A 72,089-nucleotide genomic window follows, 5' to 3' on the forward strand; every position below is an offset into this window, starting at 1 on the left:
ATTCCTCAAAAACTTGTGTTATTCTCACCGTGGGTCTGCATGCTTTTGGCTTTTTGTTATGTTTATTGGAGTGCACATAAACAGAAAACAAGGAATCTGTCCAGCTAAATAGCTTCTTTTAATATAAACCTGTTTTTTTGTCATTTTGTCACTGCCAACATGTCAATCAGGGGGAGAAAAAACAAGAAAAACACAGCCCAACGTCTCATGAATGAAACAGAAGTTCACTCCAACTTTTGGCAGTCCTTTCGTACAAGCCTTATGTCTACAATTCCACAAGCAATTATTTTGATAAATTTCTAATTTTCTCCAAGCATGCAGGGCCTCAAAAAAAAAGCCATTCTCATATGGCAGCCTGAGTGGTGTCAAGTCAAAGGCCTTGCTTCTCTGACAAGCCAAGAAATAGAATCCGCAGTGAGCACCGTCCGAAAAAAAACGAACATTTTTCACCGTCTCACGTCATTTGGCAATTAATTTCTGGAGGGCAATGCGACCACTGCCGCAATAGCTCCACGACGACCAATGGGCCACTGGGTGCCTCTGTTCAAATGGGCTTACCCAATGAGCCCACACTAACCTCAGGCGAAAGTCATTTACTCCCACCATTATTCCCCATCTTATTTATTTGGAATGAAGCTTCTATTTCCCTCCGCTTTGCATTCGTTCGCAAAAGTGTGGTGGTGAGAGAGAATTGTCAAGGCAATCGGTTTCCCCAACCGCTGGGCCCCATATTGTTAGAAATTACACTTTCAATTTGCCGCGGTGCCTCTGCTCAGTAGGCGCCTCCTCGCTTTTCGCTTTATGGCCAGAGGACGGGACAATTGAAAACACAATGGATTCTGAAGGATACCAGGCGTATGGCTGCTTGCCGACAGGCTGGTGTCATCATTTCTGATGCGGAGATAGCCAACAGTTTCTTTCTCCAATATGGCCTCCCCGAACAATCGAACGGGAGCAAGTCAGAACGTAATGACGCAACAAAAAAAACAACTTTTCACTTAGACATCCAATCCAGTCCAATTCAGCTGCCAGTAGCCCTAAATAACCTGCCAATTGTACTAAATGGTATTACAGAGTCATTAACATTACACTCTGTGACTGATTTGCTTAATGATGCCATCATCATACTGTATGTCAGTGGTGTATCCATGACTGTCATGTTGTAATGGTGGATAATGGACATTCTGCTTATTCAGCATTTCTTAAATGGATTCAGAATATGATCAGATTCATAATGACATACAGTGCACTTAATGAGAGGTAATAAGTCACAGAGCTGACCAACTTTAGTCAATGGACACAATAAACAGAGATTAAGTTTCAATGTAATGACACACTTTCTTAAGAAAATCTTCATTGTTATCTTACGTTTGATAATGCTAACTATACAATAAAAGACTCTCGCATCGAAAGACAGTGTCACAGACTTTAGTCACAGACTATGATTTTGCAAAGACTAGGAATCTTGCAGTGTCACTATTTGCATGGCTGCAACTAGATTTTGAGATTTACAAGCAGATAAACACTTTTCCTTCCACTCTATAGTGGTAGAGATGGGGAGATGTGTTGGCTGAACATGTAAAGATATGGGGCTCAGCCCAGTTCACAGTGGAGCTGCATATTCTGGCAGATAATCAGCCAGATTTTTTTAATTAACCTGCAAAATGTGCATTTATTTTATTTTTTTTTTTGGACAAATATTTACAAATCACCAAAACATGCTGCAATTCAACACTGCTGATTGGGTGTTATGAACTAAACCATAAAAACCAAAGCAAAATTTTTCAATAAATATATTCTTAAAGTCCTCTGCACATTTCCTTACATCACTGTTACAGTACTGTATATATTAAAACAGTCAGTTTACATTTTAAGTTAATATTGCTATTGTATTAAAGAGAAGCAGATTTGCCTGCTCGCTTTCTCCGACGCACCCGGGGTTGGGATGGTGTAGTGGTTAACACCTCTGCCTTCTACACTGTAGACTGGGGTTCAATTCCCACCTGGGCAAACACCCTACACTATACCAATAAGAGTCCTTGGGCAAGACTCCTAACACCGCCTTGGCCTACCTGTGTAAAAATTTACAAATTGTAAGTCGCTCTGGATAAGAGCGTCAGCCAAATGCCGTAAATGTAAATGCCACTATTTGCATGAGCCAAAAATTTTACTACAAATTTGAAGTGCCCAGTAGCTGTCAATGGTATGATGGCATCATTACCATTTTGCATTGTGGTGATATAAGACTGTTGGGCCATAATGGTGGATAACGTATGGCACAGATAGCTTAATGAGCCTTCTTTTAGTGCTTTAAAGTATAATTAGCTTTATAATGACAAACATGAAATATTATAACATGCAGTATGACACGACCCTGATATGGTCATCGGCATATTTACTTTCAGAAGCCGTCTTTAGTAACTGACAGAGGGTTTGATCACAATGGCACAACAAAAGTCAACCACAAACACATTTCCACTTCGATGATCAATCCAATTCATTGAGCCACTGAATAGAGTAACCAAACAGTATGTCATTGGTGCAACCATGAAGCATACAAGACAGTTGCTCTACAAACGTGGATTATGTATGGCACAGTCAGTCATCTTTTAGAACTTTAAAAGCATTATTAACACTGCATAACAATGTGGCCAACTTCGGTAAATGACACAGGGCTAATTAGTGTGTCTGAACAGAATGGCACAACAAAAGCCAACTACGTTTAGATCAATCCAGTTGAATGAATCATCATACAGTGTCACCAGACCGTATGCCAATGGTGTAACCATGATGCAGACAAGACAGTTGGCCCATAACGGTTATTAATGAATACAGTGGTGTGAAAAAGTGTTTGCCCCCTTCCTCATTTCCTGTTTTTTTGCATGTTTGTCACACTTAAGTGTTTCGGAACATCAAACCAATTTAAACAATAGTCAAGGACAACACAAGTAAACACAAAATGCAATTTGTAAATGAAGGTGTTTATTATTAAAGGAGAAAAAAAATCCAAACCATCATGGCCCTGTGTGAAAAAGTGATTGCCCCCCTCGTTAAAACATACTATAACTGTGGTTTTTAACACCTGAGTTCAATTTCTCTAGCCACACCCAGGCCTGATTATTGCCACACCTGTTCTCAATCAAGACATCACTTAAATAGGAGCTGCCTGACACAGGAAAGTCCACCAAAAGATCCTTAAAAGCTACACATCATGCCGAGATCCAAAGAAATTCAGGAACAATTGAGAAAGAAAGTAATTGAGATCTATCAGTCTGGAAAGGGTTATAAAGCCATTTCCAAAGCTTTGGGAATCCAGCGAACCACAGTGAGAGCCATTATCCACAAATGGCGAAGACATGGAACAGTGGTGAACCTTCCCAGGAGTGGCCGGCCGCCCAAAATTACCCCAAGAGCGCAGCGACGACTCATCCAAGAGGTCACAAAAGACCCCACAACAACGTCCAAAGAACTGCAGGCCTCACTTGCCTCAGTTAAGGTCAGCGTTCATGCCTCCACCATCAGAAAAAGACTGGGCAAAAATGGCCTGCATGGCAGAGTTCCAAGAAGAAAACCACTGCAGAGCAAAAAGAACATTAAAGCTCGTCTCAATTTTTCCAAAACACATCTTGATGATCCCCAACACTTTTGGGAAAACATTCTGTGGACCAATGAGACAAAAGTGGAACACTTTGGAAGGTGTGTGTCCCATTACATCTGGCGTAAAAGGAACACTGCATTTCAGAAAAAGAACATTATACCAACAGTAAAATATGGTGGTGGTAGTGTGATGGTCTGGGCCTGTTTTGCTGCGTCAGGACCTGGAAGACTTGCTGTGATAAATGGAACTATGAATTCTGCTGTCTACCAAAAGATCCTGAAGGAGAATATCTGACCATCTGTTCGTGAACTCAAGCTGAAACGAACTTGGGTTCTGCAGCAGGACAATGATCCTAAACACACCAGCAAGTCCACCACTGAATGGCTGAAGAAAAACAAAATGAAGACTTTGGAGTGGCCTAGCCAAAGTCCTGACCTGAATCCTATTGAGATGTTGTGGTATGACCTTAAAAAGGCCGTTCATGCTCGAAAACCCTCTAATGTAACTGAATTAGAACAATTCTGTAAAGATGAGTGGGCCAAAATTCGTCCAGAACGCTGTAAAAGACTCATTGCAAGTTATCACAAATGCTTGGTTGCAGTTGTTGCTGCTAAGGGTGGCCCAACCAGTTATTAGGTTTAGGGGGCAATCACTTTTTCACACAGGGCCATGATGGTTTGGATTTTTTTTCTCCTTTAATAATAAACACCTTCATTTACAAATTGCATTTTGTGTTTACTTGTGTTGTCCTTGACTATTGTTTAAATTGGTTTGATGTTCCGAAACACTTAAGTGTGACAAACATGCAAAAAAGCAGGAAATGAGGAAGGGGGCAAACACTTTTTCACATCACTGTATGTAGCTTAGTCTCAATCCCTTTGGTGCTTCCAAGTTGTAATTAGCTTTCTAATCAAATACATGGTGCAATAAATGAAATAGGAGGTGAAATGACTTGATCCTGATACGATCATTGATGTATTTGGTGTCAACAAAGTGGATCCACTTAAATAAAATTTTGCCTTACATTGTTTCACTAAAGTTGGTCAACTCTATCAAAGTCAAATAGGACAATGACGGTTTCAGAATTGCTTCATATTGCCTCTTATATGATGCCTTATATTTAGTTATGAGGCTAATTGCACTTTGAAATAGCTAAAGGAACATTGACTAAGCTGTATATTCATGAATCCCCATTATGGCCCAACTGCCTTGAATGCATCATGGTTACACCACTGACATACTGCATGGTGTGTTTGAGCATAATGGAGCAATTTTGGATGTTTTCGGTTTTAGCAGAGTTGATCATGGTGGACCAAACTTAGAGCAAGTCGACCAATCCAACCCAATGGGTCATCTTGGTGTGACGTTAACATAAGGACATTAACAGACCATTGATAGCTATTGGCCAGGTGATTTATTAATAAATTAGCTACCATCAGATTTCATCCATCTAACACAACAAAGAAACATATTTCTATCTAAAAGATAAATCACTAGCCAATAGCTGTCGGTAATACAACAGTATGATGAAGATTTCTAACTTTCTCAGCATTCTGCTATTCATTTCCTTGAGATAATTATCAATATTATTTTAGACAATCTGGCAGGGCAATGTATCCCAATATGCATCAAAGGTATAAAGTGTTTATTTGAATACAAGACTATAGATGACTATTGAAATACACAGTGCTAGAAACAGAAAAGAGGCATAAACACGATGTGCTATTTACATCATGAACGTAACTGCCAACAGGCTTCTCTATGCTATGGTTACTCAGATTCAGATTCAGATTCCTTTATTGATCCCAGGGGGAAATTGCAGTTGTTACAGTTGCAGCCATTTATGTAAAAATAAACACTTCACTAATAATTTAAGACAATATATAGAATTTACAGTATGTACACCAGATTTAAGTACTCTACACACACAATTGTTGTTATTGCACATATGAACAGTTTTTTGAATCACACACTGAGGGAGGAGTTATGGAGTTTGATGGCCACAGGTAAGAATGACTTCCTGTGGCGCTCTGTGGTGCATTTTGGTACGATGAGTCTTGAGCTGAATGAGCTCTTGTGTCTCATCACCGTATCGTAGAGTGGGTGGGAGCCATTGTTCATAATGGCCCACAGTTTAGACAGCATCCTCCTCTCCGACACTGCCGTCAGCGAGTCCAGCTCCACACCCACAACATCACCGGCCTTGCGGATCAATTTGTTGAGTCTGTTGGCATCTGCCACCCTCAGCCTGCTTCCCCAGCATGCAACAGCATAGAGGATAGCACTCGCCACCACAGACTCATAGAAGATCCTGAGCATAGTCCGGCAGATGTTGAAGGACCTCAGGCGCCTCAGAAAATAGAGACGACCTTGGCCCTTCCTGTAGAGGGCGTCAGTGTTCTTAGCCCAGTCCAGTTTATTGTCAATATACACACCCAGATATTTGTAATCCTCCACAGTGTCCACACTGACCCCGCTGATGGACACAGGGGTCACCAGTGCCTTGTCCCTCCTCAGGTCCACCACCAGTTCCTTTGTCTTTGTCACATTGAGCTGCAGGTGGTTCCGCTCGCACCATGTGACAAAGTCCTTCACCGTTGCCCTGTACTCATCCTCTTCACCCTTGCTGATACATCCAACTATTGCAGAGTCATCAGAAAACTTCTGAAGGTGGCAAGTCTCTGTGCAGTAGCTGAAGTCCGTGGTGTAGAGGGTGAAGAGGAAAGGAGAGAGGACAGTACCTTGTGGATCTCCAGTGTTGCTGACCACTCTGTCCGACACACAGTGCTGCAGGCGTACATACTGTGGTCTGCCAGTCAGATAGTCAACAATCCAGGACACAAGGGGGGCATCTACCTGCATCACTGTGAGCTTATCGCCCAGAAGAGTGGGCCAGACGGTGTTAAATGCGCTGGAGAAGTCAAAAAACATGACCCTCACAGAGCTGGCTGGCTTATCCAGGTGAGCATAAACTCTGTTGAGCAGGTAGATGATGGCGTCTTCAACTCCCAGGCAGGGCTGATAGGCAAACTGGAGGGGATCTAGAAAAGGCTGGACTATGGGTCGGAGCTGATCCAAGACGAGCCTCTCCATGGTCTTCATGACATGAGACGTCAGTGCCACTGGCCTGTAGTCCTTGGCGTCACTGGGTCATGGCGCCTTTGGGACAGGAACAATGCAAGATGTCTTCCACATCATGGGGACCCTCTGGAGACTCAGGCTCAAGTTGAAGACACGTTAAAGTACTCCACAAAGTTGGGTAGCACAGGCTTTAACACTAATCTTCCGCGAGCTACGAAAATTTTCGTAAGGGAAACCAGCGACCATGTAGCCCACTCCCCTGCTGTGAAGCGATTAACGCCCATTGTCTTGGTAATGATATGGAGTGCGGTGGAAGTGGAAACCCCCCATGCCCCCAGAAAGCTCCTACAGCTCCCAAAGCACCTAACATGACACAACTTGAAGGTGAACTTCAAGTTACAACCCGAGTGTATATGTTACCGATCCGACAGCGCGACGGAGAATCTGTAGAATCGTGTTTCAAAAGTTATAATTCAAGGGCGCGTAGTAGCGACGGACGGAGCAGTGGCGATTTCTCTAAGACTGCAAGGGAAGCTCAGCTTGCCCTAAAATGTCAAATATGTTCAGTTGTGTTAACATTTCATTCACTACAAATGCGTTAAAAGCTGAGTGTCTTTTCACTTCAACAGGACCGCTCATTCAAACGGGACATTTTTTTCATTGCTTCGAAACTCGCCGGTCATTGGATAAATGCCACGATTTTGTCCCGCCCCCGAACGCAGAGCGTCTCTGTGGTGAATGGAGCTGTGGGCGGGTCTGGACGCGGAGCTTCTGCAAAATGATTGAAGGATCAGACGAAAGGCTGAATCCTGTTTTGATTGACAGCTATTTTTACCCATTTACGTCAAAAGACAAACTGCAACCCATTTCTTGGCGTTTACTTGGTGAAATTACTTGTGCATTTCCGTTGTTCATTGTGTAAATAAAACACACTCCTAGTATTTCCTTGTTTCAGTTTAACATAATTTCAACATTTCCTTGTACGAGTTTAATTTCGTTTCGTTAGTTTGTTCAGTCAGTCGTTCATACTGTTGGCAAGGTCGAAGTGAACTAGCCAGCAAACAAGGTTCACACACAGAGCTGCTGTCTCAGTCCTCCTCTGTGAATTAACATAATAAAGGGTGATGTATGGTCCTGCTAATTGCTGGCAAGAAGGAGGGGTGATGTCCTGAGGATCTTGAAATCTCAGGAGGGCTAGTGTTAAGCACCCTGGGTGGAACCCCATCAGGGCCTGCAGCCTTGTTTGTGTGGAGTCTCTTCAGTTGTCTTCTCACTTGGTCAGCAGTGAGACACACTGTAGAGGAGGTGGGTGGGGGAGGGATGGAGGTGTGAGATGGGCTATCACACGAGGGAGGCAGGCTATCAGGAGGGGGAGGGGGGATGAGTGGTATGGTCTGCTGAGGACTGGCAGCAGAGGAGTCAGGCTGGGGGGGGACAGAGCCTGCCGTGTCAAATCTGTTAAAGAACAGATTTAGCTTGTTGGCCCTGTCCACACTGACCTCTACTCCTCTGTTGTTGTTGGACCTGAAGCTGGTGATGGTCCTCATCCCATTCCAGACCTCCTTCATGTTGTTCTGCTGGAGTTTCCACTCCAGCTTCCTCCTGTACTTGTTCTTCGCCTCCTTGATAGCTGTCCTCAGTTCCCTCTGGATCGTTCTCACCTCCTCCCAATCTCCAGCTCTGAAGGCCCTCTTCTTCTTGTTGAGGAGAGCCTTAATGTTCTTTGTTACCCACGGCTTGTTGTTTGGGTAACATTTAACAGTCCTGGTTGGGACAGTGGAGTCCACACAGAAGTTAATGTAGTCCGTGATGCATTCTGTGAGCCCGTCGACGTCCTCTCCATGCGGCTCACAGAGTGCAGACCAATCAGTAGCCTCGAAGCAATCCTGCAGTGCCTCGTAAGTCTCCACAGACCATCTACTCACTATCCGCTTGGTCACAGGCTGACTCTTCACCAGCGGCACATAACAGGAGCTGAGGTGAACCAAGTTGTGGTCTGACCTACCCAGCGGGGGAAGGGGGGAGCAGCTGTATGCGTCCTTAACATTAGCATACAGCAGGTCCAGTGTTCTTTCCTCTCTGGTGGGACAGTCCATATACTGCGTGAAGTGTGGTAGTGCCTTGGCCATAGCAACATGGTTAAAGTCACCTGATATGGCGATAAAGGCACTCGGGTGTTGCGTCTGGAGACAGTGGGGGGAATTGGCAGTGGGGGGAATGTAGACAGTCACGATGATGGCATGCGAATACTCGCGTGGTAAATAATATGGCCTGAGTCCGACAGCCAACAGCTCAATATCCGGGCAACAGGTATGTTCCTTGATGGTAATGTGACCAGGGTTACACCAGCGGTTATTGACTAGCACAGCGACCCCACCTCCTTTGCGCTTACCGCTCTCTGTGCAGCCCCGGTCGGCCCGAACAGTCTGGAAGCCATTGATGGAAACATGGTCATCCGGGATGTCCTGGTGTAGCCATGTCTCCGAAAAGCACATGAGACTACACTCCCGGTACTCCCTCTGACTCCTGGCTAGTGCTGTCAGCTCGTCCATCTTATTCGCCAGCGACCTCACGTTGCCCATGATGACGGAGGGGAGACGCGGCTTATATCCCTTCTTCTCCATAAGCCTCCACCGTCTCTCCCTCGCTTTCCCCGTGTGCTGGTTAATTCCCCCTCTGCATCCCCTGTGCGTCCGTCACCAAAGCTCTTCGGGGATGTTCTTTGTCCTGGTCGCCATGCCGACCGGCTGCAGCGCGATCAGCTGATCCCGGGTGTAAACAAAGCGGCCATGCTGCATCGCCGCGGCGGACATGGGGAGTGAGTGAAAGTAGCACTTTCACGGCGAAAAAACAGACCAAAACTCTCTCTACTCGCATGTTTCGAGAGGGCACAGCTTCCCTAAATTGCCTCGTCAAATAAATAAACTATTACAAAGGTAAAGAAAAGTTACGATCAAAAACGAGAGAACATGAACGGGAGCTACTGTAACAGGCAGCATGCACGTTCGCGCATGCGCACTTGAAAATGACTTTTTACACCGATGCCTTTGACATGTTCCTTTCCTTCACTGGTTATGAATGGTTCTTTTCGATGCTGTTCATTTTGCTTCAGTGATTTTCATCACCTCCCAGCTGCCACCCCACCCTAATAAGAGATTGTTTGAGATTTCCTCATAATGATTTCCACAGTGATGTCATCACCATACAGTAAGTCAGTGGTGTAACCATGAACCGTACAGCATGACTGTAAGGCCATAATGGTGGATAATGGATATACAGCTTCGTCAGCTTTCCTTTAGTGCTTTCAAGGTGTAATTACCTTTATGATGAAATACACGACACCTTATGATGGACGTGCTGCTGACACAACCATTGGTGCATTTGGCTTCAGTGCAGTTGTCCAGCTTTAATAAAGGTCTTAGGTCATTACATGCTTATTCTACTTCAGCTCAATCTGTGCCTCACCACAGTTAACTGCTATATCTCTACGCTTCACCTTGCTTCTCTAATTAGAAGAGCAAGGCTAAATTAAATCAGTCACACACATGCACGGCTGTTAACCTCACTTCCACTACTAAACACAATTATGATTCCTTTTAAGAGCAAACCTTCATTCAGAGTGGTCTGATGTGAAACACTCTGCACTTACTTAGGTCAGATCTGCACTTACTCAGGTCAGATTTCTTCACAGTGGTGGTGATGGGAACCAGACGTCTAAAGAGTTCCAGACAGAAAGTTATTACATGAAATGAAACGATGCCTGGTGTCTAAGACATGCTTTTACAATAGTTTTGAGGTAAACATTTGACCTAAAATATTTTTTTGCAATGCGTTATTGGTTGAGAGGTACATGCATTGCATTCTAAGTTAAAACAGCTCCAAATGAAACCTTATTTTTTCAGATCTTCATCAACACACCACATGACACAAAAACATGTGTACTGCTTTTGGATAGTAAATAAAATGGCTATTTTAGTGCTGTAGACACTTGTGATCCCTGGGTCCACCACTGTAAAGAAGTTTGAGTCAGTAAATTTCTCAACAGTGAACCACTTCACACCAGATTACTCTGAATGCCTTTGTTTACACCTTAAAATTAGTAAATTTTTAACTGGTTTCAGAGGAACAGTAATTTGATCTGGTGTCATAATAATGCAAAATACACAAAAACTAGCATATGAATCTCGTTTTAAGCATTTTTGCAAAACCTCATGTACAAGAAATTTTGCTTTTAAATAAAAGAAACATTTTTAAATAAACTGGAAAATTATCCCAGGTGGTTGCTAATGTGTTACTAGGCTTTAGCTTTGGTATCTCAGGTGTATGTATATGTCTGCTAGTATGTATGCGGGTCTGTGTGTAATGTCTATGTGGGACAATGTGAGGGAGGTCCTTTGTGACTTTCTCAGCATTCTGCCATTCATTTCCTTGAGTTTATTATGAATATTATTTTAGACAATCTCTGACAAGGCAATGTATCCCAATATGCATCAAATATTTGAACACAAGACTATTGATGACCATTTAAATACACAGAGCTAGAATCAGAAAAGAGACAAGAATAAACACAATGTGATATTTACATCATGTAACTGCCAACAGGCTTCTCCATGCTATGGTTACGCCGATGACTCTGACATGTTCCTTTATCTCACTGGTTATGAATAGCTGTATTGGATGCTGTTCAGCTTGCTTCACTGATTTCCATCATCGCCCAGCACCAACCCCACCGCACCCTAATAAGAGATTGTTTGCGGGCTGATAAAATTAAATTGCAAGCTTCACTGCTCTCCACAACAGGTGTTTAGTCTTTTTTTCCCCTCCCTCCCTTCCTCCTTTGCTGCTTCTTCTGAACGGCTTTTCTGATGTTAATGTATTCTGTCTGCAAGGTGCTCTCGAGCTACAGAGCAGGGGAAGAAACGACAAACTGAAAACAAACGGCTCATCCGGAAGCGTCCTGTGGTGAATTAACATCAGGTCACAGCCCTGCAGAACGCAGCTCAGAACCAAATTAAACTTAATTATCTGTTTATGCAGCAATGCGTATATCTTCAGGGTGTCTTATCGTTGTAATTGCACTAGCATGGAGCTGGGTCGAAAAGTTTTTCCATGCAACTCTGTTATCAGATTAACTTGCAAACTGTTGTCTGTGTGTATGTGTGTGAAATGTATTGAGCTGTTAGTGAGCAATGATGGGTGAAAGGGGAGGGGTGAGACCCCCCCCATTGTTTTTTTCTGGTTTTGAAAATCATCCATCTAAATATATTTCTACAGAATGAGCCATTTGTGAGAAGAATTATCTATCCAGAGGAGTCACTGGTGTTACTGATCGTCATTGGTATTATACATAAGAAAGGCAACACAAGAGACAGCAACACCAGTGACATATTTAAAGAAGAATGCACTTAACAAAATGCACCAAACCACCAACCATGCTGTCACTTATGGAATATATGGTAATAATTTATTTAAACCATGTGTGTTCCATTTTATCACAATTACCTAAGAATACAGTAGGTCACACCAGGGACATCAACTAAAAGCTTCATATGAAATCATGAGCTAAACGAGAAAATATCTAATAACTGAAAGGACACAGTGGACTTACTATGTGCTTTTCTTTATAGAACTTCAGAAAATAGGCAAAAGGAAGTCAAGTGATGTCATCAGTGTGATTTTTATTTCAAAATAAAAGATTTTTGGTTACACAGTATCACCAGTGACACGACTCTAGGTGACTTTCATTATATAATTCATAATATTTATTTGCCATTTTCTTTCTTTGTATCATTTAAACCAAATATGTCAGTGTCATGTAGAAATTATTGCAGTTAAAATTGCATAAAAACAATTTTGTGGTTTTATGTTTTTTTACCTTAAAATATGGCCTCACCCATTATACATGACTTTGAGGACGAGCACTTTTGTAGTGCTTTGAATTCTATATAATTGATTTAAAAACAAATATTGCTGAATTAACGACTCAAGAAGGTGTAATTGTTGAAATAACTTGTTTTATTTTAAAATCTAAAGAAACTGTAACCTTAACATGTTTAAGTGTAATATATCTGTGAACACTAGGGACACAGAAATTGATGTTTCCATAAAATGACTCAAATGCAAAATGTAAATGTCCATCAAAAGGTCCATCAAAGGACAGCAAGCATTTCAAAATGTTTTAATACAAATAAAAAAGGTTATCTAATGTTTAAAGGTTTTCAATATGCACTGAATTCAATACCAATTTAAACCTAGTTCTCAAAAAGTTCCAAAAGAAGGAGAAGTGTCCCTAAACATTTTAAAACCCATAGAAACCTTAAAGTGTTTCTGTTGATTCTTTAATGGGCTGATATCAATATGTAAGAGACCCTGATGGTTTAACAGCTGACCACTGACTGATTCTAAATGCATTTGATGGTTTTCTAATGGGATATAAAGGTGTTCTACAGGAAACGAGTGGTCAGTTTTGGAAATCAATGGGCCAATTCCTATTAGAAAGCAAAACCAGGAGGGTTTAATCCAAGTGGTTTCTAATGTTCTTTTTACTACAGGGGCTAAACAGCAAAAGACAACATTTCTCTACAAAACATCTTGCTCCCTCGCTCTCTTTCTGTCTCTCTCTCTCTCTCTCTCTCTCTCTCTCTCTCTCTCTCTCTCTCTCTCACATTCTCTCATTCCTTCTCTCCATTTCAAAACTGTAACTCTCCCTGCACAATATTTTCCTTATTCCTGCAGAGAAACCACAAAACGTGCCTTCAAGTCTTGTGGTTTTTGGAGTAGGACCAACCAGGTTTATATAAAGATCACAGTAAGGTCAGAGAGAAAGAGAGAGGGTGGGGGGGGAAGCTACTCATCTAGTGAATTACTTCACATGAGGAGAACACAGAGCTACGCTCATAAACATATGTGGGCACAACAGTTCTAAAATAAAACTGAAAGGCAACAACCAAATCTTAAAGGGGAACTCCACCTATTTAACGAATATCTGCATGCATAAATTATTAAGATGTTTGGTGTGAAACGCTCTGTTCTAGAGAAACGTACAGGGTCAGAATTGTTCACAGTTGTGGTGACAGGAAGCAGACATGCACTTCTAAAAGCTCCTTAGAAAGATACTACATGAAATGGTTGCCCAATGAGACAGTGAATGCGTTTACATGCATTCAATAATCTGATCATAATCTGCTGTTATCTGATTATTTAAATGGTTGCGTAAACAGCATATTCTGATTTCTTAGATCTGAGTAAGGTCTAGTAATCTGTTTGAGAAATCTGATAAAAAGAGCTGGGTTTTAGCTCAGTAATCAGATTTCTCAGTAAACTCTTACTCTGATTTCTTTCAGAGTTCTCAGTCTGCGCATGTGCGAAAACAGATGGCGGTACCAGAAATAAGTAAGCAGCGTTGCCACTAAATGGCAGCAAAACATTTTTGGAGTGTCGCTAAAACTAACTTCATGCTTGACGAGATGAAGGATTTAAATATTCTTTGTTTTCTAGATTATTTGTAGTTGCAGCACAAAGTTTGAAGTTGCGTTTACATCACGTCCAAGTTTACTGGCTGGCTGAAAAGCAGAAACCTGATCACTGTCTGACTCTTGTTGACCCGGACTTTCCCACTATCTGATTACTCAAGTGCATGTAAACGTGTTGATCAGATTACAGACAAAATCAGTTTTTTCTGCATTTACCACCTTATTAAGTGTGTATAAATGCACTCATTGTTTTATGAAAATTTTGTGACCATTTTTAGTCTAAAACTTTTTTTTATCAAATCATGGCAGAGAGGTACATGCAGGGCATTCTGCAAGATATATTTGTCAGATTTATGAATATTTTACCATCATTGGCAATACATCTATAATCTCAGAAAACACATGTAGGTTTACTGGTAAATTCAGTAAGTAAACAGTAATTGTACCGAAGTGTGTTCTCTGTAAAGGATGTGTGCTCTTAGAAAATCAACAAAACATGTCATTTGACCAGGTGCACCCAAAACTTTGAGACAGAGAAAGAGAGAGGGAGAGAAAGAGAAAATGAGTGAGAGCATGAGAGAAAGATAGAGAGAGCGTGAGAGAAAGAGGGGGGGGGGGGGGGGCAGTTCAGCTCTCTGCGGGGTGTAGCTCAGAGAGTGAAAGTGAATCAGTCATTCAGTGGAGAAGAGTGCAGGGCCTAAAGAGGGAGAGAGCTGATAGCTACAGAACAGCGTCCACTCTGAAAGCCCTCATTACAGGGCAGTCTTTCATCTGTCTGTCAAACGATGTCATAGGGAAAGTCAGCGACACACAGTCCAGACAGTTTCTGACCCCCACAAAGACACATCTGTGGGAATATTTTCACTGTGTGGGTTTCTACTGTTTTTGTGGTTCTGATTTACTGAAATGTTTAGATTGCGGTGGACTGTTGTGAAAGATCCGGCTGCTGGAACAGTGAGGTTTGAGAAAGTGATTCATAACGTCCACTTACTCACAGTGCTGACATGACCAGACAAATACAATACTGCATTTGCATTAGGCCACTATAGTTAAAGGGGAATTCTACTCATTTTCCACCACAGAACAGATTTAGCTCTGAATAACAGGAGCTATGTTGATGAGATAGATGATATTGTCTCAAATCTCAGAGAGTGGCTGATGTTGGAGAGACAGGAAGTCAAAATTAAACCTGTTCAGTTGTGTTTGGATCTGTGACTTCTTAGCTAGGCTGATGTTAACTGGCTCCTCCAGCCTAGTTAGCTTATCTAGTGGTCTACAGCTCCAAACACCACAGTACAGGTTCAGTTCTGCCTGCTTGGCTATTATAAAAAAAAGCAAAGCTAGAGAGTCTAATGACAGCAACTCTAAAGTCCATGTTGGAGTAACACAAAGCTAAAATCACTCAGTTCTGTAGCGTTGTGGGTCTGGGTAGCACTAGCATAACATTAGTTAGCAGGCTGTGTTTCCACCAACCACAGTACAGGCTCAGTTCCAACTGACTGATGTTCAAGTAACACCAGTTTATATGATGAAGGGGGACAAAACTGAGTGACCCCTGCTGACAAAAATAATACAGACCAGCCTGAAATGCCGATCTATGCTGGGTAGAGCTAGTTTATGCTTTTCTGGTTTAGCTGGTCACCCCAGTATGATTATGTATCTACTTTTCTGTCATTTTTCAGTTTTTGGCACAATTCTAAAAAATGCACGTTGACCTTTACATTATGTGTAAATTTCATAAAGAATGGATCAAAAGAAACGGCCCACAGGACAGGTTCCATTGACTTTCATTAAAAGTAAAGTATGCTTTTTTCCGTCTCCTGTGAAGTTATCTTTATATTTTGAGATATGAGACTTTGTTCTGACAGCGGTGTCATGCTGGTCAACGCTGATTTTCTAGCAGGGACTGGTGTTGAAGCAACAAAAGGAATCAAACATGTTCTATAGCTTTTAGCCTGTAAGCTATAGAAGAGCCACTCTTGTGTGTAGTTTTCTTTAGTATTTCCTGGTTCTGATTTAGCAGATGGAAGGGAAACTGTAACTGGTTTAATGAGTCTGTCTCACAGAATGGCACAGTGTGGCTCTGGGAACCAACTGACTCTTAGGTGGAAAAGAACATATTTAGCTATTGCAGCCTATGGCAATGATGAATTGTGCTTAACATGACCAGGAACATGAACTAACACGGCAAAAACAGATTTCAGGTTGACTTGAACCAATGTCTTGGGAAGGGCTATTAACGCTACATGCCATTAGTTATAACTAATAGATAACAGACTACAGTCCTATTTGGAGAGGATAAGTTTAACATAGGGAAGTGGGTTATTGTCAGTTTATCACAGGATGTCTGCTTTTATTACCAATTCACACGAGATAACAAAACAAATCTCTGTATAAATGACAGAGCTGGGACTGGCTACTCAATGTATGTACCACCTTCACTCCAGATAAGTGTAGATCATTCACACGTGATTAATAGAATCTGGGGTTATTTCTCCACTCATAGAAGGTAAAAGGTGGTGTAATCTTTACTGAAGCGGAAGCACACAGTTGGTAAAAATGACTGACATGCTGCATTCAGATGGGACTGATAAGCGCTGGTAAAGTTTACATTACTGCACATCTCCATTTAAAAGTAATCCCATCCAAATATCTCTTATGACCACTAAATCTCTTATGAGAGACAATTTCAGTTAATGACGAAAAGCCCTTTGCCTGCTAGACAATGAGGCTGAGGTTGTGCACGAAAGAAAAATATTGTGTGGGACACTGAATTACCACAAAGACTACAAGCTGTCTTCTATTATGGCTTCTCCACAATGACCTTTTTTTTTCTTAGCATGCAGCCTGACAGTCAAGCATATCCACTACTGCGCTCAGCAGCAGATGTGCATCTTCTGTTCCCTTCTGATCATTTTTCTTGTTGTTGTCCTATTGTAACCTCATTTATTCCCCTACAGAAACTCCCTGGACACGTTATGAGAAACACATTCACTCTTCTGGCACGCAGCTAAAGACAGTAGCCCTTCACAGTAAGTGTTTCTAATACAGTGGCCAGTGAGTCGAAGGAAAGGCTGTTTCCAACAAAGTGGCCAGTGAGCAGATGTACAAAGTAATGTTTCTAAATAAATTGTGGCCAGTGAGTGGACATATAAGGGAGGTGTTTCTAATAAAGTGGCCAGTGAGTGGACATATAAGGTAAGTGTTTCTAATGAAGTGGCCAGTGGGTGGACATATAAGGTAAGTGTTTCTAATGAAGTGGCCAGTGGGTGGACATATAAGGTAGGTGTTTCTATTAAAGTGGCCAGTGAGTGAAAGGAAAAGGTGTTTCCAACAAAGTGGCCAGGGAGCAGATGTACAAAGTAGGTGTTTCAAAAATAAATTGTGGCCAGTGAGTGGACATATAAGATAGGTGTTTCTAATAAAGTGGCCAGCGAGTGTAAGCACACGGTAGGCGTTTCCGATAAAGTGTGCAGTGAGTGGAAGTACAAGGGAGGTGTTTCTAATAAAGTGGCCAGCGAGTGTAAGCACACGGTAGGCGTTTCCGATAAAGTGTGCAGTGAGTGGAAGTACAAGGGAGGTGTTTCTAATAAAGTGGCCACCGAGCAGAAGCACAAGACAGGTGTTTCTGATAAAGTGGCCTGTAAGTAAAAGTACAAGGTAGGTGTTTCTAATAAAGTGACCTGTGAGAGGAAGTATAAAGTAAGGGTTTCCAGTAAAGTGGCCAATCAGTGTAAACAGCAAAGTTTTTCCGACAGATCACTCAAGGCACACTGTGTTTTTCATTTATTAACTCTGTGGCAGAATGTTTGTAACATCAGTCTACTTCCCCTGCACAGTGTTTTCTCTGCCAGTATTTGTTATGATAATAGTGCTTACGATAAATTATGCGAGTGCGAATCTTGCATGAAAATCTGTAAACAAGAGTGTTTTCCTGCTCAGCGGAAAAAATCTGGATTTGATTCTTCGGAGAGACAAAATGCTTTTAATAGCCTTCCTTGTCGTTAATGATATGCCAGTGCATCTTCAACACACCATTGCACAGATATTGAAACCATTCGTTTCGGAAATAGGGTGCGAGCTGGAAGATTATTTTATCCGAATGGTGTCCTCGTCTGACAAGCCTTTTTTTCTCTGTTCTAATGCATTCACGTTTGGCAACTGCTGGAAATTCAGCCCATAAAACTACATTGTGTCATCGTAGTTTGTTTTGATGTTTTTTCTTTTGATGAGTAAACTCGTGTTTACCCGAGTCTACTTTCATTAAACAGACGCAGACTTTATTTTCCTTTTCTCCACTCGCTGTTATGTGTCTTAGGAGTCATGACATGGCATTCTAACTAGATAAGCTGCATAATCACTTTTTTAAATGTCTTTTTTTTAAAACAAATATAAAGCTAAATCAAAAGTTTGGAGACGCTTGGCTTTTTGAAATGTTTTAGAATGAATGAGCACGTTACTTGGGTATGGAATGCATACATACACAGATATTTTTATGACTTTACAACTATTTATGACTTTGAAGTTTCCATAATTCCATGCTTGAGATGTAAACAAAGCAATTCAGAGCGATTTGATGTCAAATAGTTAATGCTAGAGAAACAGACTCAAATCTCCTTACAGGGGTGGTGATGGGAACCAGGGGTCACAATATCTGCAACAAGCCTTCTCAAAACTATTTCATGTCTCTCACATCAGGCAGTGTGCGAGTGGCGAAATGGTTCACAACCATCTCAGGTGATGACTTTCTATGAAGAAGGCTTTAGAGGTGGACATCTGGTTCCTATCATCAACACTGTGAACAATTCTAGTCTCTCTAGAATGAAGCACTTCACATAAAATCTTTCTGAATGACTGAATGACAACCACTGAATTTGGCAGAAATTTTGAAAAAAAGTGAAATTCATCTTTAAGCCATTGGAAACCAATGAAGGAATTAAGTTACTTTATATTAAGTAACTTTATAATATTCTGCAGTTTCCCCCTGGGATCAATAAAGGAATCTGAATCTGAATCTGAATTAAACAGAAAAGCTGGTTATTCCCAAAGATATGCCTGGTAATGTAAGTCATTTGCTTTCGTTTAACCTTTAAGAGAGACATGAATCAGTCTGCTGGTGATTTATTATGAGGATCAGTGGTGAGAGCAGTCCTTCTGGTAGTACTAAAATGGGTTGAAAGAGCTGCTTTTACTTCATACTTAGAAGGAAACTACTAAGTTTACCTGTAAGCAGGTGATTCTTCAATGTCCCACCTGTGTCTGGGGAAGCGGCATCTTCATGTCTCTAAGAAACCTCACTGTGGAAAAATTACAAATCATTATTTCTATTCATTTCTTTACTCTTTGTATTCTGTGTTGTTCATTTACAGTAACATTCATATGTTTGGAAAATTCAACAATTTATATAGCATAGACTGAAAAACAATAAACTAGAGATCAGAATGCATACTGAAATATTTGATTAAGTATTATAATATTTAATGAAAAAAAGCTAATTATGTATTTATTATTTATTTTATATATTTTATTATAAGGATATCCAGTTTATTAGGACTTTATTATTGATATAAACTATTCTATAAATTCATTCAGTTATTCATTTTATTATAACTTCATTCTGCATGTTATATATTATTAGTTCATTCCAAATATTAAATGGTATATTGTATTATAATTTAGAATTGATCTTAATTTTATTCAAATGTCATTATGGATACACTATAATTTTATTAGAACTTCATTCAGGATAATAGTTCTTGTAGAACTGTATTATTAAAATTAATACAGATATTAATTGTATCAGAACTCCATTCTGGATATTAATTTTATTAGATCTTAATTCCAGATGTCAATTCTTTAACCCTGTTTCCAAAGTGCAAAACTATGCAGAATGTAAGTAAAAACAGATGCAGTGATGTGCAAACCATGTAAACCCTATATTTAACTGATAATATTACAAAAGACAACATATCAGAATTTTATTATTTTTGAAAAACATATGCCCATTTTGCAACAGTTCAGCAAAATGACTGACTACAAAGAGAGTATCACAGAGAGCTCAGTCTTTTAGAAGTAAAGATGGGGAGAATTCACTACTGTGTGAAAGACTGTACAGGCAAATATTTCACAATTACATTTCTCAACGTAAAATAGCAAAGAACTTGGGGATTTCATCTTCTACGATGGATAAGATAATTAAAAGATTCAAAGAATTCAGAGAAATCTCTGTATGTAAGGGGCCAGGCTGGAAATCACTATTGGCTGGCTGTGATCTTTGGGCCCTCAGACTATATCACATTAAAAACAGGCATGATTCTGTAGAGCTAATCACTGCATGGGCACAGAAACACTTTTGACAATCACTGTCTGTGAAAATAGTTCATCACTGCATCCACAAATGCAAGTTAAAACTGTACTATGCAAAGAAGAAACCATACATAAGCAGGATCCAGAAACACTGCCGCCTTCTCTGGGCCTGAGCTCCTTTAACATGGACAGCGGCGAAATGAAAAAGTATCTTGTGCTCAATAAAATCAAAACTTGAAAATATTTTTATGAATCATGGACTGTGTCCTCTGGTGTAAAAAAGAGAGGAGCGATCCAGCTAATGCTGAATGATGTATGTCAGCTTTTAGCAACATAAGCTACCATTTAGACAACGTCTTTTTCAGGAGAGGCCTTGTTTATTTCAGCAATAAAATGTCAAACCATATTCTTTATGTATTATAACAGCTTTGCTTCATAGTAAAAGAGTCCGAGTGCTAAACTGACTTGCCTATAGTCCAGATCTGTCAACCATTGAAAACATTTTTATTATTAAAAATTTTATTACACACTTCCCTAGGTTATGAATAGCTTAGCCAGTTTGCACTAAAGTCCCAGTAGTTACAGAATAATGAGCCTGAGATTTTAAGGGGTTAAATTCAGCAAATTGTACACTATCTGCAGAAAAAAACTATATTCAAGTTTGTTCTCAGTGAACAATATCTGAATTTCTTTTCAGAAGAATTAACAAAATGTTATGATATGTTTTCATGAAATATATATAGGTTTATGAACAAAATGCACCCAAAAATAAGAGTTCCACATTTTTAAATGCTATAAAAAGTAGAATCTGATGCTTTTAATTGAATTTAATAGCTGGTAAGAATAAATGAGTAAAATAAAAAGTACTAGAAATACCATACCCATTAAATCCTCAGAAAAGTGTGTCATGGTGATTGTCCAGCCCTTCTAACACATACTAAAAAATAAGTCTGTCACAAGCAAGAATTAAGAAGCTGATTAATTTATTTTCATTCACTCTTTCTCTCTGACTCCCTCTCTGGCCTCAGGAGTACTCTGACTCTGTAGTAGTATTGATCGGGTTGTGCGAGACCAGTAAAGGTTAATGTTGCGGATATTGATTTAAATGAGGACTTTTACTTAAGACCGCTCCTGTTCGCCTATCAGCCCTGAAGTCTCCACGGACGCTCAGTATTCTCTGCTTTAAAGAAGCCCGCTGATAGAATCATTCTGTGCGACTGATAAATGTTGTCAGTATCAGTGTGACTGGAATGCTGAGGAACGAATGTTAAAAGCGCTTTATTTCTGACCCCAGTTTGCCTTCGGCTGGGACACTGGATCCTAAGATCGCTCCATTTAACATTACAGCTCTACCATGCACTCAATTCAACCTGTCAATGAACTTGAGTCAGGGGTGTGAGAAAGAGACACTGACTAAACTGTGCTGCAGATCTCCAAGACTGGAGTCGCACTCTCCTGCTTCAACCCTGACAAGCGGCCAGCGCTAACAAAATGCTGTTATGCTGTTAAGCATGCTGTTTTCTATTATACTGTTCTGCTCATAATTGTGTCACAGCTACTATGAACAAAAATTTAGGGCATTATTCATTTCAAATTGTTTTAATATACTGTTAGGATAGACTAGGAGTAGTAAGCAATGTTTTTAGGTATAAATATCATATAGCATAGCAAATATACAGAGTTGTAACATAGTAGAAATAGCATAGTACACACAGTAGAGACAGTACAGTACACATAGCCCTAGATAACAAGCACGTCGCTGCTATCGAACCAAAACCCCACTTCTCCAAAATACTAACTTCACAGGAGAAGGAAAAAACATACTTCACTTTTAATGTAAGTCAATGGAACCAGAGTTTTTTCAAAATCATTTTGGTCCGTTTTTTTTGGCCCATTCTTCATGAAATTTGTACACAATCTAAATGGCAGTCATTCTGTCAAAAACTGAAAAACAAAAACGGAGGTACAAGGTTTTCTTCCGACAACACTGATATATGAGTCTGCCGGCTTAATAAAGTCAGCCCTCCGCTGACTGTATGCCACTGTTGGACCACCCTCGGACCACCCAAATAACGGTTCTGCACACAAGGTCTGACTAGTATTTATCTGCTCACAAAAATGCATACAGCCTTTTATTTTGCAAAATAAACTAAGACAAAAATAAATTATGACTAGGCCTGATATAGAATGATTTTATAGAAAATGTGGTTGCTGACATTGTGCTAGATTACTAACAGCTGTACAATCAGCTTTGTTAATGACATTGCTGCATATTTATTTACTAAACTAATTTACAAAAGACAACAAAAGAAAGAAATGAAAGAAAAATAAGTTAACTGGACTGTGTGTGGAAAATGAGCCCAGCCCGGAAAACACTGAGTAAAAAGCCAGTGGGCCGCCAGCTTTGCCGTCAGACAGCCAACAGTGGCCCACTGTCTTCTTGTTACTGGGGGGCATAGTGTAGAGGCAGGCACAACACAGTTTAGACCTAGCTTAGTAAATGCAGCATAATTCAGATGTGGTACAGTAGATGTAGCATATAGCTTAGAATAGTAGATAGTATAGTTCAGATGTTGCACATTAGACTTAACATGGTCTAAATGACTATAGTAGGTACACTGTAGTTCAGACGTAACAAAGTACATGTAATAGCGTAGCTGTGCTATGTAGTTTAGACATAGTAGATATAACATTTAACATATAAGTTCACAGCAGTACAGCAGACGTGGCATAGTTTAGCTACAGCATAGTGGATGCAGCATAGATTTAATGTTATATAATCTAGATGTAGTACAGACGTACAGCTTACACATAGCCTAGCAGGCATCATGGTTTAGATGAATGGACAGTAGAAGCAGCATAATTTACATGTAGCGTAGCAGATAGCAAAGTTGAGATGCATGGATAGCAGACGTAACAGTGTACACATAGCGTTTACACGTAGCATGACATCACTTACACTTAGAATCCTTACATCTAGCATTATATACGTAGCATTCTTTAGACATATGGACAGTGGAAGGAGCATAATTCACATAGTAAATACCATGGTTTAGTTGTATTGATAGCAGATGTGTACATATGGCTTAGTTTACATGTATGCATAGCTGTAGACATATGGACAGTAGAAGCAGCATAATTAACACCTAGCATAGTAGATAGCATAGTATAGATGCATGGATAATATGTAGCATAGTGTACAACAGCGGTGAACCCTGATCCTGTAGGTCTACCTTCCTGAGTCCAGTTCTGACCACAATGCGCCACATCAGATCTAACCAAACAAGAACTTAAAAGACATTAGCTGGAGCAGTTGTTGGCATGTTGCTTGTGTTTTGTCATATTTTTTTGTACTTTAACTAGAGTGTTGGAACTGTCCACCATCTCCATGTCACGTGATCCCTTTGCCATTTGTCCTTTTTCTGTCTGTTCAAATAGAAGAGCATTTCCTGAAGCGGTAAACGGCCTTCCCTGGTTCTTCTGCGCCAAATCTGCAATATGTAACATGGATTAGACTCAATATCTTAGCATAGAAGAAGCATGGCAATATTTAGAGAAGGTGGGACCACTATGCCTGTGTGCTTATAGGAAAAAGAGAGAGAGATGTGGATAAAGAAGAACAGAATGAGATGGATGAGTGGCTACTTGGCAGCGTGACTCCCCGCTGTTTGCCAAGTCTGCCACTGCCTGCAACAGAAGGAAGCTCATTTCCCCCTGCATCCTCTTTTACCAGCAATGCCAGCAGCAACTGCGAGAGAGAGCAGCAAGAGATAATTACTCTGCCCTCCGGCGAAGAGAGAGAGAGAGAGAGAGAGAGAGAGAGAGAGAGAGAGAGAGATGCAATGACATTTGCCCATTTGCCTTTGTAGCTAAATTCCTGTAATCCCCATGAATTCTTAAAATGCCGCTTGTTTGTTGTCGCTGACACAACAATTATTGTTAAATATCATGTTTGCTCCCAGCCTTGAGCTCCATTAGCCAAGTGATGGGTGAATCTTTTACATGTAATACTGTTCAAAAGTTTGGCCTCCAAGTTCTATAACAGGAAATCAATTTTGCTGCAGATACATATAGAAAAGCTTCCTATTACGATGCTATTGCTCTACAGTCTCATAAGTGTCAAACCATTTGTAGGGAGCTGTAACTGATTGTCTGCTGATTTTAGCAGATGACTTAGCAAAACCTCATTTTAAACAGATACAAAAGGCATGTCTAGTTCGGTTAGCCTGGCTTCACCTCTCACTGATGTCCTGATAGTGGTCCACTGCAGCGTGGGAGGTGTAGATTGTGAGGGAATCTATTTGGATGTACAATGTAGTTCCACAGGACAAAGGATGCACCCAGTGGTGTTAAAGAGATCAGCAACAGAGGCTTCACAGGTTTCAGATAACTGTATGAAGTTAGAAAGCTGGAGCTCTGGTTAAATTACTGCCTCATATTTGAAAAGGGATCCAATCCCAAGACATAACTTACTAGAGACAATCAGAAGGTTCACAAGGGTAATAGGGTCTTTATGGACCCTTCAAGAACCAACATCAAAAAGGTTCTTCAGATAAACCTAAATGTAAAGGAAATAGGAGTAAGCACAGATTCCAAACCGTTTATTGCATTTATGAGTTCAATAACAGAAAGCTTTAAAGTTTTCAACTATTAGCTAACTCTTGCACTTGCTAAATGCATAAAATTAGCTAGCTACTACACACACTACAGCATTTGCCACATTAATAATACTTGCCATCTAGCAAACTAATACCAGAACCGGTTTATCTGGCCGCTTCCTATTTCCCACCATTGTATCGAAAACAGGACTGCAAAACACCAGAGGGTGCCCATCAGCCAGTCCTCAATGAATGGGAGGAAATGAAGCTTAACGGCTAAAAATGAAAAATTTCTCATTTCTAATCACTTGCTCAGAACTTTCCTCTAATTTTACAAAGCAGAGGGATGCAAAAACCTACTTATTTCCTTGGTAACAACGGGTTGTTACTTTCAGAGTATTTACTTAATAATAAACTGTTGGGTATTTCAACTGATACCAAATTTTATTCCACCTGCCAGCAACGTATAATATTCATTATATATGTGTTAAGTGTTTATGACTGCAACTTTTGAATGCTTTTAAAGGACAAACAGGAGGATGCAGACTATGCGATTTAATAGCCTCCTCATGATGCCATTGGGAGGTGATTAACAAAATAAGAAAACAGGAAAACTGCTGTTGTTTAGCATTTTAACAACCGATTTATGTGCAACAATTACACTAATATTAAACCTTGGATGAATATCTTACAGTATGTCTTCAAATTTATTTGATTACATGTTTTTACAATCAAATCAAAAGTTACAGACAAATTTAAAATTTCAGATACTGACATAAATGGGTTAAAGAGTATAGAGATCAGACATGATTCAATCTTACCACATTTCCCACATGATTCGTTTAAAAAATAAATAAATAAAATTTTGAAAATTGATGCTAATTTCCAAAATGACAAAACCGATTCCAGCCACTGAGCTTGTTTTGAATTAAAGTGGACTGAACAGAGTTGATGGAGACAGTGAACTAAATAAGAAGTGTGCTTGGAGCCAGACGACCCTGGCTGAGTCCTGTCCTTCACACACCTATACACACTAGAGAGAGAGAGAGAGAGAGAGAGAGAGAGAGAGAGAGAGAGAGAGAGAGAGAGAGAGAGAGAGAGAGAGAGCAAAAGAGAGAAAGAGAGAGAGCGAAAGAGAGAAAGAGAGAAAGAGAGCCAGAGAGTGAGCGAGCATTCCAGCCCTTTCCCTCCCAGTTGTTGCGACCACTTAGTTCAACAGATTACAACTACAAGTACTATCAAATTCCTTCCTCCCTCTCTCTCTATGTGTGTGTGTGTGTGTGTGTGTAAGAGAGTTAATAATTATAGCAATTAACATGGTTATTTTTATTATAGTTCTTATTATTTTCATTGTTGTGATATAACTACTGTTATAATGCTCTGATAATACTGTACTTTACACAGTCATGCTAATATAAAGATATAGACATTCGAGACTAAGACAGAAAGAGAGAGAGAGAGTGAAAGAGGGAGAGAGTGAGAGAGAGAGAGGGAGAGAGGGAGAAACAGGAAGAGAAACAAAAAGAAAAAAGAGAAAAAGAGGGAAAATACAGATGCCCTCTTCATAGGTAAAGGGTATAGACAGAGAGAAAAGAGAGAAAGAGAAAGCAGGAGGAAATGAGAGGAGAGAGAGAAAAAGGACAAACTAAGAAAGGCATAAGAAAGAGAAACAGAGAAAGGAGAGGAAAAAAGAGAGATGGAGAGGAGGAGGGACATGAGTGTTTTTAACCAATAGATTCCAAAAACCCATCAATTATTATCTGCCTCACATACATCATCCTTTGATACATTGCCACGACAACAGAGCTGGTGTTGAGTGATGCTCAGTCTGAGGAGGCTGTACAAACACACAGAGAGCTCAACTGAACTGAAGTGAGGGGAGCTGAGGGGGGTTTCAGGTTGTTCTGAACACAGCAGAGACCACTTGAGTGTGTGAAGGAAACAGGCCTGCTGTTCACTGTGGAGCAAAAAAGAGGCACAGTTCATAAACAGAGGCGGAGGGGGGGGGTTTCTTGGCCCTTTCTTGCGTTTTACTGAAACAGATGCTGGTGCAAGCAGTGGCAGTGCACAAGTTGAAGTCTAATCTCTGTGAAATAAAGGAGCATAAACAAAGCACAGCTTAGTAAAAGTTGTGCTTGTTGTATATTATCATTTTTGATTTGGCCTAAATGCTCTACTTAACCTAGTAATAAAGAACAGAATTGTAGACATCACAAAACCTTCTCAGAAAACCATCAGAGGCCGCTGAGTTTAGCCTGATTCCCTGAAGCTTCCCCTGCCATACACGTAGAAGAGCTGAGACCTGATTCTATACCGATCTCAATCTGTTTTGTGTGATGTTGAGGATATCCTATATGTTGCACTGTAATATGCAGCTTTCTCTATATGGTATTAATGTAGGGAATTGATGTTTCAATGGTAAATTATGTTCATGTGTGAGAACACCAGTGTCTTCCTGTGGTTGGTATATAGCTGCTGTCGGAAGAAAAACTTGTATCTCTATTTTTGTCATTTTTCAGTTTTTGACATAGTTTGAAAAAGTCTGTTACCCTTCAGATTGTGTGTAAATGTCATGATGAATGGATCAAAAGAAATGGCCCAAAATTACTTGGAAAAAAGTCTGGTTCCAGTGACTTTCATTAAAAAGAAAGTATGTTTTTCCATCTCCTGTAAAGTTGCCATTATGGAGGTACAAGGTTTTCCTCTGACAACAGTGATATATTATGGGGATAAATGGGTTTTTACCATCACTGGGGAGTGTAATCACAAAACCTGTCACCAGGCACAGGCCTACATGCAGAAGTATAAGCAGGGAAGGTTCATACTGAATGTGTTTTGTTTTCAATGTGAGAGACGCTTTTTGCGTGTTGTTTTAGTGTCTTTTAGTGGTCAGTACTCTACATCATGGGCATTTTCTTTGCTGGCCAGTCAGATCAAAGGTAAGCCAGGGTTTCAGTTATAGATGTATTGGCAGAGGGATTAGTAAAAGTTCTTCATGGATCTAAATCATGATATAAACAAAAAGCAGCTCTTTTGAGCTTGTTTTTGCTAACATCACTGCATTTGCTAGGAACAATCTGCCATTCTTCATTTTATTATTCTATGCGTTTTTGTATGATTACTCAGGCCACAGTGTTCAAGCTAGAACCACAAAAACTTTACAAGATCATAGAGCCCAAACAGGAATAACACTCTTGTGCGTTTGGGAACAAATTCAGATTAAATTTTCATGCAGTGTTTGTTCAAACATGACATCCCATGAAATTAACTGTAGCATGTTGAGGTAATTCAAATCTAATGGACACAAATGATGTTATAAAGGATCTCTCTTACACGGACATCTCATAGACATTACATACAGACTCACAAGCACATATATAACTGGGATATCATAGCAACAGCCTAGTAACTATCTGGGATACCACAGCAATGGCCTAGCAACACATGACAACTGGTTGAGATTCTATAGCATTGGGCCAGCAACATCTTAGCAACCACCTGGGATAACATAGCAAAGGCTATCCACCTGGGATAGCAACATTGTCACGCATTCGGAGCCTCCTATGGAGGAAACGGACTCAATTTCACAGAATGCTCTGGGAGATCAGGTGACAGAACGTTCCTATCAGACATCACAGTGTCCAGATTACTGACTTTGTTCGCCTGCATTGTGTATCATGTGACTCTTAGCATAGAGTACTTAAGCCTGGGTTTTTAGTTACTTCTTTGCAAAGTATTGTTTTCTAGGAGCCTTACTGAGCGTTCTTTGATTGTTTGTTTCTATGGTTTTCGACTTTGATTTGTGTTTCAACCCTTGACTTCTGCCTAGCCCGTACTGTACCTTTGCTGGTGTTTTGTTAGACCCGTGTTTTTTGTGACCTTTGTCTGGACTTTGACTTTGTGTATGTTTTGCCCCTTTTGACAACAACTGTGTATTTAACTTCATTAAATCACCTTTGTCTTTCTTCCGCATTCGTCTGCGATTCTGTGAACCTAACAAACAAGTAAACTCAAAATTAATTTCCAAACTTTCTCCTCCTAGTTCATAGTAGAGCTTTTAACTTGCAATCGATGAGAATATTTTCAGGGCAGCAAGTTTGCTGTTGTGTCCTGTGGTCTGATGAGTCCACATTTCAAATTGTTTTTGGAAATCATATACGTCAGCAAGACAATTCCAAGCCACATTGTAACATGTGTTACAACAGCGTGGCTTCATAGTAAAAGAGTGCGGGTACTAGACTGGCCTGCCTGCAGTCCAGATCTGTCTCCTATTGAAAATGTGTGATGCATTATGAAGCGCCCCGGACTGTTGAGTAACTGAAGTTGTACATCAAGCAAGAATGGGAAAGAATTCCACCTACAAAGCTTCAACAATTAGTGTCTTCAGTTCCCAACCGCTTATTGAGTGTTGTTAAAAGGAAAGGTGATGTAACACAGTGGTAAACATGCCCTTGTCCCAACTTCTTTGGAACGTGTTGCAGGCATCAAATACAAAATGAGTGAATATTTGCAAAAAACAATAAAGTTTATCCATTTGAACATTAAATATCTTGTCTTTGTAGTGTATTCAACTGAATATAGGTTGAAAAGGATTTGCAAATCATCATATTCTGTTTTTATGTTTTACACAACATCCCAACTTCACTGGAATTGGGGTTGTATAATAAACAAGCAAAAAGGTTGGCCAATTTTAGCTAGCCACTAGCTGTTGCTTAGCAACCAGAATAAGCACAGTCCAATGCAGCCATCCAAAGCCATAGTGCAAAGCCTCCAAATTTGGCTTAAACACAGCAAATGATGTAATCTCAAAAGAAAGTGAAGCAGTTCATGCTGCTTTAAGCCGGGTCACTGCTGACAGAACAATTAGCTCTGAAATTCTGACTCTTCACAGCCTGAGCAAGCTTCATAACTACTGTCATTATTCCTACAACCAGAGGTCAAAAACATCAAACGGATTCAAGTGCAATCAACACGCTATTATTGGGGGAGTGTGTGCTCATCTGTATATGTGCTGTGACCGGATGTTTCGGGGTGGGTGAACAATATGTCCATCCAGAGGAACAGGGCAATGCAGTTTGACAGATTGACATGTTACTGTTTACTGCAGCTGTTAAATAGCAGAAAAAACTCGATGTCATTATGAGTCGTGTAGTTCAAATGAGAAGTGCCTGAGCACTGAGCTCTGCTGCTCTGCAGCAACTTTAAATTGATACTATGGGTAACGTATCTAGTTTCCCAGCCTCATCCCAAACATAGTCCATAGGCCAGTATATCTCTGGCATGTAATACCTGCTTCCTTAGTTTTAGCACTAAAGCTACGATGCTATTGTAGCTAACAATAATGGTAACTGATGTGTATCGGTTAGCATGGTGCTACCTGCATGTCTAAATCAACAATATAAGTTTATTAGAGATCACTTAACCATTCGACACAGTTTGAGGCAAGTGAGTGATGATTTAGACAGCTAGCACCATGCTAAATGGTGGGGTATAAGTTTCCATTACCTGTTAGCTAGATTATCCTTTTAGTTTCAGTGTGAAAATAAAAGCAGAAACATGGGATGTCAGAGTCCTGTAGGTCACATTCCTCTTAAGTAAAAATAATGCATGGCCACAACTTAGTCAAGTAATGGCCATGACTTTGCTATAAAAAAATTATTTTGTTGCCATGCCTTACTAAGCGTGGCCATAACTTAACTATCTTATTCCCATGCCTTATTAAGTTGTGGCTACAACAGAAATATCTTGCTCCCACACCTTACTAGTCACAGTCATGACATAACTATCTCACACCCAGGCTTAACTAAGTTGTGGCTATAACTTAACTGGCCATGACTTATCAAACTAAATGATTTCACTCTCATGCCTTATTAAGTTGCGGCCATAACTTTTGTATTTGTATCAAGTCCTGGCCATGACAAAACTCTTTGTGGCCATGATAGAACTCTCATTTCCAGGCCTTACTAAGTAGTGACCATGACATAACTATCTTGTTCCCACACATTATTAAGACATAACCTCTACATAACTATCTCACTCTTACATCTTACCAGGTTGTGGCTACTACTTAACTATCTCATTCTCACATCCTACTGAGTCTATCAGCCAAGGCCTTAGTGGGGTCTGTGAAGCCCTGCTGGTGATATCCCTTGAAAATAAAACTAACGTGTGACCACAACTTACTAAGGCTTAGAACTGAGACAGATAACACAGGGCGCAACTTAGTAGGATGTGGGACTGAGACAGTTAAGTAGTAGCCACACTTTATTACTTAACTGGCTCATTCCCACATCCTACTAAGTTGTGGCCCCACATCTTAACTTTCTAAGCCTTAGTAAGTTCTGGTCACACTTTACTTTTATTATCCCAGGATGTCACCAGCAGAGCTCCACAGACACCAAACTTGTCTTGGCTGATTTACTGCTTTTGGGGTAAGTGTGGGTGGGACTGTAAATGAGATTTTTGGCTGAACTATCGCTTTAATTCCCGTGAAAGAGATCACAGGGAGTTCAGTGTGAAGTGAACGCGTCAGCCTGTTCATATTTCCTTCTTTCAAACATTATTTGCCACTCTGGGAGCCACAGCATGAATGCACAACCACAAGAAAACACAAATAACGTCCTACAAAAATAAGTATTTCTTCCTCCAAAGCACTAAAGCAGCAGAGTGTGAAGTGACAACAACTTTACAACTCTGTTGATGTTTTTCAAATATTAATGTAGCCCACATTTCAGCACTTTGACGTTTTCTCTTCTCTCTCTTTTCAGAAGAACACGCAGCAGGTGACGATTTGGAGCAATCAAACACCGTAACACAGATTTACCTAGCATGTCAACTCCGTTTTAAAAATTCATGCCTTGTTTTTTATTTCTTTGTTTTTCTTTTCTCCTTTTCTTCTCGTCTGGCTCCGCCTGTGTAACTACTGCGAAGAACATTTGTTGTGTATTGCACTTTGAACGGTCCCTCAGGGCAAGGCAAGCTGCTGACTCGTGGATTTATGTGACGCTTTTTTAAAATGGTGCCACTTTTCAAAACCAGCCAACTTCAAAAATTACCCCCCCCCGACTTTGGCGTGATTCACAATTTAAGAGGTGCTTAACCATCTGTAGATGGCATTGTTTGCAGCCTCTCTTACTACCTCTGCGTGGTGTAGTGTCTCCTCTAGTGCTGCACTCTAGTACAAAAATAAAAGCTTTTACTGAAATAAGCGCAGCTCGATCATACGCAGAATGAGATGTTCTGAAAGATGGGCTCCAAGCATGGCAGAACTCAAACCAGACAATGGCCTAAATTAACAACACAAGACATTTACACAGTTAAAAAAGTGCTAAACCTGTTGATTTGTTGTGTTTATCAAACGTGGTCCTGGGCAAACCAAGACTAGACAAGAAAGAAACAGTCTTGTTAATTCCAGATTGAATCTTTAGTCTCTAAACTTTCATCTGTGAAGCTTCAGTGAGTGGGAATGAACCCGTGCTGTAATGTGGTGAGGTCTACATAGCAAGTGTGCTAAGCTACTGCTAAGCTACTTAGCTACTAAAACAGCTCTACATCATATTGGAAGGTTATGATTGATACATGAGGGGTAGAAATTTGACACGATTGTGATTTTAATAACATCTACACTGTTAGAAATAAAGGTACCATGCAGCTACATGATTCATTCATCAAGGTACAAACAATGTAAGTGTACCCTCAAAGGTACAGCAGTGGTTTTCAGGTCCAGTACCTTACATGAGTTTTTCCTAGTGGAAAAGTAGATATTTGTACCTTTTCATAACCAAATGCTTTAAATCAGATCAATAAAATAAAAGGCTGGAGACGAGACGGGGTGTGAGGAGTCAGTACAGTTTAGAAAATATCATTTCAGTGGATTATGGTACAGTTATGTTCCCTGACTAAAGGTACTGGGATGTACCCCTGAGGGTACCACCTCAGTGACAAGAGGGGTACTGCCCCAGTGACAGTGTCATACCTTTTTTTCTGAGAGTGTATCTCTCGGTTTTGGCCAACTGCACAGTCCAAACATGAAACAAGTTAGCTACGTTAGCGCAGGCTTGTAGCTGTAAGCTAGTTTCCTGACGCCATGCTGTAATCTTCATTAGCATATTTTAATATACTGACCTGTGATTGGTAGTTCCTCATGAATCTCTTTTACCAGATGTACTAAGAAAGTCATAAAGTAAAAAATGCAAACTCTGCACGGTACGCTAAAAAAGGGTTCTTCAACAAAGGCAATGGTTCTACATAGAATGGTTCTGTGCATGGCAAAATAGTTCTTCAGATTGATGGAATATGCGTTGTACATGCTTCTATATGGCACCTTTCTGAAAAGGGTTCTATATAGCACCAAAAAATTTTCTTCTATTATATGAAGCTTAAACATTTTTAAAAAGATGGTCCTTCAAAGATTCTTTAGTAAAGATGGTTCTATATAGAACCGTGAAAATAAAGAACCTTTTGCTTGATTAAAAGATATAAAATGATTCTTCAAGGGTTCTTCAGTCAAGAAGATGGATCTATATAAAACCATAAACACTCAAAGAACCTTTTGCATGATTAAAGGGTTCTTCAGATTGATGGAGAATGTGTTGTACATGGTATTATACAGAACCTTTTAAAAACGGTTCTTTATAGCACCAAAAAGGATTCTTCTATTATATGAAGCTTGATATTGTACATTAAAAAATGGTTCTTCAAGGGTTCTTCAGTCAAGAAGATGGATCTATATAAAACCATGAACACTCAACAAACCTTTTGCATGATTAAAGGGTTCTTCAGATTGATGGAGCATGTGTTGTAGATGTAGTGTTGTTTGAAAAGGGTTCTATATAAATAGGGTTCTTCTACTCTAACAAGCTTGACATTGTACATTCTTAAAAAGATGGTTCTTCAAAGATTCTTTAGTGAAGGAGAGGGTTCTATATAGATCCACGAACATAAAGAACCTTTCGCATGATTAAAAGGTCCTTCAGATTGATGGAAAATGTTGGAACCTGTTTGAAAAGGGTTCTGTATAGCACCAGAAAGGGCTCTTCTATTATAACAAACGATATAGCAATAAAAAAAAAAACCTTTTGCTGCAACATATAACCCTTTTAACAAGGTTCTATATCATGATGCAAAACACTCTTTGATTATGTAAAGGGTTCTTTGAGTGGTCATGGTTCTATATAGTCATTTTCTTTACTAAAGAACTCTTAAAGAACCATCAAGTGTGTGTATGGAAACCCATTTGACACAAATATCAGTCTATATAATCATAAAAGCTACCCAATGAGAATTCACCACTAAAAACACCAATTTAAATGAGTGTAAATGGTCTTGAACATACTGACAACATTTAAGAAAACGTTTCATTTTCACCAGGGAAGCTGGTTAGTGAAGGCAGATGAACATTAGGGGGAAAGCTGGTGATCAATGTGAGTGCAGAGATTCAGTTTTGCCCTTAAAGAGATGGATTACATCATTACTGCATGCAACAGAAAGACAGGGAGAAAAAGAGAAAGGCAGCATGCATGTGAGCTTGAGGTCCAAGGAAGCTGTTTTTCCACCAAAAAGCCAAAATTTCACCTTTAGGCCACAAAGCTAATGAAGCAGTGAATGCATTAATTAATCACACTTGTGGGCTCTGCAGAACAGCACACCCTCATCAGATGCAGAACCTCAAACTCAACAGCTCCGTCAGCCTTCAGACTTCACCCAGATATTCAGTACACTGTCACTACAATTCAACAGAATGAACTGGGTTGGTGCTCTTATCACTGAATGCCAAAAAAGAAAAAGATTTGACTTACGGCAGTAAGGCCCACCACTCCAATACTTATGAAGTGCCCATATTATACTTATTTCATGTTACATTTTCCTCATAAACCTTACTTAGGCCATTTGTGTGTTCTTTTTATTATTATTTTTTTTTTTTTAATGAAAAACAGTCACAGCCTCTTTTGAATCCAATCATCATCCAAGGACACCATCACTCGTTAAGTGGAAGTACAAGGGTGTGTTTCTAGTAAAGTGGCCAGTGAGTGGAAGTACAAGGTAGGTGTTTCTAATAAAGTGGCCAGTGTGTGGAAGTATAAGGTAGGTGTTTCTAATAAAGTGGTCAGTGAGTGGAAGCACAAGGTAGGTGTTTCTAATAAAATGGGCAGTGAGTGGACACACAAGGTAGGTGTTTCTAATAAAGTGGTCAGTGAGTGGAAGTACAAGGTAGGTGTTTCTAATAAAGTGGCCAGTGAGTGGAAGTACAAGGTAGGTGTTTCTAATAAAGTGGCCAGTGAGTGGAAGCACAAGGTAGGTGTTTCTAATAAAGTGGCCAGTGTGTGGAAGTATAAGGTAGGTGTTTCTAATAAAGTGGCCAGTGAGTGGACACACAAGGTAGGTGTTTCTAATAAAATGGGCAGTGAGTGGAAGTACAAGGTAGGTGTTTCTAATAAAGTGGCCAGTGAGTGGAAGTACAAGGCAGATGTTTCTAATAAAGTGGCCAGTGAGTGGAAGCACAAGGTAGGTGTTTCTAATGAAGTGGCCAGTGAGTGGAAGTACAAGGTAGGTGTTTCTAATAAAGTGGCCAGTGAGTGGAAGCACAAGGTAGGTGTTTCTAATAAAGTGGCCAGTGAGTGGAAGTACAAGGTAGGTGTTTCTAATAAAGTGGCCAGTGAGTGGAAGTACAAGGCAGATGTTTCTAATAAAATGGCCAGTGAGTGGAAGCCCAAGGTATGTGTTTCTAATAAAGTGGCCAGTGAGTGGAAGTACAAGGTAGGTGTTTCTAATAAAATGGGCAGTGAGTGGCAGCACAAGGTAGGTGTTTCTAATAAAGTGGCCAGTGAGTGGAAGTACAGGGTAGGTGTTTCTAATAAAGTGGCCAGTGAGTGGAAGTACAAGGTAGGTGTTTCTAATAAAGTGGCCAGTGAGTGGAAGTACAAGGCAGATGTTTCTAATAAAATGGCCAGTGAGTGGAAGCCCAAGGTATGTGTTTCTAATAAAGTGGCCAGTGAGTGGAAGTACAAGGTAGGTGTTTCTAATAAAATGGGCAGTGAGTGGCAGCACAAGGTAGGTGTTTCTAATAAAGTGGCCAGTGAGTGGCAGCACAAGGTAGGTGTTTCTAATAAAATGGGCAGTGAGTGGAAGTACAAGGTAGGTGTTTCTTATAAAGTGTCCAGTGAGTGGAAGTACAATGTAGGTGTTTCTAATAAAATGGGCAGTGAGCGGAAGTACAAGGTAGGTGTTTCTAATAAAGTGGCCAGTGAGTGGAAGTACAAGGTAGGTGTTTCTAATAAAGTGACCAGTGAGTGGAAGTACAAGGCAGATGTTTCTAATAAAGTGGCCAGTGAGTGGAAGTACAAGGTAGGTGTTTCTAATAAAATGGGCAGTGAGTGGCAGCACAAGGTAGGTGTTTCTAATAAAGTGGGCAGTGAGTGGCAGCACAAGGTAGGTGTTTCTAATAAAGTGGCCAGTGAGTGGAAGTACAAGGTAGGTGTTTCTAATAAAATGGGCAGTGAGCGGAAGTACAAGGTAGGTGTTTCTAATAAAGTGGCCAGTGAGCGGAAGTACAAGGTAGGTGTTTCTAATAAAGTGGCCAGTGAGTGGAAGTACAAGGTAGGTGTTTCTAATAAAGTGACCAGTGAGTGGAAGTACAAGGCAGATGTTTCTAATAAAGTGGCCAGTGAGTGGAAGTACAAGGTAGGTGTTTCTAATAAAATGGGCAGTGAGTGGCAGCACAAGGTAGGTGTTTCTAATAAAGTGGGCAGTGAGTGGAAGTACAAGGTAGGTGTTTCTAATAAAGTGGCCAGTGAGTGGAAGTACAAGGTAGGTGTTTCTAATAAAATGGCCAGTGAGTGGAAGCACAAGGTAGGTGTTTCTAATAAAGTGGCCAGTGTGTGGAAGTACAATGTAGGTGTTTCTAATAAAATGGCCAGTGAGTGGAAGCACAAGGTAGGTGTTTCTAATAAAGTGGCCAGTGAGTGGAGGTACAAGGTAGGTGTTTCTAATAAAGTGGCCAGTGAGTGGAAGTACAAGGTAGGTGTTTCTAATAAAGTGGCCAGTGAGTGGAAGTACAAGGTAGGTGTTTCTAATAAAGTGGCCAGTGAGTGGAAGTACAAGGTAGGTGTTTCTAATAAAGTGGCCAGTGAGTGGAAGTACAAGGTAGGTGTTTCTAATAAAGTGGCCAGTGAGTGGAAGTACAAGGTAGGTGTTTCTAATAAAATGGCCAGTGAGTGGAAGTACAAGGTAGGTGTTTCTAATAAAATGGGCAGTGAGTGGAAGTACAAGGTAGGTGTTTCTAATAAAGTGACCAGTGAGTGGAAGTACAAGGCAGATGTTTCTAATAAAGTGGCCAGTGAGTGGAAGTACAAGGTAGGTGTTTCTAATAAAATGGCCAGTGAGTGGAAGTACAAGGTAGGTGTTTCTAATAAAGTGGCCAGTGAGTGGAGGTACAAGGTAGGTGTTTCTAATAAAATGGGCAGTGAGTGGAAGTACAAGGTAGGTGTTTCTAATAAAGTGGCCAGTGAGTGGAAGTACAAGGTAGGTGTTTCTAATAAAGTGGCCAGTGAGTGGAAGTACAAGGTAGGTGTTTCTAATAAAATGGCCAGTGAGTGGAAGCACAAGGTAGGTGTTTCTAATAAAGTGGCCAGTGAGTGGAGGTACAAGGTAGGTGTTTCTAATAAAGTGGCCAGTGAGTGGAAGTACAAGGTAGGTGTTTCTAATAAAGTGGCCAGTGAGTGGAAGTACAAGGTAGGTGTTTCTAATAAAGTGGCCAGTGAGTGGAAGTACAAGGTAGGTGTTTCTAATAAAGTGGCCAGTGAGTGGAAGTACAAGGTAGGTGTTTCTAATAAAGTGGCCAGTGAATAGAAGTATAAACTGCCTTAGTGTATAATCACCATGTAAAGATGTGAGAATTTACCCTGCTAGCTAAAAACAGTAGTAGCAGCCTGAACATCTACATGCCTGAAATTTGTCTGTACTTTTGTTGGTGTGTATAGCCAGACGGATGTAATACAGTGTCAGAAACTATAAAATCAAGTCTATTGAAGATTACTGACCAGATTGAGGCAAGTTCCTGGTGATTCAGGCTTCCAATTAACATAATGCTAATACAACACACAAGCTTTCATTGCATGTTAGCTATGTTAGCACTGATTCTTAGCCTAACTTCAGACAACAAACATATCATAGTTGATGAGTTTCCTTGGTTCAGTGGTGCCGCATCATCAGGAGATGCTGTAACTGATTCCCAAATCCAGCTGAGAGAGAGCAAACAGACGCTTCTGCACATTTTAAGAATGAACTGCTCAAATTAATCACAGGCAGGAGAGATCTTAGCTGTCTGACGTTTTCTTTGGGGGCGTTTAGCATAGCGTGGTGGGCTTGTTAACTGCTGTCTTCCCTGCGCAGCTAAAGACAAAAGCAGCTGGAGTGTTTTGTTCTAATATTTCAATGTGTAGCCCGCTTAATTTCATAAATGGGAATTTTAAAAATCTGTGGTATGAGCCTAAAGGTCCTAAAAGGTCACAAAAGGAACAGCAGTACACAGCTGGGTGTTCCTCCTGATTTACCACACCTAATTCAGCTTAGATCATCAGCACGCCCTGCCTGAGCTCATCTGACTGTATTACAGCAGGAGAAAGACTAAACCCAGTCGCATTGCGGTGATCAAGGGCTGGACATTGGCACTGCTGCTATATATACACGCTACTATTTCTGTTAGACAGTGTTTATTATGACAGATATTCATTGTACATAGTAACTTCATACACAATACAACATAATGCTGTTTAAAGTAAACTAAACTAAATTCATAATAAAAGTCATATCTTGTCAAGCGGATGGCACAGAGTGAGGTTGAAATTAAATATTATTTAAATAAAAGATTATTTATTAATTAAAGAAGGAAATTACATTTTTTTGCCCAACTTTAACTGAGTAATAGTCACACCAACACAAATAAGCATGAGGTCGCGAGAAGTTACATAGCTACATTAAGCTTTAAGTGAAAACACCATATATTGAGACTAGAAAGAGTTCTTCTCATTTTTAATTGCCATAATGTAGTGTCTGGATTGAACGATTTCGACTGAGTAAAAGGCTTCTTGTGAATATTTGCAGTTAATCTGAATTCGCGAGAACAGTAAACGTTGCACTACATAGCCTCCACCCCAACAGACGTCAGCCAGAGCTTCCGCTGTGTGACTTTTATTGTGTGCCAGAAGCGGAAGCTCTGCTGCGCGGAGATGGCGGGTGTAGAGAAGCAGGGCGCGGTTTCTCTCCCCAAACATTCGTACTGGTTCGACTTCTGGGTGTTTGTCTTATTCGACATCGCGTTTTTCCTCTTCATGTACTTTGTCGTTCCTTAAGGTGAGTTCAGAGAGACACGCGGCTAACCGGCTAACGGCGCTGTGTTCAGTGTTGACCCTCAGCTCGCCGTTCAGCACAAGTTACGGATCAACACGCAACGCTACTTCACCGTCTAGTTACAAGTGTAGCCACATCTTTTAGTGTTCAGCGTCCAAACTGAGCGCTCTGGGCCAGTGTGGTCAATAATAGATGCTATGCAGGTAACCAAGCCCTCCCAGCTGCTGTCTACGTGACACATTCCACGCCGTCACGTTTTATCCCTGTTTTTCCAGATAATCCATTACAAACGATCTGTACTGTGCACCAGACAGCACACGATCTGTACAGTTCACCAGAAAGCACTTTGAGCTTTAAAATGCACATACAATGCTTCACCTGACAAATATGGCCCCTTTTTAGTTTTACGGAAAGATATTGTGCGTACACGTTAGTTTTTAACGCTACCTGTGATTGGTGTAATAACTTCTACAAGTTTCCTTTAAGGACTCTTTAGTGAATTTTGGACAAGTACTGCAGTTGATGACAGGATACAACTCAAATTTTCTCTGGTACTGTAGAACTGCTACATTAACATTTATACAGAGGCAAAAGCTTTATAGTATATCCTAGAAGTTTTATAGCTACAGTATTAGTACTGTTTTTTAAGTAAGGATATTTATCAAGTGTAGCAATTGCAATACAGTCTACCTGATTAGCTTTAGAGAACACCGTAGTTCTTATTTAATGAGATGCTTCACGTCTTATTTGAAGTAAAATGGTCTCATCGGTTTGAAATATCAGTCGGATCTAAACGTGTTTAAAGCAAACTTTTACTGATACCAATATGATGTCCCTATTAATAATATAATATTTCACTTCCTTGTAATGTTCCTCTAGTACTGTTTTACAGTTATCTGTAATACTTGAATGTACTATAGATTAACTGTTGTAGTTGACCCAGTTCACTAAGAGATTCCTCCAGTGGGAATTCTCATAGTATTTTTTTTAGTGATGTGCACGGGTACTTAAGTATTTGGTTAACAATTCGAGGTTCCAGTGTTCAAATACTGAAAGCGCCATTCAGGATCCGTTTTATTAGAAGACAACAAAAATACAGTCAAACCAGTATCATGTTTCAGGGCTGTAAAATGTGGTGAGTTTGCTTGTATTTTTGAGTTACGTGTATGATTTATATTACACTCATGTTACTCTAAACCACGAGTCCCTGAGCCGGAGCTTGTTGCCAAGAACATGCTGTTAATCACATGAGAAAGCCGATCTTCGTCACTAATCACTTATTGTGGTTATTCCTCTTTAGCTCTCATAACTTGGCTCATTAGCTCATCTAAAGCAGCCTCTCTTACTAGGACTCACAAACTTGTTGATTTCTCTCTGCTATTTCTGAATAATACAACTAAATCATTGTGAAACACCAGTGCTGTAACCGAGCAAGTTAAGCCTACAACCCTAATGTAAAAGGGGAATTCCACCAATCTTTTAGAATTTCAGTATAATTTGTTGTGATGCAAACGGTCATTCAGAGCGGTTTGGTGTTAAATGGTTCATTGTAGAGACTCAGATTTCTTAAGCCAAAACCTTTGCCAAACTGTTGTAAAACAATGTCTCAGACATCAAACCGCATATTCGTAATTTTTTATCTAATAACTTTCTGTGAGGGAGCTAATAGAGGTGGATGCCTGGTGTCCACCAGTGTCAACAATCCTGACTCTCTACATTCCTCTAGGGCAGAGCATTTCGCACCAAACCACTCTGAAGGACTTTATCTTAACCATTTAATTATGCAGAAAATTAGATTTTTTTATATTATTTTTCCTTCCATGCAGTTAACTAGTTATTTGTTTATTAACTGTTATGAATAAGTTATTCAGAATGCATATCTAGTAGTTTTTGTTATAAACACAGTTATTATTTATAAGGGGTTGAACTTGCTCACCAGTTTATTCTGTGTTGAGCTGTCCATAAATTCTCTTTTGTGTCCTGCAGGGTCCACCTGTGGTGTGTGAGGACGAGGACCATGGAGATGGTAGCTGACCTGTGGAGTAGATGAGACTGGTAAGTCTTTATATATTACAGTTTGACTTTATTTCCCTGAAAACACATTTACTGTAATTTCCTTTTGAGACCATGACTTTAGTTTCATAGACCAATATTATTACTAGCAGACACAACACTGGCCACTTAAATTGACTGATCAGTGCTCAGTGACTGTAGTGTAGTGACCGATCAGTCACTTTTGGCTTGTATCTTATTCAGAGCATTTCAGCTCCATATTAGAGCTGCAAGAACACAAGCAGAATTTCAGGAACAGAGATTTTATTTCATTCTTTTAGTTTTGATTGTACAATATACAAAAAGGGAATTCATTATATTCGTTATTATAATCATTACTTTTGTTATCAGGTGCTTTGGTTTGCACTTAATTATATCTGCTAAGTGCATTTAGAATTTTGTTGACACAAAAAAAGGAAGATTTTTGGCAACATGCTGTGTTAACAATATGAATGCGGTTATTACCTTGGCGTAGTTGTATTTTTAAAGACTTTTCCTAAAATCTTTATCAGATTTTGATTAATGTCTGCTCTGCTGCTAAAACATCTTTCAATTTTTGATGACATCTTTGTGCACCAGCAGGAGGGGCAAAATATATTAACCCATAATCTCTTGGATCACCTCTCCGTCCCACCCCCACCTATCACGAAGAGAAAAATTGAGCTGTGAAACCGAATCAGAGATGTTTCACATTTTAAATGAATATGAAAATGCAGCAGAGCCCCGATCACCTATCCCTGTCTAGTCCAGTTCATCTGAAGTAGTGTGTTTTGGTTCAAGGCAGCGGACATAAAGGAGTGGCCAGTCTTTTGGGGTGAGCCCTAGCCTAGCATGGACACTAGAGCGCTTGTTTTGCTTCTGTTTCCTCTCTTGAATAATACCTTTGCTTCTTTTTGGAATTTCCTGGTCCACCTTAAATGGTGCAGAAGTTACATTTAGGTACCTGTGTAGGTGCCAGAATGCAACGGCTACCGCATTTAAGGTGGAACTGAAAATGAGAACACATGTACATGTATAGATATAGAATATAAAGTCAGCTGGAGCGTTGTAGAAATTCAGATGTGAAAATTGATCACTGCAGTGCTAGTGTTAGAAAACAATATTGACATGTAGATGAGTTTTGTTCTTAATTTAACAATTAAAACATTTAGGTTTACTTTCATTATTAAAAATGTTTCTTATAAAAAAAGTGAATTTTTAACTAACAAAGAATTTAAATATTTAAAGGGGCATTAAGATGAGGTGAAAAAAACTACTGATTTTAAGCTTAGAATATTGTATTTCAGTTGATTCACATGCTTTCATACCTGTACAAAGAGAAATTCCCATATACCCTGTAATACTTGTGAATAAAAATTCATGATCTGTAAATGTTTCTTCTTTTGCAGGTAATGTGTGACCCCCAGAACAGCAAACCATGGCTTTGGCTGATCTCATCTGTCCACAAATCCACAAAGTACTGCAAGTGCAGTTTCTTGTTTCAGACCCCTCCCCCCCGATTCAAAGAGCTACGCTTATCCAAAGAACCAAAAACATGTTACAGATAACTAATCATTCCTCCACAGGCTTCACACCTCTACCTGATTTGTAATTAATCTTAAACACTGTGCGCGTTTACAGGTAGACTGCACGATGGTTAACCTATGCTACGTTAAGAAGTGTTGAATTAATTATTGTCAATATGAATGAATGAACAATGTTTTGTTTGCTTTAATCTCAATCATGTGATTCACTAAATACTGAAAAATTAAAGTCTCTTAATATATTTTTAAAATTTGGTTTGGAAAGTGAATTCATACATTGTTAAACTGTATGCAGTTGACATATTACATGCGTTAACTGTTTAACACTATTAGTCAGAAGCCAGAAAATCAGAGCATAACAAAAAAATTGTGACGCATTAAAAATAACAGCTCAACAGTCATGAAAATCCCGGATAAGTTATGGAAAAATAATGGGATTTTATGGACCCCATGCAGTTAATCATACTAAAAAGTCTAGAAAGTAAAAAGCACAGAGACCTGAGATTAATGTATCTGCACTTAGACTAGCTTTACCAACATGTTAATATTAATCTCGGCTGGCTAAGTTGTAACATTCAGGACGTGCTGTGGATGATGTTTAGATATTTGAAGACTCTTGTTGGCTGTAATGTAGCACCATTTAGAAACAGATCAATAACTGACAGTGAGAGATAGTCAAGCTAAATACGGCCTCCACGCAGCAGGGTTAGTTTTTACCAGGATTCAGAAAAAAGTGATGCACTTTTAAAATGAGAATTCTTGGCTGAAACTGATATACAGGACATGCTGGGTCAAAAGCGGACAATAAATAAAAATAATTAACATATGTAAACATACTACAATGATTCCAGTATGTAGGCTACAGAATGGCCATGAAATCCAGTGTGTTCCACAACAGAGCAGTTGGTCATCAAAGACATTTATTTCGTGTTTTAGTTTTGCTTTGCACTTTGTGTGTTGAGTGTGAATTTTTAGGCTGAAAGATGAGTCATTTTTATATTCAAATTGTACATTTTTCAAATCGCATGAGCTGCAGTTGTTGAAAATTAAAGTTGTTATCACAACTTGAACATAACACAGGGCTTGTTAACTGCCTGCAGAAAAGTTACAACACATGGAGGTTTGGATGCCTCTGATTGATCTGACATCACAACCACAGCTTACTGGCAGTTTGGCACACTGCATTCATGATTCAAGCCAGAAGCCTAAGAAAGACCTTGACCAAAAAAGTCTGAACTTTATATATTATAGATAATATTAACAGCAACAATTAACCCTTCAAGTTAAGTGTAGTTTACAGCACAGTCAATACTAGAATATGTATGTATGCTAATGCTAAATGTTAATGCTGAACGCCATGTCGCTTCCGTTGAGATCAGCCTTTAGGGAAAGCATATAAATGTCTTATTAGGTAACAGTTGGCCTATGCAGTGACAAAAAGTGCTTAATAGCTACAAAATCAGGTTTATGTTGATTTAGATGTTATTTTTTTAATTGTTAAGTTAGGCCCAAGCAGGTCATACACTGTATTGCCAAAAGTTTTCACTCTCCCATCCAAATCATTGAATTCAGGTGTTCCAATCACTTCCATGGCCACAGGTGTATAAAACCAAGCACCTAGGCCTGCAGACTGCTTCTACACAGAGTGAAAGAATGGGTTGCACTCAGGAGCTCAGAGAATTCCAGCGTGGTACCGTGATAGGATGCCACCTGTGCAACAAGTCCAGTCGTGAAATTTCCTCACTACTAAATATTCCACAGTCAACTGTCAGTGGTATTATAACAAAGTGGAATTGGGAACGACAGTAACTCAGCCACGACGTGGTCGGCCACATAAAATGACAGAGTGGGGTCAGCGGATGCTGAGGCGCATAGTGTGTAGAGGTCTCCAAATTTCTGCAGAGTCAATCGCTACAGACCTCCAAACTTCATGTGGCCTTCAGATTAGCTCAAGAACAGCGTAGAGAGCTTCAAGGAATGGGTTTCCATGGCTGAGCAGCTGCAGCCAAGCCTTACATCACCAAGCGCAATGCAAAGCGTCGAATGCAGTGGTGTAAAGTGCCGCCACTGGACTCTAGAGCAGTGGAGACGTGTTCTCTGGAGTGACGAATCACGCTTCTCCGTCTGGAAATCCGATGGACGAGTCTGGGTTTGGCGGTTGCCAGGAGAACAGTACTTGTCTCACTATGGGATTATGATGTGGGTTTGTTTTTCAGGAGTTGGGCTCGGCCCCTTAGTTCCAGTGAAAGGAACTCTTAATGTTTCAGCACCAAGAGATTTTGGAATTTCATCCTCCCAACTTTGTGGGAACAGTTTGGGGACGGCCCCTTCCTGTTTCAACATGACTGTGCACCAGTGCACACAGCAAGGTGATCCATAAAGACGGATGAGTGAGTTTGCTGTGGAAGAACTTGACTGGCCTGCACAGAGTCCTGACCTCAACCCGGCAGAACACCTTTGGGATGAATTAGAGCAGAGACTACGAGCCAGGCCTTCCCATCCAACATCAGTGTTTGATCTCACAAATGTGCTTCTGGAAGAATGGTCAACAATTCCCATAAACACACTCCCAAACTTAGTGGAAAGCCTTCCCAGAAGAGTTGAAGCTGTTATAGCTGCAAAGAGTGGGCCAACATTATATTAAACCCTATGGAATAAGAAAGGGGATGTCACTCTAGTTCATATATGTGTGAAGGCAGTATACTTTTGGAAATATAGTGTATATGTTGGTTAACTGGCCAAACGATTAAAATAAACATTATTTTGAGAATCTAAAACAAAATATTTTGTGGAGCCCATAATTTTTCTGATAACGCTGGAGTTCAATAGCAGAACTTAAACCATCCTAAGTGTAGTTTACAGAATTATGGCAACTAGGATATAAGCTACAACTGATTCTGTTTTTAAGCATCATGTTGTTTCCATCAGGTTCAGCTTTAAGCTATAGTCTACTAATGTGTTTGTAGTTGTGCCATGACAAAGAAAAGCTGCGATACTGATTTGATTAAATTATGCATATGAACGTCAAGTAGCTTGTCAGGCCAAATGTGTTGGTTAACTTGGGCTAATATTATGTGATAAATGTAAGTGACTCTACATTACTGTGAGATCTGTTATGCTGCATGATTTTAGGTTAATGATTACTCACAGATTAATAACAGTCAAAAGAATTTACCACAATTCACAATCCTGAACTGATCATACATATAATTAAATTTCATAATTAATCTAAAAGAAAACGTGAGACACATCAGTGCTGGTCCTAAAAAAACAAACAAAAAAACAAACAACCTGCGCTCTTTCCCAGTCTTGAAGCACTTGTGCTCTAAATGACAAAGGCAGCCGTCTGCGGAGAGACAAAGTGCCTCAAATTACCCCCCATTCTTCTCCCCTTCACCTCCGAGAGTCAGGGAGGATCCTGAAGAGCGCACTGCTGCTGTGACCTATCGTCTTGTCTGGAGTCTCCAGGGAACAATTAGTCTTTTCTGCTTTTCTATTGGCCGCAACCTAAACGACTGCCAGAGATTTGGAGGAGACGAATGGGTCAGGAAGAGCGGAACATGAAAATATAGAGTAAAATGCCCCTCCATCATGGGCCAGCATTATAGGGAGTGTCAACAACAAAAGAAAAAACATTTTTCCTCCCTTTCTTCCAGGTGGAGGCAGGAAAACGAGAGGCTTTTAGATTCTCCTTCTTGCTGAGAACCTGCAATTGAACGTTTGGAGGGTCCTACATCTTGTGAAATAAATAATCAATGGCCTTCCTCCCAGCTGCCTCCAGGCATTTTGGAGGCATGCTGAGAGAGGCAGAGAATGTTTCATGTTTGCTTATATAAGCAACGCACTGATCTTTTCCCCCACTGGACACTCTGGAGGTGCTTTTTGTGTCCTCTTCTGCCAACTTCCTGTCATCTCCTCTGGTGCTGTGGACAAAGAACAGAGAGAAAAGCTAAGCGAGGTGGACGTACATCGCGTGCACTCGTCGCCAGTAGAGATCGCCGCAAATGTTTATTCAGGTTTTCCTTGCAGTACCCGTTGCTTCATTTAGTCTAATCTGGCACCCGCCAGCTTCCTCCGCTTCCATGAATCTAGGTTTTGGACTTCCTGTCGTTCACATTTTTGCGTTTTTCCTGCTCTAACAAACCTGATTCAACTCAGCACCTCATTCATATGGTATCAGACCTTTTATTAGAGCTACAGTACAGTGCAAAAGTCAGAGACCACCCTACACTTACTTAATTTCCTTCCATATGAAGGGAAAAATAACAGTACTTTCATCTCCGAGAGCTCCGCTCTAGATTCAGATCTGAAAACATCCACAGGTGGCTCTGTCCATCCTTCCACTGTGAGAAGACACTCAACACTATCTAAAAGTCGAGTCTAAAAGGATGTGTGGCTGTTTAGAAGCTCTTACTGAGAAAAGGAAACCTACAAACCAAACAAAGAAGCTGCTGCTGTTCTCAGAACAATTATCACAGATTACTGAACAGCTCCACACAGTTTGAGTGTGATGCTTTAGGCAGGCAGTTAGCACTATCCTATTTAATGCTATTAGTTACATCAGCCTTGTAACTTCAGAGCTACAACTAATAAAGCTTCAGAATCCAAGGATGTCTTGGCTGATTAACATCTTTCAGGGTAGGGGGGTGGGGGCTTTTGCTTTAAACAGGTGGTGTTAGAGCAGTAGAACACTAAAATTTAGAAATGTACATTATATGACACTCCTATCTATTGTAACAACGGCAAGCGAGTATGAAAACACCCACCAACCCAGCCATTTGCATTCTTTGTTTTTAAGTCACAGGGACAGAAATTAAGTCTGGTCTTGGGCTAAATTCCATCATCAAGGATCATTTTCCATTGCACACTTTGTTTTTGTGGGTGCACTGAATCATCAAGGCTGACCCACTTGACCTCAGCACTTTAAGCTCTACAGATTCCTCATTTTGACCAAAACTGTCAAACACACATTTTCTCAGTTTACAGCATGAAAACATGGCAAGTTGTCGCTATCATTCAATTTAACATTGTGCGATTTGTAGTCATATTCATATATTTCAATGATAGTAACTGTTTTAGATATGTGCTTCTTTAAAGACACTGTTCTCATCACCAATGACAACTGAGCCTCAGTCTCAAATCATCCACCCACAGAGGCACTGAGCATGTGTGCCTGGTCAGAAGAAGAAAAAAAAAATGTTGAATTTTCCTCCAAGCTTGTCCGTAGTTGCTTTTAAGGTTTAGTGTGTTGAACAAAAAGTGATTTTTTGAGTTTAATTTATGAGTTTAATTGTCTATATACACTCACCAGCCACTTTATTAGGTACACCTTGCTAGTAAAAGGTTGGACCCACTTTTGCCTTCAGAACTGCCTTAATTCTTTGTAGCATACTCTCAACAAGATGTTGAAAACATTCCTGAGATTTTGGTCCATATTGACATGATAGCATCATGCAGTTGCTGTAGATTTGTCAGCTGCACATCTATGACATGAATCTCTCGTTCCACCACATCCCAAAGGTATTCTATTGGATCATTTGGTGACTGTGGAGGCCATTGGAGTACAGTGAACTCATTGTCATGTTCAAGAAACTAGATTGAGATATGAGCTTTGTGACATGGTGCATTATCCTGCTGGAAGTAGCCAGCAGGAGATGGGTATACTGTGGTCATAAAGAGACGGACATGGTCAGCAACAATACTCAGGTAGGCTGCAGCATTTAAATGATACTCAATTGGTATTAAGGGGCCAAGTTTAAAGTGTGCCAAGAAAATATCCCCCACACCATTACACCATCACCACCAGCCTGAACCGTTGATACAGTGCAGGATGGGTCCATGCTTTCATGTTGTTTACGCCAAATTCTGACCCCACCATCTGAATGTCGCAGCTGAAATCAAGACTCATCAGACCAGGCAACATTTTTCCAATCTTCTCTTGTCCAATTTCGGTGAGCCCATGCGAATTGTAGTCTCAGTCTTAGCTGACAGGAGTGGCTCCCAGTGTGGTCTTCTGCTGCTGTAGCCCATCTTCTTCAAGGTTCGACGTGTTGTGTTTTCAGAGATTGTATTCTGCATTCCTTGGTTGTAAAAAGTGGTTATTTCAGTTGCTGTTGCCTTTTTATCATCTCGAACCAGTCTGCTCATTTTCCTCTGACCTCTCACATCAACAAGGCATTTTCGTCCACACAACTGCCGCTCACTGGATATTCGGACCGTTCTCTGTAAACCCTAGAGATGGTTTGCATGAAAATCCCAGTAGATCAGCAGTTTTTGAAATACTCAGACCAGCCGGTCGGGCACCAACAACCATGCCATGTTCAAAGTCACTTAAATCACCTTTCTTCATTAATTAAATACCCAGTATTACATCCTATACACGGTGCCTATACACATTGAGCATGATTTAATCAGATGTCACTAATTTAATTTGAACATGTGTTTGTGATGATGGTCAGTGTTTTTAGATTTTTCAGAAGCCGAGAACAACCTTATTTTTTTCACCTTCAGTTTTGTCAACTTTGACATAAACTCACTCAGTTGACCAATGTTGGTCTCTGATGTTGGCATGGCAACAACCAAGCTAATGGTTCAACTGTTTCCCAGCAACTACAACATTCTGAGAAATGTCAGAAGGGTTAGTTTGTCCTCTGTTTCATGGATTTTACGACGATCTCCAAAATCAGCTCAATCTGAGTTACTGATATTCAATCTGTGTGAAAATGCGCTTCAGCTCTTAAATGAGGTCGGTTCGCAATTTTCCTTTTTCTAAAGTGGACAGTGGCCATCGCAAAGTCAACATTTGTCGATACTGATGTTCTGCTTGTTTGTCCATTTTGTTTTTTGGCATGAACAGTAAAACAAAACTATAATATTTAAACAATACAAATAGCTTTTTAACATTTTTGTGTTCTTTATTTGTGTCTCATTCAGGGTGTAATCCCCTTAAGACTTAACACTCAATAAATACATGGAATAGAGTCCTGACTACCTGAGTTATTAAGTTTTAAGAGTGTAAAACGGAAATCAGGGGCTGTATTACAGAAATGTCATATCTTCCGTCTTAAGATCTGACAGGTCAAGATCAGATTTTGTATTACAGAAGCAAATCTTATTTTAATTTAGGAATCTTATTTTATATTACAGCATCTTACCTGAACTTAGGAAATCTCAACTTACTCCATTAAAGTCGACAGTCAACTGTTATGTCTCTTTCCAAGCAACCAACAATTCATACACAGCTGAAACGTAAACACGTAATCAAAATAACGGTAGAAATGTATGTTACAGCAACCATTGCCACAATAAAAAGGTCAGAACAAAATTAAAATGTAAATCTGGACAGCAGCCCATGCTGCTCCCCAGTTTCAGTTTCCATTTCCTAAATGTTTTAACCAGCATGAGCTGCACTAACATTATTCCTCCTAATAAACATCCACAAGTTCAAATCTATCTCCTGATCATTCACCACCATGACTGTTATGTTTTATTTGATGAGTCTCTGGAATTTTTTAAATGCAGAGTTAGAAGAGAACATCACACAAGTGAAACCACCATTTTGCAATACAAGCAAAAAGTCATTATGGTAGTAGTAAATTGTCACATGTCTAAAATTTACAAAAATAGACAATTAGAAGAGAATTTAGGACACCTCCAATTACAGAAACATCCTAACTCTGAAATCTTAAGTGTAGTCACTATGACAGCTTCAGTTAGGTCTGAATTTAGGACAACAGCTATTATAGAATAACAGTGTTTAAGCTCATAATGTTATCCTAACTGCAGATGAGAAAACAGTGTTACAGAAACATCCTAAATGGACAACATGTCCTAAATATTAACATTTTCAATCATGTTCTCTTTTTTATTTTTAAATGACGTAACTTACTTTTTTGTAAGATACGACGTTTAGAGACCACCAGTGTCTACAAAAGTAAACAAGCACCCTTGAGACACCAAACATGTCTTGGCTGATTGACTACATTTGCAAAACTTGAGTATGTTTGATTTTCCTCTGAACGACCACTTCAAAATTGGTAATACCTCATCATTGGATGCTCTTAATAGTGTAAAAAACCCAACCAAACCCTACAAATTCCAGAGTCAAACCAAAATGCGTCAAGCATACATTCTTCTGTTAACTATCATCCGAGAAACAATGTGACTCCAGAGTTTACAGCTCAAAAGCCGAAGTCCTAATATTGCCGTTTCCCACAGGTTAGCAATAAAAACAAGCTCAAGTCATACTGCCCGCTTTTAAAAGCTTGGACTTCAGTGAGGGACTGGAGATTAAAGGACTCTGAAGAAAGAGGACGTGTTTTTGTATTGAGTCCTGCCATGAGAAGCGGTCATTATAGAGAGCTCTCCCAGGCAATGAGCTGTGCACTGCTGTGTTTTCCTTCCATTCATTGTTTGTGCGTGAGGCCTTCCAAAAGCACATTGGGTTTTGGCCTGAGAATGTATGAGCGAGAGGGGCAAATGAAGATGGATCTGTGTTGTGCTCGAGGCTGAGGAAAAATCTTTTTCTTTCTTGCCCTCATAATAGAGGATGTTCAACCCGGCTATGACCTCTGTCTGTGAGAGCTGCTCTCCAAATACACACGCAGACTACAGTGTGTCGTCACACTGTACAGTGCCAAAGACTCTTATTATTTAAAAACCAAACACTGCACGAATGACTGACTGTTTGCCAAAGGTCCACACACATGAACCAAAAGAACCGTAATTACTCGGGGAGAAGGATTAAAAGCCATAGTTTGGCAAAAATCTTATGGATGGTCCTTAAACAGCATTAAACTTCATCATGTCATCGTGATTTAACCATAATATGTACAAACCCGGAAGCAACATCTCTATTTTTACAGAGCTTCTTAAATTAGTAACAGTTGAAAGTAGTAAAGTTGAGTTTTTAAGCACAGAATTAGCTAATAGCACAACAATGACCTGAAACCACGAAGACATTCTAAAGATTTACTTTGAAAAATGACAAATTAGTTATTTATATCTGAGAAATGTACATTGGTTGTCGTGTTTCTTGATGTTAACATATATATACAGTCACATGCAAAAGTTTGGGTGCCCCTGGTAAAGCAACATAATGGTGAGCATTGTTAAAATCAAAGGTGTGTGTGTGTGTGTATATATATATATATATATATATATATATATATATATATATATATATATATATATATATATATATAAAAACGCCTGTTTGTTTATATAAACAAGCCTATTTGACCCCACATTATTACTGTAAATGGGCAGAGTTCAAATTAAGTACAATTTAACCACACTAATACTATAAGTGTACCTCAGTGGACTTTTTTTTCCCATATGGGGAAAAATTGCCAATATATTTTTTACATATTTGCTGAACTATCCCTTTAAATCTCAACAACAGATGATATGATTTTCCATCCTTTCTCTAAGACTGGAGCCAGAGGAGATCAAAACTTCATCCCCGCCTTCACTGCCATGTAACGTACATGATCCGCAGCTTGTACCTCCTTGTAAGCCCGGAGAAGCCTAGTAATCTCTCCAAACTCAGCCTTCAGACTGGGTGGGCAGGGGACTGATAATGGTGGGGATAAATCTCTAAACTCCCTTGGTGGCCTCAGGACGTTGTTTCACTCTTCACTTCCTCTCTCCAGCTTTTTCCAGTGAAAAGTCATGCCGCAGGACAGCATTAGTGCACAACAATGTCAATATTACACTCCACTCCCAGACAGTAATTAAGAAGGATCGAGACTAGGGGCGAAGTCCGCGGGTCAAAAGGAGCCGCACCACCCCAGGTTCAGCGCACTAGCTCGTGTAGTTATTTTTAAAATGGATTCAAAAGGACAATCCTGTTGTTGAGAATACCGTTCCTTTAAAATGGTAGTTTGTCTTGTAAAATACTACAAGCGCACAAAACTAGCCATGTTTGCTATCTGAACGCTGCTTCTTTACTTTTGCACTTGAGTTACAAGGCTAATGTAGCTAACAGTGGAAGCAAATACAGCACCAGTTAGCATTGTGCTAAACTTCACATCTAAAACATCTCACTCTTGCCTGTGTGGGGCTGTTCAGTATCTCTAATAGACCCGATAATGTGGTTTTTGACATTTTATGGCACACTTTTATATATAGACATGGACAAAACTGTGTTAGCACATCTAAAAACAGTGCTAGCAGCTATAGCCTGAATTTTGTCTGTACTTTCCCCCCAGTTTTCTCCCCATTTTAGTTGTATACAATACCACCAGCGCAAGGAGAGCAAAGGCTATCACAGGTTTTCTCTGAGACTTGTGAAGCGCTAACTGGTTGGCGCTACGACAACATCATTGGACAATTGAGCACACTTAAAGGAAAATGCTAACCACCAGTTCTGCACCTCAACTAATGCCCACATTGGCTAGCATCTCGCCGAGTGATGAAGGGAGCTTGGGGGACCATCCTATACAGTTTGATTCACACCGTGGTTTGGACATCATAGTTTTGTACAAGTTCAGTACAATGGGGAACAGCAACAAAAACACCCAAATGCAAAAGGCCTGGTTTCCTTTCATATATTTTGAACAGACAGTAGTGCAAGTTACGTTAGCTAGTATCATATAGCCCCCCTGAGGTAGCTGGTCAAGCCTCTTGTATTTGTTACTTGCACTCAACAGGGAAAGTCACTAAGGTTAACTAATTTGTGCAGTGATAGTTCAGTTTCTTCTGACCAGATTTTTTTTAGGCAGGAGCAGAAAAAACAGAAAAATTATAAGGCTTCATCCTGAATCTCTTCAAAGGTGCAAAATGCTACAGGCTTTCATTTCTATTAATTTCAACTTTTTTTTTTTAATCCCCTCTCTTTTTATGCACCTTGATAACTGCTTTCCTCACCTCTCAATGACTGTTCAAACACCTCAAACTCAGCCTCACAGCTGATCGGGCTCAGGAGTTATGACGCTGCTGCAGTTATGAACCCTCAAAAGACTGAATCAAATGGTGCTAGCTGCAGAGAAACGAACCTCTGCAGGCCGTCACTGCCAACTTGCTAACGGCTTTCAGCTTAAGGTTTGCAGGTGGAACTCACACTTGTGAAATTTGGTTTTGCATTAAGCTAAGCTCCGCACATAACCTGTATTTTCCATATGACTGTACATCTGCTTTGTGACGCTTTGGGACAAAAACATATACATTTACACCCCTACTTTATAGTCAACAGCTAGGGCTGCTGAGAATGGCTGTAACCTGTAACTTGTTTTTTGTTAATTATTTAATAGAATCTTTATGCATGTTGTATTTAAGCTCTGCAAGGACTGTACTAATATTCTTACTTTTTGGAAACTAAAGTGTGAATTGGTTTGAAAGTTTTTGCCCGACTGGGGTTGCTTTCTCTGTGGTATCTAGGTAGATGCAGTCAAGCGAGCCCTCCCATTGGTTAGGACTTCAGGAGCTTAACTAAAGGCCTTACATGTTAGGAAGTGACAGAGAAATCAACAACTCACATGTGGATTTACAAAGGGTAACACCAATGTTAAAAAATGCCACTTCTGGAAGTTACAGGTACATCACTGACTGAACTGTTAGTAAATGGAAAACAGCAGCAGCAGCAGCCGAATGCAGAAAATTCACCTCTGCTCTTTCAAACATTAGTTTAAATGGTATTTGCTTTGAGCTCAGACCAACAAACTAATTTTCCTAATTTTTCAATATAATAATACATATATACAATACAATTATACAAAACAGCAATAGGATTAACAATAAAGGGAAGTTAGTCAGTAAAATGCATGTATTTGGTCATACTCTCTCTTAGTTTGCACATTTAAACCTCTTTTTCAACATTCAGCAGAATTTTTTTTGTTATGACAATTTGCAGAAATATATTTGTTGCCTAGAAGCAACATTGGAGCAACAGTGGACTGGAGCTAGCCAGTCACAAGCCAGGTCTCTGTACCATTTCTTCCCACTGTTGCACAATGTTGCCTCAAGGCAACATATTCCATACACACCTCTGCAAACATTATTTCTTTTAAATGTTTTTGAATTTAACAAAAGGGAAAGGGAAAAATCAAGGACTATTTAATGCAAGAAAAGTGTTTGAATATTTCTTTTAAATTGCTCTTATAAGGCATGCAGTACAGGGTTAATACTGCCTTTTTTGTGTACTGTACACATCTACAAGTATCAAGACACTACTGGAATTGAGAAAATAGAACAGTCAGTCATGCTGTGGCTTTTTATTTTGTAATGGCCCTTCACTTTTAGTAAACCTAGGTGGTTTCTGGGTTGTTGCAATGTTGTGAGGACCAGGCCAAGACAATAACATCATCTGATGGAGCTGACCAACTGAGACAGTTGGTCAGCTGCAGGCAGTGCAAGAAGAAACAGAATCTCAACTAATGGCTAACCCCAAGAAAGTGGCATTTTTGAGCAGTACTCTTATGTCCTCTGCTTTAAAAAGAATTTGGAAACTGACTACACAGCAGGAGGTAAGTCACCCAAACTAAAGGTAAGGTCACCCATATTGATGTCATGCTTATAGATATAAGGTTAAATTGTAAGAAGGCAGTTCGATAAACGTCAGAGGTATGAAAGATGTAGCATGCAAGCATTTGTGCACTTGAATGACTATTTTTGCCTCCCACTCCACTTTATAAAACTCTTTTTTCACAATTTTTTTCCTACTCAACATTTAAGTCAAGCTGTGTTTTGGCTCATTCAGATGCGCGGCACGCATCTTTGCCTTCGCTTCCTTTTCCGCTCTGCTCTTACATCCTCTAAAAGTGTCTCCTGCTTCTAAAAAAGCTTCCTTTTAAAAAGGTCTGTTTATGAACACTTAAGATATTCAGAGTTGGGTGCGTCACATCCTGCTCGTGTATGAAAAGGCTGATGACATAAAGGAGGTGAAGAAGTGCACTGCCTTGACACATCATGTAATCTCAAGAAAAGCTGAACTGAGCATTATCTGCATTGGGCCTAACAGTTTTACCATCTCTACCTTCAGTCATCTTTGTAGACGTGTTATCAGTAAGTAAGTTGGAAGCAAATAAATGCATAAAACAAGAGTGATTAATCATCATAATACTGAAAGCTCAAATATCTTGTAAAAATTCTGTGTGTATCCAAATTCATGATCCAATGTGAAGTATTCAATTCAATACTGAGAACAAACTGAAGACCATTTGACTGCTTTGACATCAAAGTACTAGTAATGCCCAGCATAAACACTCTGCTCCATTACTGTCAAAGAGATGGAAACTTCAAAGCAACACAAAGAAAAGGGGCAATGCATAAGTTAGCATGCAGTGCTAACTCACTCCAAATTGGCAACCTAGCTTCACTGGCACTTATTCAGCAAAGTTACATAAAAAAGAGCACACGTTTGACCAACGTTTAAGTATGTGCAACCTATTCTGTGTCTGACTACAATGTATAAATGAGCAGAGATTTGCAAATGATGAATTAGCTTTAGTGCATGAAATCAAGTGCCATATCATTTACATGAAACATGCTCTAATACATCACTGTTAACTGGATAAAACCTTGTATCTCCATTTTTGTCATTTTTCAGTTTTTGACATAATTTGAACATACCACTTATCATGAAATTTACACGCAAGTTAAAGGCGAATGGACTAAAAGGAACGGGCTAAATGACTTGGAAAACGTCTGCTTTCTTTGACTTACATTAAAAGTAAAGGAAGTTTTTTCTTTTGTTGTCATTTTGGAGATACAAAGTTTTGTTCCGACAACAGCCATATGCAGTTCTTTCAGTAGGGAGCCAATAAACCAACAGTATTTAGCAGCTCATGAACCAATGGCTGGGCTCGTAGGTGGAGCTTGAGGTGGAGCACTGAATGCACTGCTCCCCCTGCTGACCAAACCTCAGAATGTTAAAATGAATACAATGTGAATTGAACAAAACATCTTAGTTTAAGATAATAAAATGTTGTAATTGCATTGGTTGATTATTTTCCATAACATATTTAAAGTCTTTATAACTGCTGTGTATTACTTGCTTTTGCACTAGCTATGCCTATACATGCTATTTTCTATGTTTCTTATTTTGATATTTTAGATGATAAAATAGAAATATTTAGAATGTAAATTGACTGAGCTGCTAACAAGCAATGAAGGGTGAAATATATTCTGTTAATGTTGTTGAAGACAAATATTAATAATTCAACTTTGGAACCTCCAAACAGGTGGAGAATTCCATTTTATGGCTACTGTGAAAAGGGATTACAACTTTGAGTTTAATCATATTGCAGTATTCCTAATAAAGCCCAAACAGTTGATAATGATATTGTGAGCAGATTATGTATCTGCATAGCAAACAAATGAACTAATCAGGCAGCTGATGGAGTTAAACATAGCCTACCTGAATGCAAAAGAAATGCAGTGTATTTTCATTATAAATGTATATTTTGTAATTTGGAAAATATATCTGCACATATTCTTTGTGATCAATTTTTTTTATTGCATTTGTCATGTTTTACAATGGGGGGAGGGGTATTTGCACATATTTTTGACATCTACTGGCAAATATAAGTTGACACCACACACACATTTAACCTACACACTGTTTATGCGCATATATTTTGTTATATTTGTAAAAACAGAGGCCTATACTACAATAAATACAGTAAATATTAAACAAGTGTATTTAACCCATATATAGTTGTATGCAAAATGTTTTTTTTTTAATTTAGCATATTTTATTTTGGTTAAATTTTCCCCCTATATGTAATATGTTTTTCCAAGTAAGTGTTTTTTTTGCATGTAAAATCACCATATATTATTAGAATGGACGTAAAGTAAAAAGTGATGATATATAGTCTGAAGAACAAAATTGTGCTCCAAATTTCTCCTGGATGCCCCAGACTTCACATGAAGTTGTTGCATCAACAGGACACCCGATTTAACATCAAAGTGTTGATCAGTCAAATTGGATATTGGATGATAACTACAATCAAATCTACATACTGGGCTTCCTCCTTCCTCCACAGGCTTGGAAGCCATTAAATGAACACACCAATATCCGTGAATATAAATCACTATTCATTGTATTAATGGTATTTGTATTTATTGTGTATTTAAGTAAATGTAAATTAAATATCACTTTCCTTGTGTGTCCTTTGCACAGTACTATATTTTGCACATGTATTTATTTTATATGAGGAGGTGTGTATATATATATATATATATATATATATATATATATATATATATATATATATATATATATATATATGTATGTGTGTGTGTGTGTGTGTGTGTGTGTGTGTGTGTGTGTGTGTGTGTGTGTGTGTGTGTCTCTTCTGGATTAACCTGGATCCATTTGCACTAAAATAATTGAGACACCACACAAACACAGACATATATTGACTGTATCAGTGCACCTTTGCTGAGTTAAAACATGTAGCCTGTGGTTTTCTCCTATTGATCCTATCGATCGTTACTCCTCACATAAGACCATCTATCGGGTTACTGGGAGCAACTTAAAAACCCATCAGACCTTGAAGTAATATATTTGATTTAAGAGGCTAACTTCCACCAACAAGAGGATCACACACTGCTAAGTCGATTTAAAAAACCCAGAGACTGAGGCTAAGTGTTATTGAATAATGCTAGTTTTACCTGGTTATGCTACTGTATGGCCCTCCACCTTTAGTCTACTACTTGGCCTGATAAAGTTGAGAGCCATGCAATAAGGTCAGCCTGAGAAAACACACAGTATCTGTTGCCTGTTATATTGCTCTGTAAGCTGTAGTGGATAATTATAGGTGGTATACTGATGTATGAGCCTACCGACATCTGCTTTTAGCCATTCTAGAATTTTAGAACTTTTGCCAAAGACATGCTAATATTATTGAGTACAAGTTAATTGAATTCAAATATCCATGACAAAAACCCTCACATGTGTCAGCAGCATTTGGAGATACTTAATACTCTACACAGACCTGCACAAGCACTGATTATTAGCCATGTTAGCCTTGCTAAAGTGAACTCCTGGTAGGTAAGCTTAAAATTCACTCCATGTATATTTAATTCATGTATCACAAATATATCATCAGTATGTGGAAACTGTATATTCCATTTTTTGGTTCTATGCATACGCCTGTATCAGCCTTCATTGATTAGCTATGCTAACACTGCTTGTTTGACCTGTTGCCAACGGTATAGTACAATACATTCAGAATACATTCATTCAGTCCATGTGCCCATGTTGCACCATGTTCTGAAAAGATTCACAAATATGTCAAGCACATTTGCATGCTGCATATAATCTTAATACAAGTCTACACAGGCCTGCACTAACATTAACTGCATTGCTAAGTTTAACCTTTTACCAAAGACATATCAAAATATTCATGATAAACACGGTTGTACCTTACAAAGATGTTCTTGGTGTTTGACAACTATGTGATTTTAATACTGTGCTACACGTGCCTGTACTAGCCTTATTATTATTATTATTATTATTATTAACCATGCTAGCACTTCTAGCTTGAAGTGTTACCAAAGTTATGGTAAAGTATATTTCGTGAATATTTTAGTGGAATCCATGCACCCATGATGTACCCATGTTGTACCCAAGCTAAAAAACCTTTACAAATGTCATCTTTGCTTGTAAATATATACGACTCTACACAGATCTGCACTAGCTTTCACTCATTATGTTAGCACTGCTAGACTGATCTTTGGCCAAAATATATGGTAAAAATGTTCAGAATATACGAGTTACTTTTTACATTTTATTCAATATGTATCTTAACAAAACTACCAATGCATGCACTAGATTTCTAGATTACTAGCCATGCTAGCTTGATCTTTCGCCAAAGGTATGATAAAACATTCATAATGGAAGCATGTTAAATCTCAGAAAGATGCTATTAGTATTTGAAAACTACAGAATTTTTTACTACAACTTTACAGACACCTTGCTTTAGCTTTCATTGATTAGCAATGCCAGCACTTTAGTCTAGTCTGTTAGGTTGTTCTGTTGCCAAAGAATGCCAAAATATTCATAATGTACAAATCCATTTCCAAAAAAGTTGGACTGCTGTGTAAAATGTAAAGAAAATGCAATGATGTGCAAATCATTTAAACCCTATATTCAAATGAAGTTAGCACAAAGACAGTAAATCCAAAGTTGAACTCTAGTCTTTCAGATGTAAAGATGGATAGGAGTTCATCGTTGTGTTTCAGACTCTGCAAGCAAATAGAGCAACAATTCAAGAATAATGTTTCTCAGTGTAAAACAGCAAAGAACTGTGGGCTCACCTACGGTACCTAAAAATTGTAAAATAGCAAAGAACCGGGAAATCACATACGCTACCTAAAAATCTAAAGTAGCAAAGAACTGGGGGATCACCTACAGTACCCTAATACAACTAAAAGATTCCGAGAATCTGGAGAAATCTCTGTACGCAAGGGACAAGGCCGAAAACCAAAAGTGGCTGGCCTTGATCTTTGGGCCCTCAGGAGGCACTGCATTAAAACAGATATGATTCTGTAGTGGAACTCACTGCATGGGCTCTGCCTGTGAACACAGTTCATCACTACATTCACAAATGCAAGGTAAAACTCTACCATGCGAAAAAAGAAACCATATATAAACAGTATCCAGAAACGCCGCCACTTTCTCTGGGCCTGAGCTCATTGAAAATGGACTGAGGGGAAGTGGAAAAGTGCCCTGTGCTTCGAAAAATGAACATTTGAAATTATTTTTGGAAATCATGCACACTGTGTCCTCCAGGCTAAAGACCACTCAGATTGTTATAAGCGCACAGTTCAAAAACCAGTATCTGTGATGGTGTAGGTGTGCATTTGTGCACATGGCATAGGTGAATGGTCCATCTGTGAGGGCACCATTAATGCTGAATATAATACAAAGGCTTTGGAGCAACATGTGCTGCCATCTATACGACGTCTCTTTCAGAGAAAGCCGTCATTTTAGCAAGAAAATGCAAAACCACATTCTGCCTGTGTTACAACACCATGGCTCTGCAGAGTTACAGTGCTAAACTGGCCTGCCTGCCTGACCTTTCACCTATTGAAAATAACTGGCACATTATGAAATGGAAATGACATCAAATTAGACTCCAAAATGTTGAGCAGCTGAAATCCTATATTAAGCAAGAGTAGGAAATCATTTTACTTTGAAAACTACAACAACTGGTCTCCCAAGCTCCCAGAACCTTAGTGCTGTTAAAAGTGTTCAACATTTGACATTGACATCATTGCTGTACCATTTCCAAACACATACTGGGTTTATGTGATTTATTTTTATTTTGCACAGCATCCCATTTTGGTTGTATGAATGCAAGTAATGCAATACTATTACAAAGATGCCTTTACTAGGTTATTAGCCATTGATAGGTTATTTGGTTGCCAAAAATATGCAAAATACATTCATAATATATGAATTGAATTCAAGTTCCCCAGTTCAATCTCACCAATATGTCATTAGTATTTGGATACTGCTTATAATCTTAAAACTACATGTGCTTGCACTAGCTTTCATTGACTATTAGCCAAGTTTGCACTGCTAGGCTGATCGGTAGCCAAAGGTATGCTAAAACATTCAGCACCGATACATTTAATTCAAGTATCCGTGTTGTGCCTCGCAAATATGTCGTCAGTATTTATAGACAACACGTAACGTTAATATTATTCTTGCTCCTTGTGTGAATAATGGCTGTAAATGTTTCAGCTGCATGTTCCAAACGTCTGGCAGTTATGTCATTCTTCAGTGAGGTCATTCCTCACTGGAGCAGCAACAAATAGCATCAGCATGTGTTTTCTTTTAATGATTTAGATGCCCTGCCCTGCTACTGCCCTGATGGCAGTCCAGCACTGATCTCTGCTAAGCTATGATGAGTTTGACAGAAGTAGGAAACCAGGCCTTTTTGTAAAACAAAACATATGACAACTTGAATGAACATATTTGAATTTGTTTAATTAGTAATTTCTCTCTGTCTGCCTCACACTGTCTTTCTTGCTTGGAGAGAGAGATGCGATCTTGCGTGTTGACAGTCTGTGAAGCCTCTATCTCCTCTTTTTTTGTGAGAACTTCATTTCATTTCGTGCTTGAGATAAGGCGTTTAATTTCAAAGATTACTTTCATGATGCAGAGAGAAGCGAAAAGGGGGGCGTGGAAGAGAAAACATGATCATTTACTTTGCCGCGGTTCTTTTTTTTCTGTCCTCTTCTCTTTTCTCATCAGCTCAGTGTCTTCTGCTTCACAAGTGCACTTTGATTTTAAATGCAGAAGGCTGAAAAGGACTAGTTTGATTCAAAATGGGTTCATTACCATTTTGGTTGGCCTTATAGCAGTTTTGTTGGCTATGTTACAAGCGCTAAAGCAGGTAGGTACACCTGATTCCTGTTCAGATACAGCCTTCTACTTCCACTATACTACTTATTATAAACTTTTACCATCTACTTTGAATCACTGGTGGGAAACATCGACCGTGTACTTCCATTCCCCAGCCACTTTATTAAAAACACCTACCTTATACATCCATTCCCTGGCCACTTTATCAGAAACACCTACATTGTACTTCCACTCCCCGGCCACTTTATTAGAAACACCTTATACATCGATTCACTGGCCACTTTATTAGAAACAAACATCGACCTTGTACTTCCATTCCCCGGCCACTTTATTAGAAACACCTTATACATCCATTCACTGGCCACTTTATCAGAAACACCTACATTGTACTTCCACTTACTGGCCATTTTATTGGAAAAATCTACCGTGTGCTTTCACTCATTGACTGGTACTGGCCTTTTTATTAGAACCCCTTACCTTATACTTCCACTTATTGGTCACTTTATTAGAAACACCCACCGTATACATCCACTCACTGTCCACTTTATTGAAAACATCCACCTTGTACTTCTACTCCCTGGCCACTTTATTGGAAGTACCTTCCTTGCATATCCACTCACTATCCACTGTATTAGAAACCCTTGTGCTTCCACACACTGGCCACTTTATTGGAAACCCTTGTACTTCACTGCATTAAGTCACTGTAGTGCAAAGTGGAGATACAAGGGAGGGGTTTCTGATAAAGTGTCCAGGGAGTTCAGTTTGCCTGCTTTCTGAACAGCAATACATTTCTGCACAAACATTCAACTTTCTCAACCCCAGATTATGATCAAAACTGGTTCAGAAAAACATCCCCAAGCCAGTTTGCCATAATTGCTAGTGTCTGTCACTTCTTGAGAAATCACAGAGATATCTCGGAGGATTTCGGATTACCTCATAAGAAATACCTTGTAAATGTTTCTGCCTTCGTACAGTAATCACAGACCACAGGCATGTATGGTAAACTTCAGACAGACTTCAAGTGCCCTGCTCACCAGCCGGCAAGTTACCACGGTTGCCACAGAAACCAAACAGTTTTCTCCACTGGCTCGGTGTCACTCAATGAGTCACATTTAACCATAATTGTAGTTTGTGGTAATGTGTCATTCAGCAAGCGGAGTGCGCGTGAGCGCATGTGTGTGCATTTCCATTCAAATTCAAGCCCATGCCATCTGAGTCATCATGGAAAAAACTGCTGTGAGGGGTCGCACAGATCTCTTTTACCAAGAAATGAAAAAGAAAAAGATTGTGAAATTATTGCACTGCCTAACTGAGGCTTAGTTTGCAATGCAACTAAAACACCTGCTTTAAACAAACTACAGTCCAACTGCCCATCAAAAGTTTAAAATAAAAGAAGCCTAAAATAGAAGCCATGCATTACGGTGATTTTACCACTATTTATGGGTGCTTAACATGATCATTAATATACTGCCCGTTGTTACTTTAACAAACAGCAACCTACAATACGATAAAACACTCAGATGATCAATCAATAATGACATCTTTTAAATAATGCTGTCAAATTTAACATTCAATGATTCAATGAACGTTAAGAATTTAGTTTGACCACCGGCAAAGGAAAGAGAAAGTCCAGTGAACATAAGCAAGCTTCCAGTAAGCATTTATCTCTGAGAGAGAGGACAAAAGGTCCATTATATTTAGTTAGTGTGTTATTTAGTTAATGTGTAATTTTCTAACAAATGTGTTTCAGACACTTTACTGGAGTAACTTGTACTGAAAGGATGGTTTTGCCTGCAAATGAAATAAATGAAGGTGAGGGGTCTCTGATTTTTGCACGGTACTGCATGTAGGATGTTTTATTAAGAGGACATGGATTTACATAAATTCTCTTTTGCTCTTCTACCAAACACGCAGCTCCACACACATATATTTATCTTTGAAGCAAAGCTTTAAAAACCTGCTGGATCCTTCTCTCTCTCTCTCTTTCTCCCTCTCTGTGTGTGTGATGGAGGTGTGTGAGGGGTTTAACCTGAAGTGTTCTCGCCAGGTGCCATCACTGAAGCTCATTCTGCCAATTATAAATGCAGCTGAAGAGAATAATCACAGAGAGAGGGGGAGGGAGGGAGGGAGGGAGGGAGGGAGTGCGAGAGAGAGAGGGGAAGAGAAAGAAAGAGAGAGAGAGAGAGAGAGAGAGAGAGAGAGAGAAAGAAAGAAAGAAAGAAAGAAAGAAAGAAAGAAAGAAAGAAAGAAAGAAAGAGAGAGAGAGAGAGAGAGAGAGAGAGAGAGAGAGAGAGAGAAAGAAAGAAAGAAAGAAAGAAAGAAAGAAAGAAAGAAAGAAAGAGAGAGAGAGAGAGAGAGAGAGAGAGGGGTCTACGCTGAATCATTTATAGTAGATACTGAATCATCATTCACAATAGGTACAGAATCATTTATAGTATATACTGAATCATCATTCATAATAGGTACAGAATCCTTTATAGTGAATACTGAATCATCATTCATAATAGGTACAGAATCCTTTATAGTAGATACTGAATCATCATTCATAATAGGTACAGAATCATTTATAGTAGATACTGAATCATCATTCATAATAGTTGTAGTAATAACTAATCATTTATAACCCTGGAACAATCATGATATATACAGAATTTTACAGATACAGATATTGAATCAGCCATAGTAATTACTGAATCATTCTAGTAAATACTAAATCATTCTTAGTAGATTTGGAGTAATTAACTGTAGTAACTGAATCATTCATAGTCTAAAAGGATGTGTAGCTGTCATGAAGCTCTTTCTGAGAAAAGGAAACAGACACACCAAACAAAGAAGCTGCTGGTGTTCTCTGGACAATGGACTGACCACCCCAGAGTCCAGATCTCAACATTTCTGAGTGTTACTTGGATGGTGAGAAGCAGAAAGAGCAAACAACTTCTAAGACTGAACTTTGGAGGTGTGTAAAAATCCCCCTGCTCACACATAAAACCCATTTCCCCTCAAGAGTTATGAAGAAAAAAGTCTGAAGAAGGGGAAAAGAGCGAGAAGTGATGAAGAGTGCTAAACAGGGAAATAAGGCAGTAACATGTGTGCTGAAAGGATGCTAATTGCAGATTGATTTGAAGTAGCTGAGGCTGTATCTGTAGTGCAGAGCAGTGATGGCGTGTGTGATTGAGCATTGTGTAGCTGTTTATTAAGCTAAAGTGTGGGCTAAATTTCAGCTTCAATGAGTAGGGAGGCTTCTCTCGCACTGAAATCCACACAGTGGAGGAATTAGAGACGCACAGACAGATGTTTCTGAGCATTAAAAAGCTAGCAAAAGAGAGAAAAAGAGTGATTTGGTTACTGAGACGCATTAATTCACTCAGCAAAATCTGGGTGTGTAACAGCACGGATGTGAAAAATAGACAGAAAGATAGTTATCATTCCATCTATGTTTCACATCTGCCTTATGCTATATATCCACCATTATATTGGTTTTACATAGAAACATAGAAAACATTGATTCCAAACTGTCTATCCATCCATTCATCCAACCATCTATCCACCGTTCCAAAGTTTGGAGTTGATGTTTTCAATAATATATCACCACTTTAGTTAGATGAAAAAGGTAATACATTTGTCAATGGCAAATCTAGATAGATAGATACACTGGACTAGAGCAGCTGAAAATATGGCTTATGTTAATAATAGCAGAGTATCAATGTACCCACCTAATGCTCTAAGCACAAACATGCTAGTCACAGTACAACAATACAACTGGAACGTATGAAGCTTGTAGGTAGGTTGCGCCGATCCAACACTTAGGCCGGTATATACAAGCAACTGCATTAGGCAATAGCTAGCACAGAAAACTGGGGTCAAATAGAGAGAAACTAGTGGTAGTGTCTGTAATCGGTCTTCAGAATGAGGTATAGTTGTATAGGTGTAAGTAATGAGGGAGGGATGGAGCCAGGGAAGAGCACGAGCTGGGATGAGCCATTCCTAATAAAGCGGCTGCAGACATTTCACTAAATTATTATTGTTCAATTCTATATTAAATATTCTGTATTCTACAAAAATAAAGGCGTGGCTGAAAGTGTGTAGCATCGCATCAGCTGTGCATTATTAGCCCAAAAGGACCCTTGGTGATGCATGTGTCACAAACACTTTAACAGGTCTGGAAAGTTCCTTATACAGCTTTATCCCTGAATTTACCCTCATGACATCCCTAAGTGACATATGCTGAACTTCCTGGATGGTGTCATATGACAATTTGTGAATGTGTTCACATGACCTCATTAACTAAATGGCGGAGTGCTTGGTTAGTGCAGGAGACCAAACCAGCTAATTTTACAAGTGTCTCTTGTTTCTACAGGTTTGTCCCAACCTATTTAACAGTTTTAATGCTTTAGTAACAAGTCCTATATTACATAGAACCCATTCTGACCCCATTTTTAGAATAAAATAATGAAAGATAAGTTATGAAATTGTGTTGTGACATATGTTACATCGGGATTTTAGTTGTAAAATAGTTACAGAAGACGCCATGTCACCTCTTTGTCATAATAAGGAAAACACTATCTGCTCAACTCATTTGACTGATTCTATTATTTTCTATCATTTTTATTGTTCCATTTAAGGCATATTCAAACAAATGTAAACATAAATGTCAAATCAATTAAATTAAGAATAAAATGTAATATGAAACATTTTTTTGCATATCAGTACTGAAATTAAACTTTGGCTGTAGCTGAGATGCTTTACTTGGTAAATAACACTAACAAATGTGTCTTGTCATGTTCTATACGTTTTTCTCTGTCCTGGCACCCAGGTGGTGGAACGAACTCCAAACAGCAGAGTCCGAACAGCAGAGTCTTGCACAATCTTCAAACGCAGACTGAAGCCACATCTCTTTATACAGCCCTTAAATGAGCACTGAGTTAAGTATTGATTGTAATGTAATGTACTGCACTTGTTGAAATGTACTGTTTTGCACTGAGCTCTGTTTCTTTTCTCTGGGTATCAACAGTGACTTACTTCTAGCAGCATCTGAGCTCAGGACTAGCTTTCTCTCTCTAACCTAATCGTAACTAGAAAAGATACTTTATGTAGACAAAGCACTTTTTTTGCAAGTCGCTGTGGATAAGAGCGTCTGCTAAATGCTGTAAATGTGAGGTTATATTGCAGAGGATAAGCATAAGACACAATAGAGCAGTGCTGGCTGCAGGAAAGTTGGCCCACAGGGACATTCGATTTGGTCCAACAAAAAGCTTTCCTAAATTCTCACCCTCGTGCAATGACGGAACAATCCCAATTTTATGCTATTTTATACTTTTTAAAGTGTTTTATCATCATCACACATTGGCCTGCCAAGAAAAAAAGTTTGGACGCCCCTGTAACAGAGCATCTGAGGAAAAAGGAAAAGGGAGGAGGAATATAAAGCAGCTCTGCTGATGAGATGACTTTGTCAGAGAGAGAGTGAGACGGAGAGAAGGAAAAGATTGTCTAGGCCGGAAATAAGCCGGCATTTTCATAACAGCTTGTCACCTCACGCTTGGCTGGGTGGATCTAGAAATTCATGACCTAGCTGTGAATTTCTAGAGCGGCGCAGCCGAGCATGACGTGACACGGCATATAAAAAATGGCGGCTTATTTCTCTCAGAGACTGCAAAGGTCGTAATCTCCGGCTCTAAACGTGCTGCTGACACATACGGGCAGAGCTCCAGCTTCATCCGTCTCCATGCCTTTGTTCCAAAGGCGTTAATGCTGCGTGGCGGGCGTCCTTAGTGACCGATTCACGTGTGCTATACAACCAGGCCCGAGCGGTGAAAAACAATGAAGAGCATCAATTGTGGTATTGTTAGGGCAGAAGAAAAACGATTTTTTAGGCAATAATATTATATTTATATTACATTATATTAACTGTTTAACATCTGTCCATTTATGTAAATGCCAATCTTTCCAAGAACCAAACACTATCAAACTGTATATATAATGGTTAAAATTATTTCATGGACAACAATAATTTTAAGGACTGCATTATTACAGAATTCAGATGCTGTGTACAGTCATTTGTGTGTGTATCTAGTGTTATGCTATAAAGCTCCATAATGCAGACAGTGATTGTGACAGATTGTAGTACACTACAGGAAGTGTAGGGGGCGATATGGCTTCTACTATTTTGAAAAATAGCTGTGAGTGAAGAGATGCTGCAGCACTGAAGTATGTGATGAAACCTTATGGAATGCAAATGATCTATTCTGGGGGGAAAAAATAGTCAGTTCAACAGAACCTGTTACACAATACTGGATTAAGTACCTTGTAGCAGATATCATATGCTGCCATACACTGTAATGACAGGTTATGTTCACTAATATAACAGTGTCATATTACATTTTTCCTGTGACTGTCATGATGGATGTTTAATTATGGCATCTGTCATGGCCAGAAGTGATATCAGGAAGCCACATTACTGAAGAAAATCTGTTCTGACAACTCATGACAGCATATGACAACTGCTAAGACCTGCTACTGGCGTGGTTATGTCAGTTTTATGTAGCAGAGTTTAACCACTACCAAAACTTGGTAACAATCAATTCAACTCAGATGTATACTTTAAGTAAAACAATGCAAAGCATATTTTAAATAAAATGTAAAGCATAATTTTATATGAACATGTCCAGTTCCACATACTAATGTTTTTAAACATATGGTCACATTACTTATGTCAGTAAGCCATGATGTGTTGCGCAGCTGTCTCAAGGAGGTTTTTGCCTTTGTAAACCTCATGAGATTTCACGTTCTCACAGTAAAGATCTTTTCGCAAAATTCTCATGTGCTATGCAGCAGCCCAAACTGACTCATCTATGTATTTGGATTACACCGTCCAGCATTACTGACCAATATAACATCCTCACATTAAACACCAGGGGCCATGTTACAGTAATCTTATCAGTTTAGTCACCATGACAACTTAGCACTGCATTTAGCACAGCAAATATTACAGGATAACAGTTCATAATCTTAACTCCACATAAGACAACAGTATTACAGAAACATCCTAACTGGCCTACATTTCCTAAATACTGTACTAACTTTACTGTGATGGACTGGTGACCTGTCCAGGGTGTATCCTGCCTTCCACCTAATGACAGCTGGGATCGGCTCCAGCTCTCCCCATGACCCAGAAGGATAAGCAGCTTGTGTGTGTGCTTGTGTGTGTGTACTAACTTTAGGAGAAACCTCAACACTTCTGCTCTATCCACCAATTTCTACTGTTTTTAGCTGCATTAGGCAGCATAGTTCACTACTAGCATAATGACACTAGTTATAACACAAACCTCTATTTTTGCTTGTGAGACGCTTCTTTCTATTGCTTTGTTTTAAAAATCTCAGATACCACATACACAATCTAAACCGTCCTCTCATTTCCTCCATGTATGAATGTTGAAGTAAACTCATATAAACCAATGATGGTGGCGAATAATGAGGAGACTCTGCTGAACTTGAGGCTGTTTATTAGGAGGAATAACATTTGCGCGGCTCACACACTGGTTACAGCCTTAGGAAACGGAAACTGAAACCGGATGGCAATATTCTGATAAACAGCAGGGGGCGCTATCATAATATTCATAATTTCTGGATTATTTCACTTTTTTGTTTTGACCTTTTTTACATTAGTAACAGTAACTAAGACAACTAACTAACTTAGATTTTTTACTATTTTTAGGTTTCATGTTCACCTTTCAGCTGTACACACATTGTTGGTTGTTTGGGCTAATAATCGACCTCAATCAAGTAAATACCTCAATAAAAATGCGCATTTTGTAAAGCGTTGCTGTAAAATTCGCTGCTTTGCAGGCCTCACAGGTGTTTGACATTAAAAATGCTTTTATGCAAATTGAACACAAATTGAATAACAGCACAGCATTACGATACGTGTTCATGTGAATTCGCCATCCAAAATAAGTGCAGATTTTGGGATATCACATAGTGGAAGATCTGACATTGGTGTTCATAGCAAAAGACAATCACAATTATGGCAGGCCAGCCAACATGTAAGCTCACAAGAGTAGATTATATGAGAAAAGAATTTAGTCCACAATTGAACTGAAATCCACAATTGATTGACTGGTTAATTTATGTCCTGTGTTATAGACCAACAAGCCCCTTAAGTGCCCATCAATTGAGAGCATTACGGAGTGTAATATAATCTGCATCAGCTAACCAAGCAAATAAATGGCAGACATTTTAAACAGTGACAGTGCTACACAGAAAAAATTTAAATCATGTTTATACAAACTAAATACTAAATAATAAATAATACTAAATCATAAAAAAACAAAGCGATCAGGGCATATTATACAGGGGGCCTGGGTAGTGAGTTTTCAGTCAAATTCTACAGGTTTTCCATCACCCATGTACATTTCTATGAGGATTAAGTTGACAGGTCTGGTGTTAGAAGTCCCTTCTATGTCTATCTGTAATGTGCTTGACCATTATTTATTTATTATACCCATTCTATATTTTGAAAAAATAAAAGCAATCAAAAGATGAGGTCATCGGTACAGGACAGGATCATTAGCTAAATCTAATCTAGACAGTGCAGATTTGCTAAAATAGAAAATGCAAACACAGAAACGTCCTATTTCGTCTACTGACGTTCCGCTGCTTTCACTGCAGCTTCCTGATGACCGGAGTGTCAAACTGAACTCCTTTTAGCTCCACTTTCACACTCCAAACAGCCAACTTCTCAAACACATCAATGGGATCCTCGGAGCAGTTTGCAAAGTCTAATGGACGACCCATGTTTTAACAGATGATTATGCTCTATAATGTGGAACTTTGTTGTCATAAAGAGAGTTTTATTAAAGCACTTCATTCGTTGCCATTACGGTCTATAGAGAGCGCCGTATGGACCCCCGATGAGAAGATTGTCTTTTCTCAGCAGGATGTCGTGTTTCTCAGTAAAGGCCAGAAATTGAAACCATTACCCCATCCGCTTTGTTATTCATGTTTGTTAATGGAACGAACAGAATCCATTTTCAGTCAGACCGGAGTTTCTCTTTTCTTTTTTCGCTTTTCTTCTTCTCTCCGTCTCTCTCTCTGTCTGTCTGTCTGTCTGGTGTCGTTTATAGCATTTGTCAATTCTAGATTACTTTAGCTTCCTGCCTATAATGAAATGGATTTCTATGGCTTGTGAATAAAGCTGTGATGTGTTTCTGAATGTGAAAATTCTTCAACAACCACAAACTTTCTCATATTTGCTAAGCCTTACAATGAGTTTTCTCAATTATGTGCACCAGCTAACTTTCTAAGCTTGTGTTTGTAAAGCCTCGTTGATGCTAAATGGCTTTTGCACACAAACAACTTGTATCTTCAGTGGATCCTGTGGCCATTAAAGAAATAGTCCATAACTATTTAGATGTTGACAAAGTTATATAGATGTTGACATATATATAGATGTCTATATATATATATCTATAATATATAGATGTTGACAAAGTCTTTCACAGCATTAATAATGAATATGAGCTCAGAGTGCAGACGTACAGCTTCATTTAGAAGTATTTACATTGAAATTGGGTGAACCTGTAGGAATTACAACCATTTCCAACCATTTTTAAGAGGCCCGAAAGTGTATGGACAAACTAACAATTATGAATTCAATTTTAGCACTTTTGCAGTCGATGACTGCCTGCAGGCTGGAACCCATAGACATCACCAGATACTGACTTTCCACCCTGGAGATACTTCCCCACAGCTGCCCTTAGTTCCTGCTTTTTCTTGGGGCATTTTTACTTCACTAGCCAA

At 39.4% G+C, this 72,089-nt stretch overlaps 1 long non-coding RNA gene across 1 annotated transcript; it reads left to right on the forward strand.

Annotated features, from left to right (window-relative positions):
* The first annotated feature begins 39,246 nt into the window (after positions 1-39,246).
* LOC108427460 lies at positions 39,247-44,051 on the forward strand. Its single transcript, XR_001857856.2, has 3 exons — positions 39,247-39,404; positions 41,388-41,456; positions 42,842-44,051. It is a non-coding gene; the product is annotated as an uncharacterized LOC108427460 (long non-coding RNA).
* Positions 44,052-72,089: the final 28,038 nt, after the last annotated feature.

Source organism: Pygocentrus nattereri, chromosome 22, assembly GCF_015220715.1.
Source record: "Pygocentrus nattereri isolate fPygNat1 chromosome 22, fPygNat1.pri, whole genome shotgun sequence".
NCBI classification, from domain to species: Eukaryota; Metazoa; Chordata; class Actinopteri; order Characiformes; family Serrasalmidae; genus Pygocentrus; species Pygocentrus nattereri.